The 72,089-nt window shown below is 37.1% G+C and overlaps 1 pseudogene, besides 1 other annotated feature; it reads right to left on the bottom strand.

The window, feature by feature from the left end:
• Nucleotides 18,649–24,581, bottom strand: RPS4XP15 (ribosomal protein S4X pseudogene 15; annotated as a pseudogene).
• Nucleotides 29,749–30,390: an enhancer, noted in NCBI's record as "OCT4-NANOG hESC enhancer chr12:88332854-88333495 (GRCh37/hg19 assembly coordinates)". NCBI's record gives its function as "activates a minimal SCP1, AML or CMV promoter by ChIP-STARR-seq in primed H9 embryonic stem cells {active_cell/tissue: H9 hESC(primed)}" and the evidence as "EXISTENCE:reporter gene assay evidence [ECO:0000049][PMID:30033119]".

The following is a 72,089-nucleotide window of genomic DNA, read 5'->3' as shown; positions in this document are numbered from 1 at the left end:
ATTCGATAAATGTTAAAAGAGCACCTTTGAGATCAAGCCTTCGGCTACATGTTACAGATACAAAGATAAATCAGGTCTTTCTCTCTAAATGCTTCTAATATAATGAGTGATGCAAACAAGTGATTTAAGCATTTATGTGATGTACTGTGTGCCATAGTGGAAGTACAGAATAGGTGCTATGGGACTATAAGAGAAGGCATGTTTCACAGATATTTCACCTGACAGTCTTGCTTGGCTTTGTGTGGTTTGCAAGATTTCTTAAACATTTTCTTGCTGCTAGCATTCCTCTATACGAGGAGTTGTGTCGACTTATAGTCCTGCATGTGGTGGTGGCCTGTCCGGACACTGGGACTACTGTGGGATAAAGGAGGAATTGCTAAATTTTAAGGAGCACTTCCTTTCTGCTTTAAAACAGAGAATTTGTGCTCATGTGTTCCTCAGAGAAATGTTGCTAAGAACATTAGTTTTAGAGTGAACTTTTCTACTTGGACACCCACCTGCATTCCATTATGTGATTATACTATGCATAGTGATTAGCTTATTTATTCTCCCATTAGTCTATGAGTGTTTTCAAGAAAAGAACAATGTCTTTCCCTCGTTATATTTCTCGTACCTGACATATAATTGATACTTAATATTTATTGAGTGATCTAATACCTGTCACTGAAGTTTCTTTTCCTTGGATCAACCAGAACAGTCAATAGAAATGTGGATAATTGCCATGAACCTTGTGTTTTGAGTGATTCGCACTGGCTAAGAACTCCTCAGGGCCATGGAGATATGCTCCTCCTTCTAGGGCATGCTCTAGAACCAGGGATGCTGGATTCCTCTGTTGTAATTACTCTGAAGTCATTTGCAGTGCTATATGAGCCTTTCCCCCAAAATAGTGCTTCAAAGTGTAAACCTTGCTATCAGATGGGTGGAGAAGGAGAAACTGTTTGCAGGATGTCAAAGGAGGTAGAGAATGTGGGCTGTTCTGTCCATACATGTGCACAGGGTCTCTTGAGCCTTGGGACATATTATAGCAGGGAATGGGAAGAGAAACAGGATGCCATTCATCCCAGGAGCCTGAGGCTTTTCATGTTTTACTTCCTAGAGTAGAACTCTGAGTTGTCCCAGGATTCTAAATATAAGCCTAGTTTTCTATAACATTATGTGGGTATATTTGGTAGCTTTATTTATAACTTTAAAATATTTAGGTATATGGTATATAAGTCTTCATATCTACTCTTGCCTGAGGCTCTGCAAATAATCCACTTAGCACACACAGGCAAAAGAGCAACATTTTCTGTCTAATTATCATTTTTTTCCTGTCAATTCTGTAACACTTGCAATTTTCACATGGGTTGTTTCTTGTTTCTTTTATTATGCAAACCATGGACAGAAGGAGAAAGACTGGCTGTAACAAGAGTCTGGCTTTTTGCCAGGGACTTGTCATCATAGCAAAGAAGCTAGGCTGAGCAGAGAGGCTGTGTTAATTACATTTCCAGAGTATTTCAGATGGAGAATGGACCACACAAAAGTATAATTTCTAAATAATTTCTATTTTTTATTCTATACATCCCAGGTAATTTATGGGGTTGTTGTTATATGAAACTGTTGTAGTTATTAAGGAAGCCTTGGGCAAAACCCTTAGGTCTGTGTACCATTCGGCTAAAAGTAACGCATACCATTGTTCTTTGCTATTAACCAGAGAGTGATTTGGACAAGTGATTCAAACATGTTTAGTCTATAATCTCTAATATTGAAAATCTATAGAAAAATAGGCTTAAGATCTAGAATAAATTCATAAATTATACCTAGGGACAGTATAAGATTCTCTTAAGTGATTATTTTTTCCTCAATAATTTCCATGCTACTTTCCTCTTATCACATTACTATTTGTTGTAAAAATAAGGTCTCTCTCTCTCTCTTTCTCTGTCTCTCACACACACATACACACACAGACACTCACTCATATATATATATAGAGAGATAGATAGATAGAATTTAGTGCCTGGCACGTAATAACTAACTACCCGGTAACTTGTAGATGATATGAAAAAAATAGCTGTAAATAATGAAAATATGAGGCTTCAGTTTCCAGTAATATGGTAAACTATATATTCAGAGATTTTTTTTTCTGGAACAACACACCCAAATATGTCATATTTAGAAACAAAACAATATGAAACAAAAGCCTTTTTTCCAGTGTGTATCAGAACAGGTTGGGGCGAAAAGGGATTGATTACCTCAGAGGCTACAATGACAAACAGAGAATCCAGAAGAGTAAGGAAGAATTAGAGCTGGTGTTTGTCCTCAGGTATTTGTACGTCTCTGCCATAGATTTTGAACTTCAATGGTCCATGAATAGAGGAATAAGAGACAAAGTCTAGGGCATGACCAGACTTGGGGGAAGGATTGCAAACCCCACAAAATGCCAGGACCCATTAATGGTGAACTACAAAGGAGGGAAGTAGAAAATGAAACCTTACTTTGCAGACAGAGGCAGTATTAGTATATATCTTCTTCTCCTAGCATTTCTAAAGATTTTAACTTTTTCAGGTGAATTTTGAGCTTAATTCACATGATCAGGATGTCCTAACAAACTTCAAGCCTAAAATGTAGTATAAAGTATTCTGAAATTGATCATGCCTCCAGGTACCTGGATGAAGCAAAGTTAAATAATTTGTAGTCTCTGGCTTCTAATCTTAGGCCTTAAGGAATTACCAAAGATAAAGTTCCAAATAACATAAATGTATAACCCACTCCCCAGTATTGAACATGTAGAAATAGCCATTGAGTCAAGAGTAGCAACAAATGACAGAATCAGACCTGCAAAAAGTAATTAAAGGGTAAAGAATGCATTGAAAACATAAAGAATTGATAAAAGGCTATTAACATTGACCAGAAATATTTGAAAAGAAACCATATAGAACATTTGAAAGTGAAAATAAAATAGTAGGAATAACATAGGTGTGATAATAAAAGATTGGGTAAAAAGATTAGATATGCTGCTGAAGAGAGTACATGTTGAAGAATATATTTGAATAAATTTGCCATCATGTATCACAGACTAAAAATGGAAAATACAAAAGAAAGGTAAAGAGAGATGGAGAATGGAGTAAGAGTATCAACCTGTATCTTCCAGATAAGACAAAAGAGAAAACGGGAGAGATACGTTAAAGAAAATGGTGGTAAAAATTGTTGAAAAACACCATCTTCAGACACAGGAAGGCTGCTGGATCAAAAAATAAAAATGAAACCCTCACCTCTACTCTCCATCTTTAAACTGCAGTACATCAAAAATATCATCTTCAGCAGAAAGAAAAGAGTTTAACTACAAAGAAAGAAATATTATGCTGATATTTAAACTCTCAAGAGCAACAGAGCCAGACAGTAATGGAATAATCAATGCACTTAAATAGAGTAATTAGCAATCTAGAAAAATGTCCAGTCATTTTTCAAGAATTTGATAGAAATTAAAACCTGTTAGAAAAATCCAAACTGAGATTTTTTTTCCCCCAAATCGAAATCTAAAGTTACTTCTGAATTATATTCTTCTGGAAAAAGAAAAGTGATCTACAAAAATAATCTGAGAGGCATAGGGAATAGTTACCAATGAACGTAACATGTGGTTTAATTTAACAAAACAACAATTGTATAAAGCAACAATAATACTTTCTAATTTGTAAGTTAAAAAAAAACAAGGTAGAATTAAAATCTCAGACCATTTACATACAAGTTATAACAATGGGTGACCAGAATTAAGTCAACTTGAGTTCTTTGTATAGTTGAACATGCAATGTTGTGTGGATTGTGCTGTATGCATTCAAGGGGAAATAGATCATAATCAAACACAGTGTGCTACCTGTGTAACTATACACAGTGAGCCTGAAGGGGTAAGATATAATCTTGATGTTGTTAAATTTACCATGCATGCCAAAATTTATGGGATAACTGCAAGAAAACATAAGTCATATCATATTGCTGCTAAATTGGTAGAAAGAAAATGGAATAAAAAAGAAATAAAAAATAAAGAAAAAGTTGTATAAAAAGCACAAAATAAAGTAGCAAAAATAAAATGTATTAGTAGCCATCATGTAACTGGGGCAAATTCTAATAGATAAATATTTTTATATCCAGCAGTATGATATTCAAAAGAGACCCATGTAAAACTTCAAAACAGAATGTTTGACAGAAAAGTGATAGAAAAATATATATTGATGAATACTAATGAAAAAAGCTAATATTGCTGTATTAATGTAATGTAAAAGACCATTATGGCAGACCATTATGACAGAAAAAAATGACTAGACTAGGAGCATAAAAGTTTCTGTTCATCAAGCAAAAACAATGCTGTTCATATGTACCTAACAATAAGTTTAAACATATATAAAAATAGAAGGACAGAACTATAAGTAGATATTAACCTTTCACCATTATCATAGTGAAAGACTTAAAGCACCACACTCAGCAACTGATTGATCAAGTACACAATAAATAAAGATATAAAAGATTTCAACCAATTAGCAAGCTTGACCTAATAATACATAGACTACTGTTGTAAGCAGAATTCTAAGATGTTCCCCAGGCTTTCTGCTCCCACTCATGGTATACATGACCTGTAAAGCCCCCAGGACTGTGAATATGATGGAATATCTTTCCCATGATTACACTCTGATATATAGCACATTTGACTTTAAGAAAGGGATATTACCCTTTTAGTGGATATAATCTAATCAAATAGGCCTTTAAGAGATTCTGAGTTTTTATCCTGCAGAATGAAACTATCATCACGAAAGGGAAACAGTGCAAGGGAGATTCTGTTGCTGGCTTTGAAGATGGAAGAGGCCACATGGCAAGTAATGTAGGTGATATTTCAGAGCTAAGAGTGGCATCCAGTTGACAGCCAACAAAAAAAAATGGAGACTTCAGTCCTACAACAAGAATTGAATTCAGTCAACAATAAGAATGAACGTGGAAGCAGATTCTTCCCTAAATTCTCCAGAAATTAATGCAAGTGTGCTAAGACACTGCTCAGACAATTTCGCCATACCATAGACCTCTGCCCAGAACCAGACTATGAGCTAAAAAATGAATTTTGTTTTAAGTAGGTAAGTTTATGGCAATCTGTTACACAGCAATGGCAAACTGTACAACTACTATGTTCAACAGCTGGAGAGCTTACATTTTTCAAAAACACAGATGGGCCATTTATGAAAACTGACCACAAATTTGACCATAAAGCAAGTCTCAACAAATTTCAAAGAATTTTGTTATATGCACAACATATTTTGTGATAATACAATTTTGTTAGAATCAACAAAAAATGAATAAAGATAGCCATTTATGTAATAATTAAAAGACATATTTCTAAATAGTTTGTGAGTCAAAGAAGGAAGCAATAAAAATTAAAATATTTTTAGTAATCAATGTTAAAAGTTCTACATATCAAAATTTGTGGAATGCAGCTAACTAGCAACCTAGGAATATAAATAATCTCCCTTAAACTAATGAATGGCATCTCCCTTAAACTCTTAATCTTCTTTAAACTAATGAATGGCATCTATAAAATCCCACAACAAATAATCGTGAATTCTAAAAAATTCCTTTAAGTTGAAGATCAAAACAATGGGGCTTACTATCAAGATGAGAAAGAATAAACCCTATAATAACTGGAATTAAGAAATGACATTGTTTTTAGGTGACATAATTGTCTATATGGAAATCCCCAAATATTTATGGACAAATTAGATTTATCAAGAGTGATGAGCTAGTTCTGCATATAAGCTTGATATACAAAAGTCAATTGTATTTCTTATACACTAACATATATTTAGAACAAGCAACTTAGGCAAAAAAGAATACATTTATAAATGCAACAAAAATATAAGACATTTAAGAATAAAACTAGTAAAAAATTGCAAAAGTTTTGTGCGGAATCTATAAAACTTTAATGAAAGTTAACAAAAAAATAAATGGAGTGCCATACCATGTTCATGGATAGACAGACACAATATATTAAAAATGTCAATTATCTGCAACTTGACTTATTCAATGTCATGTCCATCAAAATTCTAACAGGTTTTTTTTCTGTTCACAAAGCTTGATGAGCTTATTCTAAAATTCATATAAAATTCCAAAGTCTCAAGAATATTCAAGACATGACTAACAAAGAAGAGTGATGTGTAGTTGCCCTGTCAAATATCAATATTTATCCTAAAGCTATCTAATATTATAGAGCTATATTTAATATTTGTTACAGAATAGTATTGGGATTGTTATCATATTTGAGGCAAAATGGAAGAGAGTAGAGACCCCAGAAAATGAACTTATGTATCTATGTAAACTGATACAACAGGTGGTATTACAGATCAGTAAAAAATGGAAATATTATTAAATAAATATATTGGACATAGAACAATAGAATAGAATAGAGAAGCGAGAAATAAATCCATATTTTTACAGCCAATTGATTTTCAACAGAGTTGCCAAAAACATTCTCTGGGTAGAGGACAGTGTCTTCAATAAATGGAACTGGGAAAACTGAATATCTATCTACAGAAAAATAAAACTAGATCCCCATCTCTCACTATATATGAAAATCAAACCAAAGTGGAGTAAAGATTTAAATGTTAGATCAGAAATGATGAAACTACTGGAAGAAAGTGTAGAAGAAACAGTTCAGGCAATTGGTCTGGGCAAACATTTTATGGAAAAATTCTTAAAAGCACAGGAAACAAAAGTAGAAAAACAAATAATTGGAATTATATCAAACTAAAAGCCTTCTGCAGAGCAAAGGAAACAATGACAGAATGAAGAGCCAACCTGCAGAGTGGCAGAAAATATTTGCAAACTATTCACCCAACAAGGGATTAATATTGAGAATATACAAGGAACTCAAACAGCTCAACAGGAAAAAAACCCCAAATATTCCAATTAAAAATGGGCAAATAAGCTGAATAAATATCTCGCTAAAGAACACATGCAAATGACCAACAGATGTGTGGAAAAATGTTAAACATCACTAATCATCAGGGAAATGCAAGTCAAAACTACAATGAGATATCATCTCATCTTAGAATGGCCATTATAAAAAAGACAAAAAATAACAAATGCTCGTGAGGATTCAGAGAAACAGGAACTGTTATATGCTGTTGATGGGAATATAAGCTGGTACAGCCATTATGGAAAACATTATGGAGGTTCCTAAAAACTAAACTACCATATGATCCAGTAAAGCTAGTACAGGGTATATATATAAAAATGGAAAAAGTCAGTACATTGAATAGATATCTGTACTCCATGTACATTGTAGCAGTGTTTACAATAGCCAAGATATGGAATTAACCTGAGTGTCCATCAACAGATGGATAAAGAAAATGTGGTACATATACATAATATAATACTACTTAGCAGTAAAAAGGAAAGAAATTCTGTCATTTGCAGCATCATAGATGAGCTTGGAGGACATTATATTAAGTGAAATAAGAGGCACAGAAAGGTAAACATTGCATGTTATCACTTCTACGGGGAGGCACAAAAAGTTGATCTCATGGAAGTAGAAAGTAGAATAGTGGTTACTGGAGGGTTGGAAGACTGGGGAGAGGGGAGACAGCCAGAGGTTGGTTAATGGACACAAAAGTACAGCTAGGTAGGAGAACTAAGTTCTAATGTTCTATTGCACTATAGAGTGACTACAATAAATGATTTATTGTAGATTTTTCAAATAGTTGAAATAATGGATTTTGACTATTCTCAACACTAAGAAACGATAAATGTTTGAGGTGTTGAATATGCTACTCTGATTTTTATCATTACACATTGTATACATGTATCAAAACATTACACTGTACTCCATAAATATGTATGATTAGTATGTGTTGGTTAAAAGTAATAAATAAATACATAAATAAATATGTTGGGGAAATGGGTATCCATATAGAAAAAAAGTGAAAATGAATCTCTAATCTCACACAAAGGTAAATTTCAGATAAATCAAGCACTCAAATGTCACGGGCAGAACTTTAACATTTACAAAAACAATATATTGAATGTATACATGAGTTATAGCAAATTTACAAGCATATCACTGAATTAAATTATTGTTATGCTTCCCAATATTTGAGTAAAGAAAAGAAAGCCAACAGAGAGGCCAACATGTTCCAGTCCTAAAGTCACATAGAACCCCTTAAATACACTTTCCAAATAAACAAGGACATGTTTCTAAGAAATTAGGCACTAGACCTCTGGCATTTATCACTTACAGGCTGTGTTTTAGTGATATTTATCTTCTTACTTAATTCATTATTCTTGGTTGTATATAACTTAGCTATCAACACAACTATTATAAATTTGTACCTAAATTCTCTTTTCTTCGATTTACTTGAGGGACCCAAATAGCTTGTTTTTAACTCTAATTTTAGGATATGTCTACATTATCTTTAAGAAAAGTTTACTATAGACAGCTACTTATTTGAAAATGCTTTTTGGCTCCTTTTACCATAAGCTGCCATTTGACATGGAGATGAAAGTTCTAGCTCAACAGTTTCCTTTTACTTACACTTAGTTTGCCACAAATTGGAGCTTCAACTGCCTGGCAAAAATAAAAGCCACAACTTCTACTTCGCTCCTGGCATAAACTCAAAAGGACAATTTGTGCCATTTGTAAGTTAATCAAAACAGATTATACACAGCAAGGCAGGCAGAACTCTGGGTTCCAATTTAATGTGCTTTGAATTGGCTTTGCTAGATGGTCCTGTTTATGAAGATAATTGCCCCTATTGCCAGGATATGTTTATGTTCTTTTCCCCCAGGGGAAAGATTGCCATAGAACAAATTAAAGGCGATTAGCAGGAAGGTTGGGTAATTGCCAATAAATTCAGTAAACTTCCATGAGCTTTTGAGCCAAAATGGCCTTTTTAAGGGTCCTCATTTTGCTATTTGCTAGTTGTTTGACCTTGGAGGAAATACTTAATCTCTCTGAACATTAATTTCCTCATTTATAATAATAATTTTCTGATAATGTTGTCACTGGGATTGGAGATAGTATATTAAGTACCAGGAGTTGTGCCTAGCTAGTGAGTGGTTTTCAGTAAATGGTACCCATATATTATTATTGAAAAATATTTGACAGGTTATTATCACTTACTGATCAATATAATAGAAGTAATATGATTGTGCTTTTAGGACATAATCTAATATTTCATTTGCCTGATATTAAACAGGAACTAAATATAAGTAAGATTTGGATGTTTCTGCTGGGGCATGGGTTGGAAATACAGTTTGAAGATGTTTTTGAGAACAGATTAGTAATTCTCACACTCGCTTGCTCCTTGTACATGGGATGCCCTGATGACTGAGAATGCATGAATTTTTCCCTTTCTTACATTTTTGATTCAGAATCAAATCTATATCTAATATTTTGATAGAAAAACATTTCTAAAACATAAAAGAACAAAATAAATTTAATACACCACCAAAAATTAAACAACAAAACACAGGTTGTAGCAGAATTTAAAATAGGTTTTCCTTTTTCAAAAAATTCTGATTTAATAATGTATACTCTCCAGGTATGCAGCCTTGGGAAATTTCTAGCCCAGAGCATTGTAGCTCTGCATATAGTCAACTAAATGATTTTCATGGTTTTTCCACAGGAAAATAATTTTAAATTTGCTTCCTCCTGACACCCAGAAGCTTCTCTTTTCCCTCCACAGCTGGTGGGTTATTATGCTTAAAGGATATAAATTGCTTAACAACATACTGAGTAAATTCTAATAGAAACACAAACTTTTATCAAAAAATATATTTTAAATTAAATACAAACATTTCTTAGTTAGTTAATGGTCTGCATTATCCACATTACACTTCTTTCCTGGGCCTAAATAATCAAGAGATGGCTATTAATTGGAAGAAACCATTCATTTACATAACTATGCACTTTCTGGATCATCTTCATACTAACATTGTATATATAATTTGTTAATTTGGCTCTCTGAAATTTATTAATATAATATTTTCATGTACTATTATATTAATATGTGTTAATTTACTAATATAATATGCTAAGGATTATTTATTTTCAGAAGTGCATAAAATTCAGAATTTACTCCTTGCCAGACTTTATTCAGCGATGTGCTGGTAAATGCTTAATAAAATGGTTCTCAGAAAAAGCAGACCCTGTGTGTAGCATTGCTAATTTCCATAGTGTAAAAATGCCTACAGTGACTGATTTAAAGCTACTAAGGTGAAGTCACTGATCTCAAAATTGGGAATAAATGCACACAATTGGCTCTTCTGAGCTGGAGAAAGCTCACTCCAGCACATCTTTGCGTATTCTCCACATTACAATGACATAATTTAAAATGATCAACTTAAATTTAATTTATATTAATTGAATGCTTATTCCGAACCAATTTCCATTCAGGATATTGGGGTTACCCCTCCAACTATATTTATATATATTGTATATGTATTTGTTTATTGTCAGTTTTCACCTTCAAGAGTAATAGCCTCATGAAGGCAAAGACTTTAGTTTAGTTCATTTTTGATTTCTCTAAACCTAGAATAATGGCTAACACATAGCAGACAATGAATAAAGATTTCTTGAGTCAAAGGAGACTCAAATGTCAACAAGCTCACAGTCTATCAGAAAATTAAACCAGGTGATTTTTAAGGAGATAGGGAAACTAAATCATATAATTACTAAGTCTCAGTGTTTCCTAAAGTTAAACCATAAAAATTCCATAATGCTATATTAATAAAAATGTAATACATCCAGCTAACATTATATTTCATTGAAAAACATGTTATATGTTGATTGTGATTCTGCAAAGAAAATGCCAATACCAGTAGCATCAGCAAACCTTTATAGAGTGCTTATTCTAAAGTGGGAATATGTTAAGTGAATAACATATACAGTATTATTGAATTTACCTCTTATAATATCGTTTCCAATATGCAATAATTTTACCTTCTCACTTTACACACGAGAAAATTGCAGCTCCAAATTGTTCACAAACTTGCTCAAGTAAGTTGCTGGTAAGTGCTAGGCTCCATTCTGAACCTAAGCCTCTCACTGAATATAAGTTCTTAACTCCTAATTAGTCTCCTGAATACTTATTATTTTCTCGGTTTTTTCAAAATAGTATAAATCATGGAGAGTTCACATTTCCATGTTGATGCTTTGCAATTCACAGAAGCAAGATGAGTGATTAGGATTATTTTTCAAAGTAAAAGATGCTCTACCATTGACAACAGGATCTCTTTAAAGTGGGCAAGTTGGTCACAGGATTTGTATGAGTTTACTGTTGGTTGTAAAAGGAGGCAATTGGGCCAGATAGATGGATTCATAGCTGAATTCTACCAGCTGTAAAAAGAAGAGCTGGTACTAATTCTACTGAAACTATTCTTAAAAATTGAGGAGGAAGACTCCTCCTGAGCTCACTCTATGAAGCCAGCATCACCTTGATACCAAACCCCAGCAAAGACAAATGAAGAAAGAAAACTACTATATTAGGCCAATATCTCTAATGAACATAGACAGAAACATCCTCAAAAAATCTAGCAAACGGAATCCAGAAGCACATTACAAAGTTAATTCAACATGATCAACTAGACTTCAGTCCTGGGATGCCAGGTTGGTTCAACATACAAAAATCAATAAATATGATTGACTCCATAAACAGAATTTAAAACAAAAACCATACAACTATCTAAATAGATGCAGAAAAAGTTTTTGATAAAATCCAACAACCGTTTGTGATAAAAACCCTCAAGAAACTAGGGATTAAAGAAACATATCTCAAAATAATCAGAGCCATCTCTGACAAACCCACAGCCAACATGATATTGACAGGCAAAAACTGGAAACAATACCCTGGAGAACTGGAATAACTCCTACTCAACATAACGGTGAAAGTCCTTGCCAGAGCACTCAGGCAAGAGAAAGAAAGAAAAGGCATCCAAATAGGAACAGAAGAAGTCAAATGATCTCTTGCTGACAATATGATTCTATAGGTAGAAATCCCTAAAAACTCCAATGAAAATATCTGGGAACTGATAAATAACTTCCATAAAGTTTCAGGATACAAAATCAATGTACAAAAATCAGTAGCATTTCTATACATCCAGTAATGTTCAAGCTGAGTGCCAATTCAAGAATGCAATCCCATTTACAATCACTGCAAACAAAACAAAACAAAACAAAACAAGAACAACAAAAAAACACCTAGGAATACATCTAACCATGAAGGTGAAAGGGCTCTACAAGGAGAACTACAAAACACTGCTGAAAGAAATCATAAATGACAGAAAAAAATGGAAAACATTTCATGATCATGGATTGGAAGAATCAATATCATTAAAATGACCATACTACCCAAAGCAATCTACACATTCAATCCCATTCCTAATCAAGCTACCAATGTCATTTTTCACAGAACTAGAAAAAAGTGTCCTAAACTGTTCTAAAATTCATATGGAGCCATGGAACCTGACCAGCTGGAGAAATCCTATGCAAAAAGAACAAAGCCAGAGGCATAACATTACCTGACTTCAAACTATTCTATAAGGCTACAGTAACCAAAACAGCATCGTACTGGTACAAAAACAGACACACAGACCAAAGAAGAAGAATAGAGAATCCATAAATTAAGTCAAACACCTAATCTTTGATAAAGTTGACAAAAATAAACAATGGGGATAGGACTCCCTATTCAATAAATGGTACTGCGGTAGCTGGCTAGCCATATGCAGAAGAATGAAATTAGACTTCTACTTTTTAGCATGTAAAAAATTAACTAAAGATGGATGAAAGATTTAAATGTAAGACCTCAAAGTATAAGAATCCTAGAAGAAAACCTAGCAAACACCATTGTGGACATTGGCCTTAGGAAAGAAATTATGACCAAGTCCTCAAAAACAATTGAAGCAAAACCAAAAATCAAGTGGGATGATTACACTAAAGAGCTTCTGCACAGCAAAACAAACTATCAACAGAGTAAAGAGACAATCAACAGAATTGGAGGAAATGCTCGCGAACTGTGCCTCCAACAAAGGTCTAATATCCAGAATCCATAAAGAACTTAAATCAACAAGCAAAAAACAAATAACCCCATTTAAAATTGTAGACAAAGATAAGTAGGCAAAAGACACGAACAGACATTTCTTAAAAGAACACAGACAAGGGCCAAAAAACATATGAAAAAATGTTGCACATCAGTAATCATTAGGAAAATGTAAATCAAAACTCCTATGAGATATCATCTCAGGTCAGTTTGGGAGGCCGAGGCGGGCAGATCACGAGGTCAGGAGATAGAGTCCATCCTGGCTAACATGGTGAAACCCCGTCTCTACTAAAAAAAATACAAAAACTTAGCCAGGCGTGGTGGTGGGCGCCTGTAGCCGCAGCTACTCGGAAGGCGGAGGCAGGAGAATGGCGTGAACCCAGGAGGCGGAGCTTGCAGTGAACCGAGATAGCACCGTTGCACTCCGGCCCGGGCGAAAGAGCGAGACTCTGTCTCAAAAAAAAAAAAAAAAAAAAAAAAAAAAGTCAAAAAACAACAAATGCTGGTGAGGTTACACAGAAAAGGGAGCTCTTATACACTGTTGGTGGGAATGTAAGTTAGTCCAGATACTATGCAAAATAGTTGAGATTTCTCAAAGAACTTAGAACTACCATTCAACCCAGCAATCCCATTACTGGGTATATATCCAAAAGAAAATAAATCATTCTACCAAAAAGACACATGCCCTCTTATGTTCATCACAGCACTATTTGCAATAGCAAAGACATGAAATCAACCTAGGTACCCATTAATTGTGGATTGGAGAAAGAAAATGTGGTACATATACACCACTGAATACTACATAGCCATAAAAAGAATGAAATCATGTCCTTTGCAGCAACATGGATTCACCAGGAGGCTATTATCCTAAGTGAATTAATGCAGAAACAGAAAACCAAATACCATATGTTCTCACTAATAAGTGGGAGCTAAACATTGGGTTTTCATGGAGATAAACATGGCAATAACAGACACTGGGGACTACTAGAGGAGTGAAGAGGGAAGGGGGACAAGGATTGAAAAACTTTTGAGTATTATGCTCAGTACCTGGGTTATGGGAGCAATTGTACCCCAAACTTCAGCATCACACGATATACCCAGGTAACAAATCTGCACATGTTCCCCCTGAATCTTAAATGAAAGTTTAAATTATTAAATAAATAAATAAATAAAAGAAGGGAACCATAAACCATCTTAATTCCCATGGTTCTCAGGAATCCACTGGCAAACTGTGAGTAGGCATTAACCAGACATTTAATTATAATAAGTTTTGACCATGATAAATTCAGGGGACTGTGACAAATTCAGGGGGAAGGATGAAGCATGTTAGCTAGATAGCAAGAGAGGATGTATTAGTCTGTTCTCACACTGCTATAAAGAACTGTCTGAGACTGGGAAATTATAAAAGAAGGAGCTTTAAATGACTCAGTTTTGCATGGCTGGCGAGGCCTCAGGAAGCTTACAACCATGGCAGAAGGCACCTCTTCACAAGGTGGCAGGAGAGAGAATGAGTACAAGCAGGGGAAATGCCCTACACTCATAAAACTGTTAGATCTCGTGAGAATCCATTCACTATCATGAGAGCAGCATGGGGGAAACCGCCCCATCATCCAATCACTTCTCACAGGGTCCCTCCTAGGACATGTGGGGATTATGGGAACTACAATTCAAGATGAGATTTGGGTGGGCACACAGCCAAACCATATCGGGGGGATGGAGTAGAGTTTGCTGTTTTATGATGGGTAAGGGGGCTCACTTATAACATTTTGAAAGGAGTCCTGTGAAGGAAGTGGGGAAGCAAGTTATACAGGTATACCTAGTAGTATTTCTAGGTATAGTATTCCTAGGTATACCTAGGGTCAACACATTCTGAGCAAGAGGGAACAGCAGGCCAAGCACAGTGGATCACTCCTGTAATCCCAGCACTTTGGGAAGCCAAGGTGGTTGGATCACCTGAGGTCAGGAGTTCGAGACCAGCCTGAACAATATGGTGAAACCCTGTCTCTACTAAAAATACAAAACTTAGCCAGGTGTGGTGGCCGGCGCCTGTAGTCCCAGCTACTCGGGAGGCTGAGGTGGGAGAATCGCTTGAACCCGGAAGGCGGAGGCTGCAGTGAGCCGAGATTGTGCCACTGCACTCCAGCCTGGGTGATAGAGTGAGTCTCAGGCTCAAAATAAATAAATAAATAAATAAATAAATAAATAAATAAAATCAATTTAAAAACCCCAACAAACAAATAAACAAACTAAACTAAAAGAGAGAGTGTGTGTGTTGTAAAAGAGGAGGTCAGAGCAATGGGTTGTGGAGGCAGGTCAGATAGGGATTGTAGGCCAAATTACAGACTTCAGCCTTTTCTCTGAGAGGTGTGGAAAGCAATTTCAAGTTTTGAGCAGTCATGCCGCAATCTGCTTTCCATTTCTAAAGAACTACAGTGGTTGGTGAGGCTTAGAGACTCCATGTGGGAGGGGAGCCATGGCCTTAGGGAGACCAGTGAGAAGGTTGTCACCGTAACGCTAGTGAGAGAACTCATGTCTTGGTAGTGATGACAAGGGTGTATTCCAATTTATTCAGTAGGAGAACCCACAGGTTTTCTCATAGATATGCAGGATGAGAGAAAGAAAGAGGTCAAGATTAACTCAAGGCTTTTAGTCTGAACAAATGGAAGGTTGGAGATGAGGAGTGTGGAGTTTGGTTTTGACCTGTGTCCACTTTGAGATGCTTCAAAGGGAATTCCTATGATGACAATTGAAAATGCTTATATCTATTTTAAGTATTCATATATTTAAAAGTTCCTAAACCTTAATTCTTATATTCAGTTCTTTAATTAAAATACAAATATTTATTTATTGCTGAGCATAGACGTCTTATCAAATTTCACTAATAGAAGAGGCAAAGCCCTGAAGAAATCTTGATAAGAAGATAAAAACAAATAAGTGAGGAAAGATATCAGTGTGCTGAACACTAGAGGGCAGGACGATCACAGGAATAGAACACGAATCTAGCAAGCATTGACAGTAAAACATTTTATTTGGGTACATTTACTTCTAACTCACTGACACTAGCAGTAGGAGTCTTCAGAAATGAAAATAAACAAATCATAACCTTTCATCAAAGACAGGTTTTAGAGAGAAAGAGTAATTTATTTCAGTTTATAAGGGTCCACAGAAGCTCTGTTGTCGCTGGGGGCTTCTACAGTTTTTGAAAATAAAAGCATAAAGCCAGAGGAAGCAGGGGACACTCCAAGGCATATTGTTCTCTTGATGCCCTTGTTGAAATCATGCTGGCAGCGATGATTGGCATTAGGGTAGAGAGGAGAGCAGCCCAGGTTGCCCCAGTTCAAATTTGGTACTCCTCCCAAGGACTAGGCTGCAGCTTTGGTGTATGTGCCTCCTCACAAAGGTGACGTTGCTGCCCGAGGCCCTACTTAAATCAAGTGTAGCTGTTGGGGCCAGCAGGTCATGAATGCTTGCGTCAGGAATGACAATCTTCCTTTTATCCAGGGAATAAAGAAGGATGCAAGAAATAAAACAAGAAAAGAAATAGGGCACAAAGGAAGAAAGAGCAGAGTTGAAGCAAAACTAATAAAACCTGAGGATGAGAAAAAAAGTTTACATATTTGAATATGAGTGAAAGAGACACATAAAGTTGTGTAAAACTGGTAATATATTGATTCTTGTTAAAAAATTAGGTAGCTGCTGACATGGATAAATTGTCAGGAGCTAACTAACTAGTTTTAAATTTGAGATGAGGAGGATTATGTATTGGAGAAATGTAGTTATTTTGGCAAGTTGAAAAGGTGTGTGTGTGTGTGTGTGTGTGTGTGTTTGCCTGCATGTGTGTGTGTGTGAGAGAGAGAGGGAGAGAGAGAGAAACAGTTTCTCCAAGTACTGCTTTAGCTTCATCCTCTATTAAACTGCTATTTATAGCTAGAAATATATTCAATCAAGGTATATTTCTTGACAATGGTATTTACAAATATAATGTTCATAGGATGATGTCATTATGTGTAAAAAATTACTGTCTTGCTTTCTCTTTGGAATAGAGAAGGATATAAATATTTCTTTATACCATTATAGAGGGATATTAGGACATAATAATCTACTGCCCTGAAATCTTGAAGGACAATAGACTAAATAGACCAAAAAACCGTGAAGGCAAATTATGAACGTGTACTTACAAAGTACCATAACTACTAAAACACATTATCTGCACTCACTCAAAGGTCCCCATTTTTCCCTTACTTTATTCATCTGTATAATCAGTTACACATTGTTTCTCCCTTCAATCATATTTCCCTGTCTCTTCTAGACACAGAATTTTGAGGCTGAGGTGGGCGGATCATTTGAGGTCAGGAGCTCAAGACCAGCCCGACCAACATGGTGAAACCCTGTCTCTACTAAAATATAAAAATTAGCTGGGAGTGGGGGCAGGCACCTGTTATCTCAGCTACTTAGGAGGCTGAGGCACGAGAATCACTTGAACCTGGGAGGCAGATGTTGCAGTGAGCTGAGATCGCGCCACTGCACTCCAGCCTGGGTGACAGAGTGAGACTCTTCTCTCTCAAAAAAAAAAAAAAATTTGGTATAAATTTCCCCAGATGCATTTGTTCTTAACCAGAAACAATTTTGCTCCCCTAGGGAATATTTGGCAATGTTTGGAAACATTTTGATTGTCTCAATTATGGGAGTGTTACTGGCATCTAGTGGCTAAAGGTTGCTGTTAAACATCCTACAATGCATAGGACAGCCCCCATCCCCCACAACAGAGTTGCCCAGTCTCAAATGTCAGTACTACAAAAGTTGAAAACCCCTGTCACAAAGTGTTATTTAAACAATAAAAAACTATAATGTAAGTGTTATTAGGCCTGGGATGATCGTATTTCTATAAACACTGAACCTGGTAAACAAACCACAGGAGAGAGAGAAAACCTTCCCAATGTTCCCCTTTTATAGTTGCAAGTTTTACTCCTTTTGGAGTGGTTCTTGGTTTCAGAATGTTGTTTTTACTCTTTACACTTAGGTGTTAATACTTATGGACACACTCATATGTCCTTTCTTCGTCAGAAATTCCTGTGTCAGCGTTCTACAAGGTGTCTGTGGCCTTAGGTTCTTAGAGAGAATGTCAGATAGGTTGAGCTTTTCTCCTCACTCCTAAGGATTGAAGTCATAATTAAGAAAGAACCAACATTACAGCTTGAAATCACTTTTCTCGATGTGAATACAACTTATGAAATCCCACCATTATTCTTTTCTATAATGTGCTATTACAGTAGAAGAGGGGCTACTCAGCCAATAAGATGAGATTAAAAACAAGAACAACAAAGAACAGAGTGCATAGAGCATGTGTCCAGAGTAATCAAGACTAACTTTTGAACCTCTCCAACTCTGCTCCTTTCTAGTTGAGTGACCTTGGACAAGTGACCCAGCCTATCTCATCATCTAAGTAAGGAGGATAATGAGGTGTCTGTTTTATCATTCAGCTGCATGTGAACTACTCAGTACAGTGTCTGGTATGTAGGAAACTTTCAATTTTTTTTTATTCATGCTGTATTAACTTTAATTAAGTACTAAGATCTCTCTAACATGTCTAGAGACCATTTCAGCCACTGCTCTGTTTGGCCATCAGTTTTGTCTCTCTTCAGCAATGGCGAGGTGGACACCCTTTCATTGGGGAAGATAAATCCATGGTTTGTTGCCCTTGTCAAAAACAAAAATGTCCGAGAGCTGGGTGGCAAAGCTGTTTCCATTGGCATCTTTCACATTCACCATATCAAAAGATCTAGAATGTTTCTCTCTGTTCATTATCACACCAATTCTTCCCAAGGTAGCATCTCCAGTCACAGGATACCAGTGTCAACAAGTTGCCAGTGTTCAACTTGATGCAATCTGTAATCTTGCCAGTCTCCAAATCAATTTGAATGGTGTCATTTACCTTGATGAGTGGATCCGAGTAGCAGATGGTGTGAGCATCATGAACCATCATGTGACCACAGATATTTTTCTCACTTTGCACAGCTTGTACTTGGCCTCCTCAGGTGTGGTATGATGAACACCAGAGTGACCTTTGGTGTCATACAACAGACAAAAATTCTTTTCAGTCTTATCAATGCTGATGACATTCATGAATCCAGCAGGATAGGTTATATCAGTTCAGACCTTGCCATTGATCTTAATGAACCACTGCATGCAAATCTTTCTTTTTTTTCCAACTTTTATTTCAGTTCAGGGGTACATGTGCAGGATGTGCAGGTTTGTTACACAGTTAAACATGTGCCATGGTGATTTGCTGTACAGATCATCTCATCACCTAAGTATTAAGCCGGCATCCATTAGCTATTCTTCCTGAAGCTCACCTTTCTCTCATCCTGCAACTTCCAACATGCTCCAGTGTGTGTCCATGTGTTCTCATAATTTAACTCCTACTTATAAGTGAGAACATGCAGTGTTTGATTTTCTGTTTCTGCATTAGTTTGCTGAGAATGATGGCTTCCAGTGCCATCCATGCCCCTGCAAAAGACATGATCTCATTCCTTTTTATGGCTGCATAGTATTCCATGGTGTATATGTACCATATTTTCTTTATCCAGTCTATTATTGATGGGCATTTAGGTGGATTCCATGCCTTTACTATTGTGAATAGTCCTGCAATGAACATAATGTGTTAATGTACCTTTATAATAGAATGATTCACATTCCTTTGGGTATATATCTAGTAATGGGATTGCTGCATCAAGTGGTATTTCTGCCTCTAGGTCTTTGAGGAATCGCGACACTGTCTTCCACAATGGTTGAACTAATTTACATTCCCACCAACAGTGTAAATGTGTTCCTTTTTCCCCACAACCTTGCCAGTATCTGTTGTTTTTTGACTTTTTAATTAGCTATTCCGACTGCTGTGAGATGGTATCTCATTGTGGTTTTGATTTGCATTTCTCTGATGATCAGTGATGTTGAGCTTTTTTTCATATGTTTGTTGGCCACATGTATGTCTTCTTTAGAGAAGTGTCTCTTCATGTCCTTTCCTCACTTTTTAATGGGGTTGTTTCTTTTTCTTGTAAATTGTTTATTTTATTTTATTTTATAATACTTTAAGTTTTAGGGTACATGTGCACAATGTGCAGGTTTGTTACATATGTATACATGTGCCATGTTGGTTTGCTGCCCCCATTAACTCATCATTTACATTAGGTATTTCTCCTAATGCTAACCCTCTCCCACTCCCCCACCCCACAACAGGCCCCGGTGTGTAGTGTTCCCCACCCTGTGTCCAAGTGTTCTCGTTGTTCATTTCCCACCTATGAGTGAGAACATGCAGTGTTTGGTTTTCTGTCCTTGTGACAGTTTGCTGAGAATGATGGTTTCCAGCTTTATCCATGTCCCTACAAAGGAAATAAACTCATCCTTTTTTTTGGCTGCAGAGTATTCCATGGTGTATATATGCCATATTTTCTTTATCCAGTCTATCATTGATGGACATTTGGGTCGGTTCCAAGTCTTTGCTATTGTGAATAGTGCCACAATAAACATATGTGTGCATGTGTCTTTATAGTGGCATGATTTATAACCCTTTGGGTATATACCCATTAATGGGATCGCTGTGTCAAATGGTATTTCCAGTTCTAGATCCTTGAGGAATCGCCACACTGTCTTCCACAATGGTTGAACTAGTTTACAGTCCCACCAACAGTGTAAAAGCATTCCTATTTCTCCACATCCTCTCCAGAACCTGTTGTTTCCTGACTTTTTAATGGTCACCATTCTAACTGGTGTGAGATGGTATCTCATTGTGGTTTTGATTTGCATTTCTCTGATGGCCAGAGATGATGAGCATTTATTTTTTCATTTGTCTGTTGGCTGCATAAATGTCTTCTTTTGAAAAGTGTCTGTTCATATCCTTTGCCCACTTTTTGATGGGGTTGTTTGATTCTTTCTTGTAAATTTGTTAAAGTGCTTTGCAGATACTGGATATTAGCCCTTTGTCAGATGGGTAGATTGCAAAAATTTTCTCCCATTCTCTAGGTTGCCTGTTCACTCTGATGGTAGTTTCTTTTGCTGTGCAGAAGCTCTTTAGTTTAATTAGATCCCATTTGTCTATTTTGGCTTTTGTTGCTATTGCTTACGGTGTTCTAGACATGAAGTCCTTGCTCATGCCTATGTCCTGAATGGTATTGCCTAGGTTTTCTTCTAGGGTTTTTATAGTTTTAGGTCTAACATTTAAGTCTTTAATCCATCTTGAATTAATCTTTATATAAGGTGTAAAGAAGGGATCCAGTTTTAGCTTTCTACATATGGCTGGCCAGTTTTCCCAGCACCATTTATTAAATAGGGAATCCTTCCCTCATTTCTTGTTTTTGTCTGGTTTGTCAAAGATCAGACGGTTGTAAGTTTGTGGTGTTATTTCTGAGGGCTCTGTTCTGTTCCATTGGTCTATATCTTTGTTTTGGTACCAGTACCATGCTGTTTTGGTTACTGCAGCCTTGTAGTATAGCTTGAAGTCAGGTAGCAGGATACCTCCAGCTTTGTTTTTTTTGCTTAGGATTGTCTTGGCAATGTGGGCTATTTTGGTTCCATATGAACTTTAAAGTAGTTTTTTCCAATTCTGTGAAGAAAGTCATTGGTAGTTTGGTGGGGATGGCATTGAATCTGTAGATTACCTTGGGCAGTATGGGCATTTTCATGATATTGATTCTTCCTATCCATGAGCCTGGAATGATCTTCCATTTGTTTGTGTCCTCTTTTATTTCATTCCAGTGGTTTGTAGTTCTCCTTGAAGAGGTCCTACACATCCCTTGTAAGTTGGATTCCTAGGTATTTTATTCTCTTTGAAGCAATTGTGAATGGGAGTTCACTCATGATTTGGCTCTCTGTTTGTCTGTTATTGGTGTATAAGAATGCTTGTGATTTTTGCACATTGATTTTGTATCCTGAGACTTTGCTGAAGTTGCTTATCAGCTTAAGGAGATTTTGGGCTGAGATGATGGGGTTTTCTAAATATATAATCATGTCATCTGCAAACAGGGACAATTTGACTTCCTCTTTTCCTAATTGAATATCCTTTATTTCTTTCTCTTGCCTGATTGTCCTGGACAGAACTTCCAACACCGTGTTGAATAGAAGTGGTGAGAGAGGGCATCCCTGTCTTGTGCCAGTTTTCAAAGGGAATGCTTCCAGTTTTTGCCCATTCAGTATGATACTGGCTGTGGGTTTGTCATAAATAGCTCTTATTATTTTGAGATGTGTTCTATCAATAGATAGTTTATTGAGAGTTTTTAGCATGAAGGGCTGTTGAATTTTGTCGAAGGCCTTTTCTGCATCTACTGAGATAATCGTGTGGTTTTTGTCTTTGGTTCTGTTTATGTGATGGATTACGTTTACTCATTTGCATAAGTTGAACCAGCCTTGCATCCCAGGTATGAAGCCAACTTGATCTGGGTGGATAAGCTTTTTGCTGTGCTGCTGGATTTGGTTTGCCAGTATTTTATTGTGGATTTTTGCATCAATGTTCATCAGGGATATTGGTCTAAAATTCTCTTTTTTTGTTGTGTCTCTGCCAGCATTGGTATCAGGATGATGCCAGCCTCATAAAATGAGTTAGGTAGGATTCCCTCTTCTTCTACTGATTGGAATAGTTTCCGAAGGAATGGTACCAGCTCCTCCTTGTACCTCTGGTAGAATTCGGCTGTGAATCCATCTGGTCCTGGACTTTTTTTGGTTGGTAGGCTATTAATTATTGCCTCAATTTCAGAGCCTGTTATTGGTCTCTTCAGCAATTCAACTTCTTCCTGGCTTAGTCTTGGGAGGGTGTATGTGTCCAGCAATTTATCCATTTGTTCTAGATTTTCTGGTTTATTTGTGTAGAGGTGTTTACAGTATTCTCTGATGGTTGTTTGTATTTCTGTGGGATCGGTGGTGATATCCCCTTTATCATTTTTTATTGTGTCTATTTGATTCTTCTCTTTTTTCTTCTTTATTAGTCTTGCTAGCGGTCTATCTATTTTGTTAATCTTTTCAAAAAACCAGCTCCTGTATTCATTGATTTTTGGAAGGGTTTTTTTCTGTGTGTGTCTCTATCTCCTTCAGTTCTGCTCTGATCTTAGTTATTTCTTGCCTTCTGCTAGCTTTTGAATTTGTTTGCTCTTGCTTCTCTAGTTTTTTTAATTGTGAAGTTAGGGTGTCGATTTTAGATCTTTTCTGCTTTCTGTTGTGGGCATTTAGTGCTATAAATTTCCCTCTACATACTGCTTTAAATGTATCCCAGAGATTCCGGTACGTTGTGTCTTTGTTCTCATTGTTTTCAAAGAACATCTTTTTTTCTGCCTTCATTTCTTTTTTTTTTTTTTTTTTTGACAGAGTCTCACTCTGTCACTCAGGCTAGAATGCAGTGGCACAATCTCTGCTCACTCACTGCAAGCTCCGCCTCCTGGGTTTACACCATTCTCCTGCCTCAGCCTCCCCAGTAGCTGGGACTACACGCCCAGCTAATTGTTTTCGTATTTTCAGTAGAGACGGCGTTTCACTGTGTTAGCCAGGATGGTCTCGATCTCCTGACCTCGTGATCTGCCTGCCTTGGCCTCCCAAAGTGCTGGGATTACAGGCATGAGCCACCACGCTCGGCCTCATTTCATTATTTACCCAGTAGTCATTCAGGAGCAGGTTGTTCAGTTTCCTTGTAGTTGTGCAATTTTGAGTGAGTTTCTTAAATCCTGAGTTCTAATTTGATTGCACTGTGGTCTGAAAGACAGTTTGTTGTGATTTCTGTTCTTTTAAATTTGCTAAGGAGTGCTTTATTTCCAACTATGTGGTCAATTTTGGAATAAGTGTGATGTGGTGCTGAGAAGAATGTATATTCTTTTGATTTGGGGTCGAGAGTTCTGTAGATGTTTATTAGGTCTGCTTGGTGCCGAGCTGAGTTCAAGTCCTAGATATTCTTGTTAACCTTCTGTCTTGTTGATCTGTCTAATACTGACAGTGGGGTGTTAAAGTATCCCATTGTTATTGTGTGGGAATCTCAGTCTCCTTTTAGGTCTCTAAGGACTTGCTTTATGAATCTGGGTGCTCCTGTATTGGGTGCATATATATTTAGGATAGTTAGTACTTCTTGTTGAATTGATCCCTTTACCATTATGCAATGGCCTTCTTTGTCTCTTTTGTCCTTTGTTGGCTTAAAGTCTGTTTTATCGGAGACTAGGATTGCAACCCCTGCTTTTTTTTTGCTTTCCATTTTCTTGGTAGATCTTCCTCTATCACTTTATTTTGAGCCTATATGTGTCTCTGTATGTGAGATGGGTCTCTTGAATGCAGCACACTGATGTGTCTTGACTCTGTATCCAATTTGCCAATCTGTGTCTTTTAATTGGAGCATTGTCAGGGTATATGTAAGTCTCTTCCTTAGGAAAAGTGAGGATGGGGAGAGACTGTTTCAGCTTATGGGGACTAGTAAATGGACAAGAAGCAAACACACCAGTCAGTTTATCCAGAATCCCATGGTGGAGCTGCAAACAATGTCAGATGCTTCTTGGGACCATAAGCCATGGTTGCTGTAGGCATAGAAAGAGTCAATAAATGTTAACTACCATTATCTCTTTTTTTCCATTTATTTATTTACCAACTATTATTGGGTTTCTATTATATGTCAATTCCTTTGCTAGAAACTGGGGATTAAATGGTAAGCCAAAACAAACAGGTTCCTGCTCTTATGAAGCTTACTGTTGAGGAGGTGTGAAAGGCACAAATAAAATAACCACAAAATATATTGCATGTTTGTGGTTGTCATAAAGCAAGCTACGTGGAGCTATAATATATAACTGAGGGATTTGACCTCTTCTGGATCCCAAGGGGTCCGTGGAAGATGCTACTCATGTGCTGAGAAACTTTTTGGATTTTTGCCTTGTGATAGCTCTTCCTTCACCTTCAACATTAAAAAATAGTCACCATTGTTCCTGGAGTTAGGTACTATAGGTTCCAGCTGTTACATCTTAAAAAATAACTTGTACATGTTACAACAAAAGGATAAAAGAAATGAGTCATTTTCTTTTAAATTTCTATATCTCCCTCTAGTCAGAATTTACCTTTGCTATTTTCTAGTTTTCTATTTTTCCATTAGAGAATATAAACTATGCCACTGCCTTACAGTGCCTCGAATATTAAAAAGAGGTTGTTCTTGGATCTTATTGAGGTAGAGGATCAACAGGACTTATTTCTTAATTCCAACAGGATGAAGTGAAGAAACTGGCAAGAACCAGCAGATGGCAATGGAAGATATCCATAGCTGCCCTTATTGTCCATTAGCATAAGACACTCCCACCCAATGCCATGCCAGTTTACAAATGCCATGGCATTTGTAACATAGACGTTACCAACCCTTTCCATGGCAATGACCCAGAAGTTATTTCCCCTTTCCTAAAAAGTTCTAAATAACCCACCCATCAATTTGCATTAGCTTGCCCCTTAATTTGCATGTAACTGAAAGTAGGTATAAGTGGGTATAAATACAGTTGCCAACAGCCCATATGTTGCCCATTCTGGGCGCATTGCCTGTGAGTTAGCTCCGCCCTGCAAAGAACAGTGGCATTCAAAAAAGATTGCTGTGTAATAGCACTGGCTTGCCCTTGAATTCTTTCCTAGGCAAAGCCAAGAACCCTCCTGAGTTAAGCCACACTTTTGAGACTTGCTTGTCCTGCATCATTATACCCAATTATCAACCTGTTTATAAAAGACAGAGTCAAGTATTAGAAGAACTGAGGATATATTTTTTATTTGAATGCAGCTGCCAGGTGATATCTGTAGAAAATGACTAGCCATAGTCATCTCTCCTTTTTCTAAGGTGAATAAGGTTGGGGAGAAGATTGCACTCCTCAGCCATTTAAATAAATGAGGAAACCTCATTAGCAGAGGGCTAAGCAAACAGTGAAATAAATATATGGTTGTTACTTAATATTATATTTGATATAAAATAGAGACTTCTCAAGAAATCCTTGGCCTGACCTTTCTTAATTGTCTGATTTTTTTTTAAACTTTCAGAAAAGAATCAATCCATGTCTAGGGCCTGTGGCAGGGACTGTTAGCTGTCCTCTGAAATCGATTTCCCCTTTCTTTCTTAGAATAAAGCTAGACTACATTTAATAGCCTCTTTTGCAGTTAGGTGAAGCCATGTGACTAAGCTTGAGGCCAAGGAAGTGACCAGAGTGATGGATGTACTTCTAGGCCTGGCACATAAAATACCTCAAATTGCTCTTCCATGCTCTCTCTGCTTTTTGGCTGAACAGGATCACAAGCCCCAGGGTGAATCTGGAAGCCACATATTTTGAAGATGGGAGAGCCTCCATAAGTCTGAGTCCTCAAATCAATATATGGAGCAGACCTTTCCTCCCCATTCCAACAGGAAACACCTCTTTGAGACTTTTATGAGAGAAATAAATGTACTTCCTGTTCCTAAAACTATTAAATTTGGGGAACCTCTTTGTTAACTATGGCACAATTGCACTACTTAATATAGAGCCTGATGAAAACAAAGGACACATTCATGATTATGGTATTATGTCAAAATACTGGTGAAGTCAGAGTATTCTCTCAGAGGAAATGATGTTTGAGTTCTTAATAATTGCTATTATTGCTATTGATATAGTAGTTCTGAAATATTTATGTGCTCACACAGAGTACTGCATTGCCAAATTAGATTCAAAGGACTAAGAGATTTTACCTGGTATCAATATTTGCTACAAAATTATGAAGATGAAGGCCCAGAAAAAGGCTCAGAGAAAGCAGAGAGAGGTGTGTAATATCAAGTGTGTTTCTCAGAATCCTTCCTTTCCGCCTTGGACATCCCCCTGGCCCAGAACAGATGAGGTCTTTAAGTATGGTTAACTGTCTCCTCACATGGTGGCAAGTGCTGCAATTACAAAACGTCTTTTCTCTCTACCCCAGGGAATTGCATAGCTTACATGACATCCCTCAGGGGGTTATGCCTCCTAGAACCTGGGTCCTATTTACTGCAGGTAATCAATCCAGTGATATCAGGGATATTAATGAAATATAAGGGCATTTCAGAGATAAAATCTCTTCTTTCTAATATATGTTAATGGTCTATTTACCCAGAGGTTCACTTGACAAAAGGTTTAAACTGACTGGGTCGCCTGTTTCTTCCCTTTTCCTCAGGGGTATTTCCTCATGAAGGAGGTGAATGTATCCCATCCCAGCTCTTTTAATTCCTTCTTTGCTATTTTTTAACTCTATTACGAGGAAAATGGATAGATTAAAGGTATTTTATATGCATCACCAATGACTAATCTGGATAAGAGTAAAAGAAAATGTATTTCAGCAGCCTTGTATTTATTAAACATTCAACTTTGCACTAAGGAAATTAGGGACCACTGGATGGGATCAGGACCTATGTCTTGTGACTCTGTGTCCAAAATTATTTTATTTAATCCTACTGTCTTCCCAGTCAATGAAGTGCAGTCCTCTGGCTACACATTGACTGTACTTTTCTGAGAGTCATCTACTTCTGTTGATCATATGTTTGTAACAAAAGGTAGTGTGGTAATAAGTAAAACAAACAGAAGAATTATTTTAATTCCTCCTTGAAATTCCAGTCTTAAATTTTGGTGTGGTAGTCTCTACATTTGGCTTTGTGAGAAAAATAAAAGAAAGACCAAAGAAAGAAGAATTCTGGAAAGAGTTAAAAAATTACAGTAAAGGTTGGTTGCAGTTGTTCATGCCTGTAATCCCAGCACTTTGGGAGGCTGAGGCGGGTGGATCATTTGAGGTCAGAAGTTCGAGACCAGCCTGACCAACATGGTGAAACTCTGTCTCTACTAAAATACGAAAAATAGAACGGTGTGGTGGTGGTTCCCTGTAATCTCAGCTACCCTGAAGGCTGAGGCAGGAGAATCACTTGAACCAAGGAGGCAGAAGTTGCAGTGCACCAAGATCGCGCCTCTACTCTCCAGCCTGGGAGTCAGAGCAAGACTCCCTGTCAAAAAAAAAAAAAAAAAAAAAAAAAGAAAACAAAAGAAAAAAAAATAGAGCAGAGGGAATTGGGAAATTTATTTTATTAGCTCCCTCCAACTTCAACTCAACTACTTTCCGGACTCATTATCTTATTGTTTAACAAACTGATGTCCACAAGAGCTGAAACTGAACATCGAATTAAGCAGCAGAGCCTACATTCATTGATCTGTCTACCAATATTAATAATCAAAAACAATAGGAGTGTGTGTGTGTGTGTGTGTGTGTACAACATCCAAGTAAATTTTTTACGTTTGTGAAAAACAAAAGTAATTATAATAAGATAATATTGCATGAAGATTAAAAAGTATGTACGATCTTAGATTAAGTTAGCATAAATGTGCATGACATTGTCTCCAAATTTTCTGCACTGTGAAATTTTTGAGGACAACAGTCGTCTGACTTATTTTTATGTCCCGAATGGCTAGCACAATACCCAGCTTTTAATAATTTTTTGTGGTAATGGAATCTTCTAGCACTTGGTGTATATTCATGTAGGTTGTCTCTTATATGAGCAGATACAAGCTAGCCAATAGCCCACTGTGTTCATTCACAATACAAGCAAAGGGGCACTGTCTCAGTAAGTTTTAAATCACTTACTTAGCTGGAAGTTTTGTTCATTTTTCCCTAATGTTTTTGGTATAAATGAGCACTTTGAGTTTCTGAAAATATTACCTTATATGCCTTTTTAAAATCTAATAATAAAATCAATGAAATTTCTTACATTTGCATAGTATATTACATTATAAAAGGGCTTTATCATCCAATTTCTCATTTAATTTTGACAACCAATTTAACTAGGGATATCATTCTTATTTTACACGCTAGCAAAACATAGTTTGGATATGTCAGTCGAGTACTGACATCTAAATCCTGTGGATATAAATCTACTGGATGAAGTTCTGGCACAGATATACAAGCTTTATTCATTATTTTAAATAAGCTACACACAAAGGTGATTTCATTGTTAAAGTTAATATTAAAAGTTACACTTGCTTGGCTGGGCGCAGTGGCTCATGCCTGTAATCCCAGGATTTTGGGAGGCTGTGGTGGGCGATCACCTGAGGTCAGGAGTTCGAGACCAGCCTGGCCAACATGGTGAAACCCTGTCCCTACTAAAAACACAAAAATTAGCCAGGCATGGTGGCGAGTGCCTGTGGTCCCAGCTACTTGGGAGGCTGAGACAGGAGAATCGCTTGAACCCGGGAGGCAGAGGTTGCAGTGAGCCGAGATTGTGCCACTGCACTCCAGCCTGGGCAAGAAAGAGCAAAAACTCAGTCTCAAAAAAAAAAAAAAAAGTTACACTTGTTTGTTGTAATAGAAATTATAAACATTTATAAAGAAGATAATTAGTTATTCATAATTTCACAGATTAGAAATGATTGCTAACATGTTTATATATTTCTTTCCAGTACGATTTCTATGCATATGTTTATCTTTTTTCAGTAAAGATCATAAAATATATTCAATTTTGTCTTCGGTCTTTTCATTTCTGTGTCAGCCCAGTTTGGTACATTTGACTAGAACTTTCTGGGCAATTAGGTTTTATTCCTATGGAGACTAGAATAATAATGTCTAGGGTAGACAATAATGTCTAGGGTAGGGTAGAAAGGTTTTGCATTTCAGAATTAATTACTATAACTATATAATGTAGTTTATTACATGTCAGGCATTATTCCAAGAGTTTTACATGATTAATTCATTTAATCCTAACATTGATTCTATAAGGTAGGTGCTACTACAATTCACCATTTTTCATATGCAAAAACAGGCACAGAGAGATTACGGCTTTCCAAAGTCACACAGCTAGTAAGTTAAAGGGTTGGAAATTGAATTTGAGCTATCTGAACCTTGAGTTCATGTTAACTATTACACCCAACTACCTCTCAGAGGCCCAACTCTTCTCTAGGTGGGTGTTCTGAGAAAGCAAATGCTGTAATTGTGTGGATGCTTAAAAAACTTAGCACTACAAAGCTTTTACTCCTTAAGTGAGGGTCACCTGTGGCTCAGCTCAAAATGTAGAGTGTGGAGTTGCCTGCAGAGGGACTCTTTTTCAAAGGATTATGATTAGGGAGTTCAGCAATAGAGACTTAGACAGACCTGGGCAGTTAATTCCCTGTGGCATGGGTCAGCAGGGCTGGGGTGAAACATTCTGCAAAGCTCACCTTTGTGGTGGGGAGGACAAACTGCAGTGATGACAGCTGTAGCCTGGTATACACTTGATTTCTTTCTAGTCTGGGAAAGGATGTCTGACTTACCCCTCTTTTGTACTTCATAAAGCAGTTATGGATCTTAGATGAGGGGTAAAGGGCCTGGATGATGGGAAGGGCAGGAGCCCCAAGAGTTCAGTAATAAGGATTTTGCCAGTGTGTTAGATGGGGGCTCAAGACAATTCTAATATAATTTAAGTTATAAATAAATACTGTGGACACAAAAATATCTACCTCACTTAAGAAAACATTGTCCTATCATTGAATATTTAGTATATTATGATAGATAATGCTCTAATAAACGTTTGAAATTGCACATTTTAGAATATGAGTTTTATAAAATGATGTAATTCCTCAGTCATAATGTTGAGCAACAGAAACCTCATACAACAATTGAGAAATTGCCCAACTCCATTTATATAATGTTAAAAAAGAAACAACATTTATTCATATGGATAAAGTAAGAATAGGCATTATTTTTATGTATAATTGATTCTGAAGGGGAACAAGAGGGTGTTTTGGCAGTATTGGAAGTGTTCTGTCTTGATCTGGTTGGTGTTTACAGGGGTATATACATATGTAGAAATGTATCATTTAAGACTTATGCCCTTAACGGTTGGACTATTATACTTAAAATATAAAAAGATGAATAATCAAATGGAGGTCTGATATCTCAGACCTCTTATTTATGCATTTATGTATTTATGCATTTATTTGTTTTCTAATTGATGAATAAAAATTGTATATATTTATCCTGTATGTGATATTTTTAAATGTGTATACATTAAGAAATGGCTAAATTGAGCAAATTAACATATCCACTGTCTCACATACTGTATTAGTCTGTTCTCACACTTCTGTGAAGAAATACCCAAGACTGGGCAATTTATAAAGAAAAGAGGTTTAGTTCACTCACAGTTCTGCATGGCTGGTGAGGCATCAGGAAACTTACAATCATGGCAGAAGGCACCTCTTTACAGGGTGGCTGGAGAGAGAATGAGTGCCAGCAAGGGAAATGCCAGACACTCATAAAACCATCAGATCTTGTGAGAACTCACTCACTATCACAAGCACAGCATGGGGGAACCATCCTCATGATTCAATTACCTTACACCAGGTCCCTCTTATGACACTTGGGGATTATGGGGATTACAATTCAAGATCAAATTTGGTTGGGGACATGGCCAAACCCTACCATTCTGCCCGTGGCCCCACACAAATCTCATGTCCTCACATTTAAAACACAATCATGCCCTTCCTACAGTCCCTCAAAGTCTTAACTCGTTCTAGCATTAACCCAAAAGTCCAAGTCTGAAGTCTCATCTGAGACAAGGCAAACACCTTCCACTTACGAGACTGTAGAATCAAAAGCAAGTAAGTTACTTCTGAGATACAATGGGGATACAGGCATTGGGTAAATACACCTGTTCCAAATGGGAGAAATTGGCCAAGACAAAGGGGCTAAGGCCCCATGCAAGTCCAAAATCCAACAGGGCAGTCATTAAACCTTAAAGTCCCAAAATGATCTCCTTTGACTCCATGTCTCACATGCAGGGCATGCTGATTCAAGAGGTGGGCTCCCACAGCCCTGGGCAGCTCCACCCCTTTGGCTTTGCAGGGTACAGCCCCCCTCCTGTCTGCTGTCATGGGCTGGCATTGAGTGTTTGCTGCTTTTCCAGGAGCACAGTCCAAGCTGTCAGTCGATCTACCATTCTGAGGTCTGGAGAATGGTGGCCCTCTTCTCACAGCTCCACTAGGCAGTGCCCCAGTGGGGACTCTTTGTGGGGGCTCCAGCTCCACATTTCCCTTCCACACTGCCCTAGCAGAGGTTCTCCATGAAGGCTCTGCCCCTGCAGCAAACTTCTGCCTGGACATCCAGGCATCTCCATACATCCTCTGGAATTTAGACAGAGGTTTCCAAACCTCAATTCTTATCTTCTGTGCACCCACAGGGCCAACACCACATGGAAGCTGCCAAGGCTTGGGGCTTGCACCCTCTAAAGCAATGGCCTGAGGTGTATCTTGGCCCCTTTTAGCCACAGCTGGAATGGCTAGGATGCAAGGCACAAAGTCCTGAGGCTGCGCAAAGCAGGAAGGCCCAGGGCCCGCCTAGGAAATCATTTTTCCCTCCTAGGCCTCCAGGTCTGTGATGGGAGGGGTTGCCTTGAAGGTCTCTGACATGCCCTGGAAATATTTTCCCCATTGTCCTGGTGAATAGCATTTGGCTCATAGTTACTTATGCAAATTTCTGCAGCAGGCTTGAATTTCTCCCTAGAAAATGGGTTTTTCTTTTCTACTGCTTTTCTTTTCTACTGTACATTTTCTAAACTTTTATGCTCTGTCACCCCCACCCCCTTTTTTTTTTGAGACAGAGTCTCACTCTGTCACCCAAGCTGGAGTGCAGTGGTATGATCTTGGCTCACTGCAACCTTTGTCTCCCGGGTTCAAGCGATTCTTGTGCCTCAGCCTCCTGAGTAGCTGGGATTACAGGTGTGTGCCACCATGCCCAGCAAATTTTTATATTTTTAGTAGAGATGGGGTTTCACTATGTTGGCCAAGCTGGTCTTGAGTAAACTCCTGACCTCAAGTGATCTGGCCTCATCAGCCTCCCAGAGTGCTGAGATTACAGGTGTGAGCCACCACACACAGCCCTCTGTCACCTCTTGAATGCCTGCTGCTTAAAAATTTCTTCCACCAGATACCCTAAATCATCTCTCTCAAGTTCAAAGTTCCACAGATCTCTGGGGAAGGGACAGAATGTCACCAATCTCTTTACTAAAGCATAGTGTGTGTCACATTTGCTCTAGTTTCCAAGAGTTCCTCATCTCCATCTGAGATTACTTCAGCCTGAACTTCATTTTCCATATCACTATCAGCATTTTGGTCAAAACCATTCATCAAGTCTCTAGGAAATTCCAAACATTCCCTCACCTTTCTGTCTTGTTCTGAGCCCTCCACACTCTTCCAAACTCTGCCTATTACCCAGTTCCAAAGTCACTTCCATATTTTCGGGTATCTTTACAGCAGCACCCCACTACCTCAGCACCAATTGATGTGGTTTTGTTGTGTCCCCACCCAAATCTCATCCTGAATTGTTGCTCCCATAATTCCCGTACGTCATAGGAGGGACCTGATAGGAGGTAACTGAATCATGATGGGGTGGGTCTTTCCTGTGCTGTTCTTGTGATAGTGAGTAAGTCTCATGAGATCTGATGGTTTTATAAAAGTGAGTTCCCCTGCACATGCTCTCTCTTGCCTGTCACCATGTAAGACATGACTTTGCTCCTTCTTTGCCTTATGCCATGATTGTGAGGCCTCCTCGGCCATGTGAACTGTGAGTCAATTAAACCTCTTTTTCTTTATAAATTACCCAGTCTCAGGTATGTCTTTATTAGCAGTGTGAAAAAAGACTAATACACCCATTTACTATATTAGTCTGTTCTCATGCTGCTATGAAGAAATACCTGAGACTGGGTAATGTATAAAGAAAAGAGATTTAATTAACTAGCAGTTCTGCACAGCTGGGAAGGCCTCAGGAAACTTACAATCATGGCAGAACTTACCTCTTCAAAGGGCAGCAGGACAGAGAATGTCAGTAAGGAAAATGATAGACCTTTATAAAATCATCAGATCTCATGAGACTCACTTGCTATCACAAGAATGGCATGGCAGAAACCACCATCATGATTCAATTACCTCCCACCACATACCTCTCATGATCCATGATGATTATGGGGTTTACAATTCAAGGTGAGATTTGGGTGGGGACACATTTTTTTGTAGTGAGAACCCTTAAAGTCTATTCTCTAAGTGGTTTTCAAAATGCATTGTTATTAACTATGGTCACCATGTTGCATAATCAACCTCTTGAACTTGTTCATCTAGCATAACTGAAATTTTATATATTTTGACCAACATCTTTGCAACCCACTACTTCCTAACCCAGCCCCAGTAGAGAGTAGATACCATTCTACTCTCTATTTCAATGAGTTCCCCTTTTTTGGATTTCACATTTAAGTGAGATCATGTGCTATTGGTCTTTCTGTGTCTGGCTTATTTCACTTAATGTAATGTTTATAGGTTCATCCATGTTGTCACAAATGACAGGATTTTTTCTTTTAATGCTGAATAGTATTTTGTTGTGTGTATGTGTATATACATACATATGTGCTTATGTGTGTGTGTATATATATATAGTATTTGTTTTACTCATTTATCCATTGACAGACACTAAGGTTGATTCTTTATCTTAGCTACTGTGAATACTTCTGCAGTGAACGTGGGAGTGCAGATATCTCTTTAACATACTGAACATACTGATTTCATTTCCTCTGGACATATACTCAGTAGTGGGATTGCTGGATCATATTTTAGTTCTGTTTTTAATTTTTTGAAGTTCCTCCATGCTGTTTTCAATACTGGCAGACATATTTTGAGTTTCATCTTAAAGAAGTTTTCCTTCGTTTTTTTTTTTTTTTTTTTTTTTTTCCTTCTCATAGCTGGATAGTCTAGATCATCGGTGGCAAAACCAAAACCCATTGGCCAAATCTATCTCTCTGCCTATATTTGTAAATCAAATTTTATTGGAACCTCACCATGCTCCATATATTGTATACACTGCTTTCAAGCTACAATGGTAGGGTTGAATATTATGGCAGATACTGTGACACCCAAAGCCTAAAATATTAACTGGCTCTTTATAGAAAAAGCTTGCTGTTTTCTTGTATAGATGACCTTTTGGTTCTCTTCCAATACTGAGATTTTATGATCTTATGAATCTGAGGTCCAGGATACTTTCCTCTGGAGACTTCTCCAGAACTAATGCTAATACTTCCTTAAGATTTTGATTTATAAGGAGAAATTAAAAATACCTTAGCCTCCTTTGTCTTGATTTTGAGTCTCTATTTTATACTTCTATTAATAAAAAAAAAAGCAACAGAAGTGTCTTCAATGTAAACATTTCCAAAATACTTACATTGGTTTGGACTAAAACTTAGGCCATGACTCATATGAGAACTGTTCTGTTCTTCACAGGAAAGATAACAATGACATCCACATAGGAAAGATATGGTACCAAATTTTATTACTATCAAGTTTGAAGATATGAAGGTAAAGAAAGCAAAAAAAAAAAAAAAAAGTGGGAGAGAAACCATCCTGAGAAATCTTCCATCTCTGCCTCTGCAATGTCTCAAATCTGAAAGTTGGTTAATACTTAATACTTTTTACTTTGAGGCTGTAGATACCTGCTGTTTGATTTAAGGCACTGGAAAAGTGATCTGCTCGCTCTGTGATGAAATTGCTGCGGAATAAATAGCCTCATAAGCTTAGGACTTCTGTGTTTTCATTGTATTATTCATCCCTTCAGTTTTCCTCATTCTTTGGTAGCTTCATAGGGTTTCACAGCATCTATTCCAAGCTTATGATATTAATGATGCCAATAGGCAGGCCCTAGAGAGTGCTGTTTTAAGAAGGCTGTACTATAGCAATCTTAGTAGAACTCTCCTGAGTTTCTTGGTTTTTTAAAATTTTGTTTGGTTCTTTTTTCCCTTTGCCCTATAGAGCTGCAATTTGCCATTTCTTGCTGCTACTTACATTTTCTCCCCTGCTGACACTGTAAATTAAGGTTGTTATTAAGTTACCATTCTATTCCTTTGGGACAATCCTATCTCTCTATACACTGTACGTAGAACCTTTCTGGCAACCTGCTGTTCACGACACACAAATCAGGAATACATCAGAAGCCAAGCTATCCCTTTGTTGTCTTCATTTCAGACATATTAAGTACTGTCAATGTACTGAGCATACAAAATAGAAGTACCCTACCCTCTACAAGCTTACTATATTGACCTTCGAAGATATATAAGCTCTTAGAAAAAAAGCAGTTAAAATTAGTGAAGGCAGCAATAAAACAGGCTCTAAAAATAGAGTCCAAAAACGCTCAACTAAGGGCATCTGAAAAACTAATTATCCAGTTTTAAAGCTATGACCCACATCTCCCATCTGCTCTATTAGAACACTCCACAAAAGCTTGAAGTTCCTTAGAGCTTTTGGAGAGAGTCTGTTAACTTGTCATTCAGTCATATTTCTCATGGCCCTTGGCAAGATAGGATCTGACATGCCACACCTCTCTGAAGAAAGGGTGCTATTCAGCTGGTGCTGCCATCTCTGAGCTGAGAAGAGGGTCCCATGGGGCTGCAACCCAGACTTTTGGGGAGGGGGTGCCAGTCAGATGGTGTTGGTATCAATGAAGCTGATTCTGTGCTGGGAAAGCTGAAAACTGGATTCAGTTGCTGTTATGGGAAGGAACTGCCTCTGCCGGGGTTGAGATGTGTTGCTGAATTGATGCTCCCCCAACACCAAAGCAGACAGGAATCCCACAAGAAGCACAAAGGGGACCCATGGAAGGAGCGTGTTTCCTTTTCTATCTCTAGCTTCTCAGTCTTCTATCCTTCAATGAGAAGGATTTGCCTCTGTCAGGGTGAAGAAGTCAGGAACCATTTTCCTCTGCCAGGAACCATAGTACTCAGTAAGCCCATCAGGAGCCAACAGAGAACCAAGAAAGAGAAAATCTTTTTCTCCTCCTCCACACAGCAGTTTCCTTTTTAGCACTCCACATTGTCAAACTAAGCATGGCAGTAGATTGTGTATAAGAAAATTGTTTGCAGAGTCCCATCACAAAGCAAAGCTGGAGACGTGGGTTTGGAGGTGAGAGACAATAACTTAATAAGTGGCATCATCATTTTCTCTGCAGAGCTCTGTCCTTCTTTCATTAACTGTATTGAAATGATAATGGGTACAATATTTCCCCACTGTACTGTGGACCATTAGATTATCCAAGAGTGAAGAAGAGAAAAGGAAAAGAAGAGGAGAGGTCTTTGGAGGGATATGTAGATATGTGGTAAGCATTGATTTCACTTTCAACTTGAGATAATATTGCAGATTAGTTAGCCAAGTTCTCAGTATGTAGGGAATGAGAAAAAAATGATAAAAAGAGAGAAGAAAGATAGGCGATCATTTCACAGAGCAAGTTGTCCTCACTTCCCCAACATCATACACTTTCTGTGTATTTACCCTATGCCTCACACTCACTGTAGTGTTCTGAGTGGAACATAATACATAAAATACTTAGAATAATCTGAGCATGTTTGATTAAGAAAGGCATGGCAAGCATATGCTTGCAATTCTCCTGCATGCATGGAAGCTTCATCATAGTTTCTGTTTGTTTTACCAGCCTGAATGTTACGCAGTTGGATGTCATCTGGTATGTCAGTTGGTGTAGCACACAAATGACTTTGCTTTCTCATATCCCATAGGCAGTATTTATAATGGCATGATTATGTGTCCAGAATTCAAGCAAAGAAAAAAAGGAAAAAGAAAATCATCGCTGGAGTGCTGCTGGCTTAGACTTCATTGAGATTAGGAGGTATCAGTTCTACCAGTAAGTGTTCTTTTCCACAGATATGAATAAAGAGACCATTGTGCGCTGTGTACTAGGGGTGAAAACAAAGAAGGGCAAGGTGAAATCAACCCAATAGATGAAACTTATTTTTAAACCCTGGGAAATATATCATCTTAGACCTTTAAAGGAAATAATACACCATAGAAAAATAAAAAGAATGAATAACTAAACTAGTTACAGGACACCAGATCCATTTGTCCATGTTACAGAATGGGAGATAGCACTCTTGTTTTAATTGTGATTTCTATTACATCAATGCCATATTTTAGCGATAGCATAAAATTATGAACAATAAGAACTGAATCTTAAATATATTTTTTCTTCAAAATTATTCTCTTTTATTTTAACCAGCAGTATATTCAGATTGTTATGGTTTTATTTTTTCCCACACCTTTAGAATAAAATTGGGCATATATGTATATTTAAAAACTTCAAGGAACTTCAAAGAAGATACAATTGAATGTGCATTCTGCCTCTGACAGGAGTGAGATCCTTTGGATAAAATATTTGAATAGGTCCAAGCTTCAGTTTCTTTTCTAAAATGTGGATAAGAAAAAGTTTAGAGTGGCTAACTACCTCAACATCCTGACTTGTCCATATATACTATCAAAACATTAGCTATTATTATTGTTAACTATATTATTATAACAATTATAATTATTATATTGATCATTATTAGTATTTAGTATTATAATTAATTACATTCTTATAATTATTTGATTAGTTGTATCGATTATTACTTTATAGTCTAATTTACTCTTGGAGACTAAAAGCATCTCTTGCTTTCCTTGCCCATGTGTCTTGCCTGAGGGAACAACAAGCTGGAGAAAATAAAACTCTAACAAGAGAAGCAAGCACAAAGCTATTTGGCAGCTGCTCTGTATAGTGCCAACATGCCAGTGGGCAGCATTCTGTCTTCAGTTTAAACTCACCTGCTGGGGTGGTGCTCATGTGGGCCAATTCAATTTACATGTCTGATGGAACACATTGTGACCAAGAATACATTTAAAGTTCAAATTTACATCATCCAGCAATGCCAATATCCAGAAATGACCATTTGTATTCTTGTATAGTAACAATAATGTGGGATTGTAGTTTAAAATAATACTTGACCTGTGTGACTGTCAAGGAACATTTTGCAGGGAATATTTTGCAATCAGATCAACACTTGAGAATCTGAACTTTCAGCACTGAAGATAAATGAAAGATTCCTAATTTAGTCCTATTACCTACCCAGGATACTGCTGGAGCTTATGGGATTTCCGTGAACTATTTGAACAGGCTTTGGATCTCTCTGAATAACACACTTGGGAAGTATATAGGAAAAGTAGAAATTGGAGACACACGATAATGCTACAAGGTGGAAATAATGTGAAAAAATTTCCTAAGGTTTTGGCTAAATTACTTAAACTAATTGGTAATCTTTCTCCTGAAATGTCAAATAACTGTGACATGTTGAAATGATGTGCTTGGTTTCAACTGCTTACAAGTGAAGTTTCAGGGCTTGAGCATCTGCTCATGTGCCAAGACTCTGACTCATGCCTGCTGTTACTGCTGCTGGTAAAGGATGTCATTCTTTGAGTATTTTTTCTTGGTAATTAAATAATATCTTCAAACTCACTGTCCATAGGGTGGAATTTTCCTCCCAAGACTATTTCTCTACTTAGAACAAACACCTAATTTATAATCATTGCATGGTAGCGAAGACAATTATTCTATATAATACCAGAATTTGCAGAGCCAATTTTTTCCCCAAAGGCAAGGTCTTGATGTTTTTGTTTTTCAGTTTAGTAAATATGATGCAGGTTCTTAAGTGACCCAATTGTACTGGTAATTGATGCAAACAATGTAATCTTGTCCAACACCGTCTAATATAGCTAAAACTCATCTACTTCTTCATCCCTACTAGCCTTTTCTTAACTCAGGTGTGGGGGACACATCTGAAGATGCTCCTACCACCCCAGTTACATTGGGGATCTCCACATAGCAAGGACATGCTGGTAGCTTCTGGGAGCTGAGGGTGGCCTCCGGCCAAAAGTCAGCAAAAACTGAAGTTCTTGGCTCTACAACCACAAGGAACTAAGGGTGGCCAACAACTATGAAAGTGGGGAAGCAAATCCTTCCCTTCGTAGCCTCCAAATGACAACACAGTCCTAGTTGACACATTGATTGCAACCATGTAAGACTCTAAGCCAGCTAAGCCATGTTCAGACTCCTAAACCACAGAAATAGTTATGTGTTATTTAAAGCCACTACATTTGTGGCAATATTAGATAGCAAAAGAAAGCTAATGCAACAGGTGTCTATCATCAAAGGCTAAATTACTGCTCTAGCTCCCTAAATGACCTCTTTGGCTACTCTCACCCTCCCCTTTGTAGTCACTATTCCTTCTAGAACAAAAATCTCATTATGTCACTGCCTTACTTAAATTTCTTTAGTGACTCTGCATACTCCTTGTGCAGAGCCTTTACCAACTTTTTCCTATGTACCTCTCCTGCCTACTGCTCACGACTTTGCCCCCACCTCAAATGATGCTTTACCCCATGGTACGACTTCTTCAGTTTTTGTGCAATGCTCCATTTATTCCCAGTTGCCTTTCAATTCTCAATTTAGGCATGGCTTCCTAAATTTAGGTTACAAGCTTGTTCTATTTGCTACTGTGATACTGTTTAATTAACATTGTATTCGTCAAAGAGTATTGTAATTGACTATTGACTTGTTTATTTCTTCTATAGACTAAACACTTCTGGGGAGAGCAGCCACAATTTCTCCATTATTAAATTTCCACACATAGTACAATGGCTATCATGTAGTTAGTAGTCAATAAATATCTCATGAATGGAAGTTGTATGTTTCCAAACTAAAAGGAGTAATACACAAATCTCCATTGAACTGATTGAAGTTCTATCCTCCATTTTATAGTTATGACCATGATTTTTCTGTGATTCGATTTGTCTAAAATCAGTGTTTCCTAAATTGCCAGTCTTCAAAATTCATTATTATGGATTTTTGTTTAAAATTCAAATATTTCTACCTATCTGATACTCACTGTGTGACGCTCTACAGAGGAAGACCTAGGAAACTTTTATTTTAACCAATACTTCTTGCGAGTTTCTTGATTCAATAAGTCTGGAAACAGTAGCTTAAAATGATTACATAGGATTGACTTTGGCACATGTGAATCCTACCTCCTGGCTTTAGTCTGCCTGTAAAACCAATTAAATCAAACTACATTAATGACCCTGTTGCTAGAATTGCCCAGAACTAGCTCTGATGCCTTATTTATGGCTGAGCAGTCTGTTTTCTGTTTTCTGTTTTCTCACAACCCAGTTTCCAGAACTCTTTCATGTGTTCACATGGTGACTCCTTCTTGGACTCACCACATCACCATTTTGAAGCTGACCCTGCTTGGTGTTGATTTGTTTTTCCCCCTTGTTACTAATACTCCAAAATTAAACCTCAACTCAATGAAGCCCCTCACTTCCCAGAATGCAGAATGCAGAATGCAGAATGCAGAATGCAGCTTTTTAATTTACTTCATGTCCAGCTGTTCCTGAGTCACAAAACAGCAATTCGTGTGGGAGCATAGATGCTGGCACTATATAAAAGCATCTATTGCATTTTAAGTAAATGCAAGATTTTTCTCACTTTCAATTATAGTCTCCTCTCAGGGAATTTAAATGCATAAGTAAAATAACTGAATATTTCCCCATGGTTCTACATAACATCACAATAAGTTCCTTGAGAGACAGAAAGTTTATATTAATATAATTACTGTCATTTTCTTCATATTATGATACTATTTTATTCTCGGTATAGTGTCATGTTGGGTGGACAGCAGGAAGCTCCATAACCAATATAGATCCGACGTCTTCAGGGAATTTCAGATCCCAATTCTATCCCTTCCTAACTGGCCACCTCAGCAGTGACTTAACTGTTCAACATCTTGATTTCCTTGTCTGTAAACAATGGGTATAATAATAGTTTTTTTGTGGGAAAAAAATAAGATTCGACAAAAAAATTATTTGGAACAGTGATGTGATTCGGCTGTGTCCCCTCCCAAATCGCATCTTGAATTGTAGCTTCCACAATTCGTCATGAGAGAGACCCGGTGGAAGATAATTGAATCATGGGGGCATGTCTTTCCCATGCTGTTCTTGTGATAGTGAATAAGTCTCACGAGATCTGATGGTTTTATAAAGAGCAGTTTCCCTGCACAAGTTCTCTTTTCTTGTCTGCTGCCATGTGAGATGTGTCTTTCAACTTCTGCCATGATTATGAGGCCTCCCCAGCCACATGGAACTGTGAATGCATTAAACCTCTTTTCCTTATAAATTACCCTGTCTCAGGTATGCCTTTATCAGCAGCATGAAAACAGACTAATACAGACAGTATCTAGTGCACAGTAAGAGCTCAGTTAATATTGAATTAAAAATGCAAGTAAAATGATGCTACACCAATTGTGTTGGCAATTTTAAATCAGCTCACAGTGGCTTAAAAAACAAAATAGAGTTCATTAACTTGTATCTGGGAATTTGAAAGTGGACTTGAGTCAGCACCATTCAGTTTGTTCAGGGTTCTAGTTCCTTTTCTCTCTTCTCTCTTGGTATTACTGTTTTGTTTTGTATGTAGATTTGTCTTTAGGATGACTCCCATCATAATTGAAAACTAACTACCAACAAAAGCAAAAGAACATTTTCCCACACTCATTTAAGAAGAAGAGGGAGCATGGTATTCCCTCTCTTTTATTTCAGAAATAATATAGATTTTTTTCCAGAAAACGCTAACATTCCTCTTTTCTGAAATGCCCACTAGCAGACTCCAGAAGAATCTCTGATAGGAGGAGTGATTTTCTCTTAAGAAATCAGATTCTACTTTTCATGTGAGGTCAATTACAAAAACTACACTGCTATTTCTCATAAGGGAGAGGATATTAGGACATCACCTAATATCAGTATTCACCACATAATTTATTTCTCAATTATAAAATGAGGATGGATTAAACAATTGATTTTTTTTTCTAGCCCTTATACTCTGTGGTTTTCTTTCAGAGAGCAGAGATTATCAACCATTTTCAGCAACTCTCTGGAAGTCTGGTAAAGCCTATGGACAACTCAAATAATTACAAAGTAAAAATGCCTTCTCAGCATGTAGTTACTGAAACACCAAAATATTATGTATAGTAACTTTGTGGTTTTTAGTGACACGTTATATAAAAATAAATACTCTTAACTTTGAAGTAGTGATAAGAGTAAACAATAGTTTGAGATCTCTATTTCAGACATTGCTAACGATACTGTGGATTTTTGCCTCCATTAATAATTTCAAAAAATTACAAATATCAGTTAGAAATTAATAAAAATAAGGATGTAATTATTTTCTCTATCTTAGTCCATGAATCTACTGATTTCTATCCACAGGCATCTTGGGATTCTCTGGACTCCAGATTAAAAATCACTGTCATAGGGGACTGTCTTAGGAAATCAACAAAAACCTATGACATGAAGGATTACAAGCTCAGAGATTCAGTTGTAATTTTCTTAAAGCACTTACTAAAGTATTTCCATAACCTGAATATGAAACTATGTAGTACACTTTGATAAATAGATTGTAAGCTTCTTAAAGGAGAGAACAATGCCATCTATATCTCTGGCTTACAGCACTATTCTTAAAACTCACTCTCAGAAAAAAAAAAAAAAGGAAAAAAAAAACCTACCTCTGCATGAAAATCGCTTTGGGAAATTTTTAAAAATGCCGATGCTCCCTATTTACACTAGAACTTCTGAATCAGAATGCCTTCATGAAGACCTGGGAATCTGTATTTCCAAAGCCTTCCAAAATTATTTAGATACAGTTAACTTTCACCAAGTTGATGATCCACAGTGGGATGCTACTCTCATTTAGCACCTGGCATAATGCCTTGCACAAATTACATCCTTAGTAAGTGGTTAAAGATTTAAATGAGAGAAACTAGGACATATAAAAGAAGTTTACATTTAGAAATACCAACAAAAACATCTTAGTCATATATGACATAAAAATGTCTGTAGGTAAAACGTTTCATTCCCTCTAGTATTAATCCTTAATCACAAAATTATTGTTGGGGACACATTCTGTGGCTCTTATGTTAAGAATTCTTGACACAAATTGTTCCTAGAATTCAGTGCCAGAGAAATTTTAACTGCTCGGATGAACAATTGTGATTGTTTTTATTATTATTTAAAAGTCAGGCAGCTTTGACCTGATTGAAGAGAATTCACTGGAAGTAGTGAGAGACAAGGGATGGTGCTACTATATAGTAACATCTGCCAGGTTCATTACAAATGTCACCATAACAGGAGACCTGGTAGAGTCAATCAAACATAATTATCCTAATCTTGGCACCAAACCGCGACTAGCTGGCCTTTTGGATCCAAATCTTAGGTATATGCAATCCTGATACACTGTGGTTTTTAAACTTGGAGCTCTGGAACATAAGGAATACATTTGTTGAGAAGAGTCCCAAACAAACTATGGGCTATGTGCATATTTATTTAAAAACCAATCTATGTCCATATGTTACACATTGTAGCTAAATATGTCCTTGTACACATACTCTTTCTGCCATTTGAATAATAAAAATGCTCTTGATTCATCATGAGTCCTCCTTCACAAAGGGATTAAAAAACTCTTCTGATTATTGATGGCTAGAGCCAGTGACTTAGTTTCACCTTTCCCTTTTTATTCTACACCATTTATTTTTGTCTGTTACTTGTGGAATATTCTGTTACTCTTTAACTGAGTCCCACAGATCTCTGAATTCTTTTTGCATTTTCTCACAGTTTCTCATAGTTCCAAATTATTCCATAACAACTTCACTATTCCTGATGCCTTTCCTTTTCTTGAACTCTGTATATATTGCATTTCTTTACGCTGTATAGGGTCTTATTTCCCTTTGCCCCTTTCTGTTTGCTTAAATTCACAAAGTTACAAGCACACACTCTTCTACCTGGATCACTTCAAACCAATCTTAGGCATATCTGCCCTTTAATCAGCCACATCCTCAAAGACAGATAAATATTTGATAAATATCTAATATTCAACAAAAAGGTATCAACCAAGTTGTCACTTTCATCAGAGAGCCTTCCTTAACATCCAAAGTACCAGTTAGCATTCCTTGGTCACAAACAAGAACACCTACATTTAAGTAATTTAAGCACTACAGAGTTTATGGGATGACTATTAAGGTTCTCAGAATTTACCAATAGGAAAGAAGTGTTGGAGGCTAAGAAAGCAGGAAGCTCAGCAACTATCTTGTAGCAGGAACCATTTGTTTTGGCTGCTTCATGGGGATGAATAATGAATTCCAACTGCTTCTTCTATATTTGTGATACTCACTCAAGATGTATGCTCTGGGAGAAAGCAGCTGATGAGCTGAGCTAAGCTAATACACCCATGCCATGAATTAATTGGGCTGTGGAAAAAAAGAACTTGAACTTTTCCATTTATGTAGTATGAGTCAGGCATCTGAATTTACAATTCTACCAATACTCAGTGGAAAAATAATTCTCTAAAAAAATCCAGAAGCTTTAGGAAGGGGAAATAAAGTAAGAGCCTTTATAATTATAAATGTCCACATTGCTGTACCTTCTCATTGTTCCATGGTACTCTAAGCTTTCCACATCTTGGCACTTAACATTTTACCTTGCTATATCTGTAGATACTTCACTGGGCTCTGAATTCTGGAAGGGCAAAGACCACGTTTGTCTTGTTTATCATGTCGGGCATCCTCTGGACTTAGCACAGATTTTTAGCACATGTAATAAGTAAATGCTGTGTAAAGAGATATTTTTTGAAAAATTTAATGGAGTTATTGTGTTGCCAGTTTCTTACTATATTTCTGTGCCCATAGCAGAAAACCTACCTGAAACACACTTAAAAGAGGAAATTTGTTGATTCATATAACTGAAAAGTCCAACTGAAAAGTAGAGCAGGTTTTAGGTGTTACCAAGGATCAGTTTCTCTCCCTGTCTCTCTGTCCAGCCCTCTGCACGGTCAACATATCCCCAGTAATGGTTCTCCCACAGTCTTGAAATGATTTTGAATAGCTACCAGAACTATGGACATCCTTCTTTTATGTCCAGTGGACAAAGGGGCAAGTTTGGGTCTAGAATTCTTGAAACAAGGCCAAGGAGAATCATAGTTTAGGCACTGGGTTTGGTCACATGCCTGATGGTGAACTAAATCCTAGCTCAGCAGGAGGCAATGAGCTTATGTGAGGATTGAAGTCCATTTTCCTGCTTCTACTTCACTTCCTAGAATAATTCGGGAAATGGTAGAGTAGGAAGATTTCTGGAGAGGCCACCAACAGACGTCTAAATCATCAGTTAAAGCTTTATGGCCAGTAATAGCCTTATACTGACTTTTTTTTTTTTTTTTTTTTTGTAGGACCCAGTACCACAGCCTGTGTTTTCTCTTGTTCTATTTAGTTTGCTATTCTTCCTTCTTGGAATCCTAGAAAAGCTTTTTAATTTTTTCTCTGTAGCTGAAGTGGGAAAAATGAAACAAAACCAGAAATACTTCTGTATAATTGAGAAGACTTTTACCCTGGAACAATAGATCTTTTCTATAATAGTTTCCTGTTTCCCTCTTTTCTTCTTTGCCATGCCTAGTTGATGGAGATGGCAGGCAAACCTCTGCTCCCATCAAACGTTGTCCAGAAACAGAAAAGTCTCAGTCTTAGTCTCTTAGTCTTTTGTGAAAACCTATACTCCTCTTCCTTAATTCCCACAACTACAATTTGGTTTTGCTGACACAATTATGGGGAGTGATGTACTGAGCCAGGAAAAGAGACAGCTGAAATAGCTTTTTGCTGAATCCTCAGAAGCTTTTATACATTCCTCTTCAACTAAGAAAAAAAAATCCAAGGGAAGCTTTCTAGAGGCTGTTCCAATAGCCACATTTATTAAAATACCATAAAATGTATCGGTCTTTCAAGGGTTGTTAATGGAGTGCAGCTTAACCAGTTCACCATCTTACTCTTCACTTGCTAGGATCTGTCTATTATCTATTATTATTAACAATCTGTGTATTTTCAAAACACTAAGCGAAGTACTTTCCCACATTGCTGTTCTAGGAGAGTATCAAGTATGTAGAGTAATTTGGTATCCAATAAGGGCACCGTGTGTGAAAGACTTTTGATAATAGTATAAATTACTCTAATTAAATATAATGTACTTGGGAGCTCACATCGTGGCTAAAAGTAAGGGGTTGTAAATACTGTAGTGCTTAAGTATGAGTGAAATACCATCTCCAAAAAGTCTTCTAGTTCTTAAAATTCCTCAGTGATACAGAATGAAAATTTTGGGGAAGATAAATTATTTATTTTACTTCCTTTCTCTCTGCCAGACACAGTATACATCCTGTCATAGCCCTAAAGATGCTTTTAACTAGCAACCATTGTTAATGGACTTTTAAAGTTGTTTTACCCTTGAATTGATGTCTTACCAAATCTGAATTCAGTTCAGAGGTTAAAGAGTGAATTTTACCCTGCTATTTGCTCAGACATCTTTTTAAACATCTAAGTAAAGATCAAAATCATGTTAGAACTTTAAAATAGTCAATAAAATTCAGAATGTAGCTCACGGCAAGCAGAATGCTGGGTTTCATTCTGTAAGAAACTAAGAATCTACCAAAAGCCGGTAACATTTTAGCCTTGAGAGGTTGATCCTCTGAGTGAAAACATGTATTTTTTTACATGCAAACAATGTTCCACATCTGTTTTCAGGCTTTAATTTTCTGTCCCGTTCTTTTTTTTTTTTTTTCTTTTTCTTTTTGGTTTTTCACTTAAAATCAATGATCTCTAAGGATTTGTCAATGGAATTCTCTCTTCCCTTAGGCAAGGAGCCCTTAATCGTTTTGCCATGCTCACTCTATCTGCCCTAGAGACAGCAAGATTTCTGCAACAATTGTCAACTGGGAAGTATAGACTGTGCTCATATGCAAAGAGTCGTGAACACTCTCAGAAATCAGAGTGCTTCATGTTGAATAGCACCTGATGAATGATTACGTGCTAGAGATTAAAGGGAGATGCTTCTTGAGGTAATAAAATGTCATTTCAAAGTGTTTATTTCATTACATACTGTTTCTTTCTAAGTGTATTAGGAACACCGACGGCATTTGAGTGAAAATATCCTGTGAATTCCTAAAGATGCTTTCGGCTTTATAAGGGCTCATTGACAAACTTCCCAAGAGTTTATTTATTTATAACTTAACACTAATAAGGGAGGTATAACTTCAGAAGATATCCTTCAGAAATGGAAAGAGATGGGGAATTTAGGAACTGACCGTTATATTTCACTTTCTGCCAAATATTGTTTTATTTTCTCTCAGTTTCTGTCTTTTACCTGTTATTTTTAGATATTATATTTTATGGGACTTTTTGGTAGCTCTATCAAAATCACTGCTGTTTTGTGGTTACCTGTGGAGGGCGGGGGTCAATCTTTCCCATTCACAATTTCTTTTGAACTAGAGACTGAGGATGCCACACATGTACCAAGACAGTATGAAAAGGTTTATTTCTCACATAATGAGACTTTCTGGGGAGAGCAGGGTGGACACTCAAACCAGTTTGGAATGGCTCGAGCAAAGGGATAGTTAATGGCTTTGTTTTTTATTGTGGTTAGAGAGTGGGGCTGCTGTGAGCATTTCTGCACAAGGCCCAGCCCAATATGTTTTGAACTTCCCCACTGGCACCAGGAGACAGAGTTCCTGGGCCTTCTTATTGTCTTGCTCAGATGCAGGGTAAGAGGGGAAATTAAATTATATATGTAATTTTCTGAGTTCTCTTTTCCCCTCTTTATCTAAATCAGCTTCCGTTAGGGTTTCTGGTTCATTAAATAGGTCTCTATGTACCTACATTTTATTTATGAGCTGTGTTCAAGTTTCTTACCCACAGGACTCCTGGGCCCCAGGCAAGTCAAAGATGTGACTGAACATTTATTTTCATGTCCCTGAACATTCTGTGACATGAAATGGAGAAACTGTCAAAATAGATTAAGAAATGGGAGGATAACCAAGGTGATATCGAAGTCGAGTTAAAATGAGTTTAAAAAGGGATGATAAGTATTGATAGATTGAATAAAATGAAGCCATAGAATTGATAAAACTTGGAAAAGTAGAAGTCATTGTTGACCTTGCATATTAGCATTTTCAGTAAATTTTGGGAATAAAATCTTTACAGAGGGAAGAACAGCTCTTCTAAGGAATTTGGCTGAGAGAGAGAGAGAGAGAGGGAGAGAGAGAGAAAAGTATCATTGCATTGCAAAGGGCAATGGCTTTGAGTGGTAAAAAGGGGATATGATACATGACACAGGTGGAGGGGATGGCCTTAGAGAGCAGCATAAATCATTCATCCATTGTAACAGGAGGGAAGGCAGAAGAAATAGGAAAACAGGGACAGATGGCAGTTTTGTGGTAAGCACTAGAGGAATTCTCTTCTGATTACTTCCATTTCACAGTGAAATTAAAAGCAAGTCATTAGTGCACACTTATGCCTATGTGGAAAGTATATAGCTTATGCCATCATTTGGGTTAAAGTCTTCTTAATTTTTCCCATTTAAGATCAGAATTGTTAGTATGAGAAACTATTTCTCATAATGTGAGGAAGATATACTTGGATCAGAGATTGCAAATTAGAGACTCAGCATCTGAAGTCATCCTGTAGTTTAAGCATTATACAATTTATTTTTATTATTTAAATATCAGAGAATTTTATGTTAAAATAAAATTTCACACTTCTCTTGAAACTTTTTAATTTTAAGGTTTTTTTTGAGACAGGGTCTCTTTAGAGTCACCCAGGTTGGAGTCAGTGGCTCGATAACAGCTCACTGCAGCCTTGAATCAGGCTTCTAAGTAGCTGGACTACAAGCACAAATCACCACATCCTACAATTTTTTTTTTTTAATTTTGTAGAGATGGAGTCTCACTACATTGCCCAGGCTGGACTCAAATTCTTGACCTCAAGAAATCCTCCTGCCTCTGTCTCCCAAAGTGCTGGGGTTATAGGCAGGAGCCACCACACCTAGCCCTATACTTCTCTTTTTCGAAAATGGGTTGCCTGGTAGCACTGAACCATATTTCTGCATGACAACAGTAGGAAGTAGTAGGAAGGAGTTGAGTAACACTGTCCCTTTAGACAGGACATTCCAATTTTATCCAGTCTCCAACACTCCCATTATTGCTCTATCATTGACTTGATTTATTCCTTTAGATTATCTGTTAGCTCCTGTAAAGGATTTGAAATTGAGGCACACACTTTGAATGCTACCACTCCAGGATGCATCATATCTACCATAGCCTTACAGTTTTTCCCTGGAGAGATCTGTGGCCCAACAAATATTTTCAGTTCTTTTCTTGATGATCACATTGAGTTAAATGGCCGAAGAAGAATAATACTCACAGAATGGGTCTCATACCTAAGTTTATTTCTATTTGGCATGGCACATCTTTCTTAAGAAAAAGCTTTGAGATGTTACTTTCCTTCAGAGCCTAAAATGGTTTGAATTGTATTCCCCCAAAAGATGTGTTCAAATTCTAACCCTGTGACTGTGACTGTGATTTCATTTGGAAATGGGGTCTTTGCAGATATAATTAAGATGTAAGTTAAGATGAAGTCATACTGGATTTGAGTGGGCCCTAAATCCAATCACTGGTGTCCTTGTAAGAAAAGACATGGAAACAGAGAAACAGAGACAGATACACTTATAGGAAAGAAAGCCATGAGATTAATGGAGGCAGGGACTGGAGGGATGTAGCCACAGATTGATGGCAACCACCAGAAACTAGGAGGAGGAGAAGAAGGATTCTCCCCTACGGTCTTCAGAGGGAGTGTGAACTGATGACATGTTTATTGATTTCAGATTTCTAGCTTCTAGAACTGTGAAAATAAATTTCTGTTTTTCAAATCATGCAATCTGTGTTAATTTGTTATGGCAACCTTAGGAAATTAATACGAGACTCTTATATCTAAATTTTTCTTCATTACTTTTTCCTTAAGATGCTTTGGAAGCCGTTTGCCATTCAGTATTTATACCTTACCTTTATCTTCTTATTTGAAAGAGCTTTCCTTTTCAGGATTAAAGAAGAATGCTGCATTTGAATTGTTCTTATTGCATTTTATCAATGCTGAAGTAATTTAAACTCCCTAGACAATCCGTAGTCACTTATTTTTCTCCAGTGAAATTGGTACATGTCTTTAGGTCTCACATTATATGCTTGTAGATTTCTAAAAATATAAGGTATCCTGCTGTGTTCTTTAACTTTTGGACCATAAAAATATAATTATGCCATCCAATGATTAAGGGTAGAGATTTATTGTTTTAGTATATTTAGGGAAGACTAGGAGTGATTGTATTTAAGTACTATTTTTAGTGGATAAAGGTCTGAACGATCAAAATTAGTTGTTTGGTAAAAACAAAAACAAACAAGAAAATATTGTCTAAAGGCATTTTACCAGATGTAGAATTTTGTTCTAACTTAGAGGAATGAAATAAAAAGGACATTTATAAAATATTTCTCAAAAACCTTTATGTGCCAATTATTATTTTTTTTCCAAATGTTGGAAGTACCTAGTAGTAGCAACACTTTCTTTCAAGTAGTTTGGAGTATCGCTTATAAAGACAGCAATAAGATAAAGAGTGGACACAAATATAGTATACCAGAAATGAAGAACCATAGATATATCCTCACTCTCCACTGAACAGTGTATCCTTTCAATTTCTCATATATAACCATATATTCTTGGTTCAATCAATAAGTAAACCATACAAAAACAAAAGCACTAGATATTGGGCTTTGTGAATTTCAATTACATAATTAATTACATGAAAAAGATCTGAACATTTTATTAATTTAACATTTTGGTAACTGGAAAATTAATTGTAAGATGAAAGTCTTTCTTCCAAATGAATTCCATTAAAACATTTAATAATCTCTATATCATTGAAATATATTGTACTGTTAAAAATTTTCTGAATAATTAAACTGCTTTAACGGTTGCAAAGCCAGATATTTTCCATTATTTTTCCAAAGGGATATATTAAATTAGATGTTGTCATTTTAAGTGTATGAATGTCTAACCCTAATGAAGAAATGATTTTCCAGAATCTAAAGTCAGCTTTCTTAACAAAGGTAATCAAATCATAGTTATATTATTTTTGGTAATAACATGTATAGTTACTTTTCAGAGATGTGTTAAATATTCAGTCTAAGGCACTAAATTACCAGCATAGTACAAAGCTAAATCTTTTCATATTTAAAAACTATTAATATTTCTTTATTACCATAGGAAATTTTTTTTTTTTTTTTTTTTTAAATGGAGTCTTGCTTTTGCTCTGTAGCCCAGGCTGGAGTGCAGTGGTGTGATCCCAGCTCACTGTAGCCTCTGCCTCCTAGGTTCAAGCGACTCTCCTGCTTCCCGAGTAGGCTGGGATTACAGGAGTGCACCACCACACCCAGCTAATATTTGTATTTTTAGTAGAGACAGGGTTTCGCCATGTTGGCCAAGCTGGTCTCAAACTCCTGGCCTCGTGTTCTGCCTGCCTTGGCCTCCCAAAGTGCTGGGATTACAGGCATAAGCCACCACGCCGGCTGACATAGACTGTTTTTGCTATTGATTTTTCATAGAGAAAGTAGCAACTGAAAAACTTTAGAGATATTTTCCTGCAGATTGACTTTTTGTTATCATTAAAAACCCTGATAATACCACCCTATCTAGATGGAAATTCACTAATAATTATAATACGTAATAACTAACTCTGTCTCTGTGGTTTGACCATACAAATCAGAACCAATTCCATTTAGTCAATTGACTGAGTCATTGGGATATGTTAGAAGCTTAATACACCATGATCATAAAGACAATAGCAATGAGAAATTAATTTTTATTATCAAATAACTGAATGCCTACTATGTTTCCAATACCAATGATATAGCAGCAATACCAATGATACAGCAAGATCGGAAGGTTCATGACACTTATTGTCTATAGGAAAATAAATGTTTCTACATAAGTGATTTTGTTTTTCTTTTATTGTACACATTAAGTGGGGCAGATGTAAATGTTGGGCCAAATCGAAAAGCTTTGTGTTTCTTGCTTCTGTTGGATCTGACAGGCTAATTATTTTGCCCTTGTATTAAATATTTTCTTTACAAAGTTACACTAATACTTAGTTCCTTCCCCCATTTCCCTGACTCCAGGTATTGGCAAAGATAGTGCAGTTTCTAAACACTTTTCACCCAGTTTCTCTAATGTTAATATTTTATATAAATATGGTACATTTTTCAAAACTAAGAAGTTGACACTGGCACATTATTATTAAGTAAAATTCTGACTTATTTGGATTTCATCTACTTTTTCCCCCATCCTAATCTTTTTTTTCTATGCCAATATCCAACCCGGGTTGCCATATTGCATTTAGGGGTGCATCAGTTTTGTTATTTATTTAATTTAAAATATCTTTTGACTAACTAGAAATAATAAAATCTTGCCAATTTTCCCTATTCCTATTCATTTTCCATTTCCTAATAATTTCAATAAAATTACTGTAATTAAATAAATTCCTTATGCCTGTCAAAACACTCAATAAATTTACTGCCCCGCCGAGTTTCAGAGGGTAGGTTCTTTCCATTTAAACGCAAAACCAGAAAGAAAAGTTTAGGGAGGTAGAACAACATAATCAACAATTCTAAAGTTCATAAGACAATTGAACGTCATAAGACCTAGTATAAAAATTACGTTTTAAATAAAATTCCAGAGAAATGTTTTGTACTTTAAGGTTAGAAATAAATTGAGCTGATTGCAAGCTGACCTACAAATTCATGGTCTTCACAAAGATTGAATTTCTGTGTGTAGAAATGCGAAGTAAAATAAGAACTACAAAGTTAGAAGTAGAAAGAGATCACATTATAAAAAGGTCAGCAAGAGCACTGGGAATTCTTACATGGGGCTTCTTGCATAGCTTCAGTCTTATGACCTGTGAACACCATCGTATTGGTGTGTTCTCATGCTGCTAATAAAGACATACCCAAGACTGGGTAATTTATAAAGGAAAGAGATTTAATGGACTCACAGTTCCACATGGCTCGGGAGGCCTCACAATCATGGTGGAAGATGAAGGAAGAGCAAAGGGATATCTTACATGGCAGTAGGCAAGAGGGCATGTGTGGGGGAACTCCCCTTTATAAAACCATTAAATCTCATGAGACTTATGCACTATCATGAGAACAGCAGGGGAAAAACCCATCCCCATGATTAAATTACCTCCCACCACATCCCTCCCATGACATGCAGGGATTATCACAATTCAAGGTGAGATTTGGGTGGGGACACACAGCCAAACCATATCAACCATAAAGAATATCAAGATGTTGAGTGGCACTGTCGCTCTTATTTTCCCAAACTTTTTGTGCAACACATAGCTTCAGTAGCTCATAGTTTCATTTCTCTTTGATTTTACTTTAGCTATGAAGACTTATGATTTACAAAGGATGTCTAAAAAGTGAGTGGCTTAATGAATTTTCACCTTCTCCAGGATACATATTTTATGTTTTCTTTTTTTACTTAATTTCTCATTTTATTAGTATTTTTTATAAGGAAATTATGCATATAGTAAAAAATTAAATATTACAGTAGAGCTAAGAAAAATAAGAGGTTCCCTCCTCTCTTTCCAGGCCCATATCCCAGAAATAAACTCTTTCTTGTTTTTTTTTATTTTTTATATTATTTCTACATCTATTTTAGATTCAGAGGGTACATGTGCAGGTTAGTTAACAGGCTATATTGCATGATGCTGAGGTTTGGGGTATGATTGATCCCATCACCCAGTTACTGAGCATAGTTCCCAACAGGTAGTTTTTCAACCCTGACCTCCTCCTTCCCTTACCTCTCCAGTAGTTCCTGGTGCCTATGGGTGCCATCTTTATGCCCATGAGTACTTTTTTTTTTATTTTTTAAGAAAAAAAAAAGGAGGTCTCAATGCCATCCCCATCAAGCTACCAATGACTTTCTTCACAGAATTGGAAAAAACTACTTTAAAGTTCATATGGAACCAAAAAAGAGCCTGCATCACCAAGTCAATCCTAAGCCAAAAGAACAAAGCTGGAGGCATCACACTACCTGACTTCAAACTATACTACAAGGCTACAGTAACCAAAACAGCATGGTACTGGTACCGAAACAGAGATATAGATCAATGGAACAGAACAGAGCCCTCAGAAATAACGCTGCATATCTACAACTAACTGATCTTTGATAAACCTGAGAAAAACAAGCAATGGGGGAAAGGATTCCCTATTTAATAAATGGTGCTGGGAAAACTGGCTAGCCATATGTAGAAAGCTGAAACTAGATCCCTTCCTTACACCTTATACAAAAATCAATTCAAGATGGATTAAAGACTTAAACATTAGACCTAAAACCATAAAAACCCTAGAAGAAAATCTAGGCATTACCATTCAGGACATAGGCATGGGCAAGGACTTCATGTCTAAAACACCAAAAGCAATGGCAACAAAAGCCAAAATTGACAAATGGGATCTAATTAAACTAAAGAGCTTCTGCACAGCAAAAGAAACTACCATCAGAGTGAACAGGCAACCTACAAAATGGGAGAAAATTTTTGCAACCTACTCATCTGACAAAGGGCTAATATCCAGAATCTACAATGAACTCCAACAAATTTACAAGAAAAAAACAAACAACCCCATCAAAAAGTGGGCGAAGGACATGAACAGACACTTCTCAAAAGAAGACATTATGCAGCCAAAAAACACATGAAAAAATGCTCATCATAGCTGGCCATCAGAGAAATGCAAATCAAAACCACAATGAGATACCATCTCACACCAGTTAGAATGGCAATCATTAAAAAGTCAGGAAACAACAGGTGCTGGAGAGAATGTGGAGAAATAGGAACACTTTTACACTGTTGGTGGGACTGTAAACTAGTTCAACCATTGTGGAAGTCAGTGTGGCGATTCCTCAGGGATCTAGAGCTAGAAATACCATTTGACCCAGCCATCCCATTACTGGGTATATACCCAAAGGATTATAAATCATGCTGCTATAAACACACATGCACACGTATGTTTATTGCGGCATTATTCACAATAGCAAAGACTTGGAACCAACCCAAATGTCCAACAATGATAGACTGGATTAAGAAAATGTGGCACATATACACCATGGAATACTATGCAGCCATAAAAAATGATGAGTTCATATCCTTTGTAGGGACATGGATGAAATTGGAAATCATCATTCTCAGTAAACTATCGTAAGAACAAAAAACCAAACACCGCATATTCTCACTCATAGGTGGGAATTGAACAATGAGATCACATGGACACAGGAAGGGGAACATCACACTCTGGGGACTGTGGTGGGGTGGGGGGAGTGGGGAGGGATAGCATTGGGAGATATACCTAATGCTAGATGACGAGTTAGTGGGTGCAGCGCACCAGCATGGCACACGTATACATACATAACTGACCTGTACAATGTGCACATGTACCCTAAAACTTAAAGTATAATAATAAATAAATAAATAAATAAATAAATAAATAAATAAAAAGGAGGTCTCATTATGTTGCCCATGCTGGTCTAAAACTCTTGGGCCTCTCCTTGGCATCTGAAAGTACTGGGACTACAGGCATGAGCCACCACGCCCATCCTCATGAGTATCCATTGTTTAGCTCCCACTTATAAGTGAGAACGTGCTGTACTTGATTTTCTGTTCCTGTGTTAATTTGTTTAGAACAATGGTCACCATGTATGTCTATGTTGCTGCAAAGGATGTGTATTTTGTCAGGCCTCTGAGCCAAAGCTAAGCCATCATATCCCCTGTGACCTGCGTATACACATCCAGATGGCTGGTTCCTGCCTTAACTGATGACATTCCACCACAAAAGGAGTGAAAATGGCCTGTTCCTGCCTTAACTGATGACATTACCTTGTGAAATTCCTTTTCCTGGCTCCTCCTGGCTCAAAAGCTCCCCCACTGAGCACCCTGTGACCCCCACCCCTGCCCACCAGAGAACAACACCCTTTGACTGTAATTTTCCTTTACCTACCCAAATCCTATAAAACAGCCCCACCCTTATCTCCCTTCACTGACTCTCTTTTCGGACTCAGCCTGCCTGCACCCAGGTGAAATAAACAGCCTTGTTGCTCACACAAAGCCTGTTTGGTGGTCTCTTCACATGGACGAGAGTGAAATTTTGGTGCCCTGACTTGGATCAGGGGACCTCCCTTGGGAGATCAATACCCCTGTCCTCCTGCTCTTTGCTCCATGAGAAAGACCCACCTACGACCTTGGGTCCTCAGACCAACCAGCCCAAGGAACATCTCACCAATTTTAAATTGGGTAAGCGGCCTCTCTTTACTCTCTTCTCCAACCTCTCTCACTATCCCTCAACCTCTTTCTCCTTTCAATCTTGGCGCCACACTTCAATCTCTCCCTTCTCTTAATTTCAATTCCTTTCCTTTTCTGGTAGAGACAAAGGAGACACGTTTTCTCCATGAACCCAAAACTCCGGCTCCGGTCACGGACTTGGGAAGACAGTTTTCCCTTAGTGTTTAATCACGTGGGGATGCCTGCCTGATTATTCACCCATGTTTCAGAGGTGTCTGACCACGTGGGGATGCCTGCCTTGGTCCTTCACCCTTAGTGGGAAGTACCGCTTTTTCGGGGGCAAGAAAACCTGATCCCTTCTCTTTGTGTCTCTAACCCTTCTCCACTTTCCTGGGGGACAAGCACCCCCCACCCCATCTCTCCGTGTCTCTGCTCTTTTCTCTGGGCTTGCCTCCTTCACTATGGGCAAACTTCCACTCTCCATTCCTCCCTCTTCTCCCTTAGCCTGTGTTCTCAAAAACTTAAAACCTCTTCAACTCACACCTAACCTAAAACCTAAATGCCTTATTTTCTTCTGCAACACCGCTTGGCCCCAATACAAACTTGACAATGGCTCTAAATGGCCAGAAAATGGCACTTTCGATTTCTCCATCCTACAAGATCTAAATAATTCTTGTCGTAAAATGGGCAAACGGTCTGAGGTGCCTGATGTCCAGGCATTCTTTTATACATCGGTCCCTCCCTAGTCTCTGTTCCCCGTGCAACTCGCCCCACGTCTTCCTTCTTTCCCTCCCACCTGTCCCCTCAGTCCCAACCCCAAGCATCACTGAGTCTTTCCTCTTTCCAATCTTCCTTTTCTACAGATCCATCTGACCTCTCCCCTCCTCCCCAGGCTGCCCCTCGCCAGGCGGAGCTAGGTCCCAATTCTTCCTCAGCCTCCCCTATAATCCTTTCATCACCTCCCCTCCTCACACCTGGTACGGCTTACAGTTTCGTTCCGTGACTAGCCCTCCCCCACCTGCCCAGCAAGTTCCTCTTAAAAAGGTGGCTGGAGCTAAAGGCATAGTCAAAGTTAATGCTCCTTTTTCTTTATCCCAAATCAGATAGCGTTTAGGCTCTTTTTCATCAAATATAAAAACCCAGCCCAGTTCATGGCTCATTTGGCAGCAACCCTGAGATGCTTTACAGCTCTAGACCCTAAAAGGTCAAAAGACCATCTGATTCTCAATATACATTTTATTACCCAATCTGCTCCCAACATTAAATAAAACTCCAAAAATTAAATTCCAGCCCTCACACCCCATAACAGGACTTAACCTCGCCTTCAAGGTGTACAATAATAAAGTAGAGGCAGCCAATTAGCAATGTATTTCTGAGTTGCAATTCCTCGCCTCCACTGTGAGACAAACCCTAGCCACATCTCCAGCAAACAAGAACTCCAAACACCTGAACAGCAGCTGCCAAGTGTTCCCCCAGAACTCCTCCCCCAGGAGCTTGCTACAAGTGTCAGAAATCTGGCTACTGGGCCAAGGAATGCCCACAGCCTGGGATTCCTCCTAAGCCGTGTCCCATCTGTGCAGGACCCCACTGAAAATTGGACTGTTCATCTCACCTGGCAGCCACTTCCAGAGCCCCTGGAACTCTGGCCCAAGGCTCTCTGACTCCTTCCCAGATCTTCTCGGCTTAGCGGCTGAAGACTGATGCTGCCCGATTGCCTCGGAAGCCCCCTAGACTATCACGGACGCCGATCTTCAGGTAACTCTCACAGTGGAGGGTAAGTCTGTCCCCTTCTTGGTCAATATGGAGGCTACCCACTCCACATTACCTCCTTTTCAAGGGCCTGTTTCCCTTGCCTCCATAACTGTTGTGGATATTGACAGCCAGGCTTCTAAAACCTCTTAAAACTTCCCAACTCTGGTGCCAACTTAGACAACTCTTTTAAGCCCTCCCTTTGAGTTATCCCCACCTGCCCAGTTCCCTTATTAAGCTGAGATATTTTAACTAAATTATCTGCTTCCCTGAAAATTCCTGGGCTACAGCCACACCTCATTACCGCCTTTTCCCCCAGTTCAAAGCCTCCTTCACATTCTCCCCTTATATCTCCCCACCTTAACTCACAAGTATAAGATACCTCTACTCCCTCCTTAGTGACCAATCATGCACCCCTTACTATCCCATTAAAACCTAATCACCCTTACCCCGCTCAATGCCAATATCCCATCCCACAGCACACTTTAAAAGGATTAAAGTCTGTTATCATTCACCTGCTACAGCATGGCCTTTTAAAGCCTATAAACTCCCCTTATAATTCCCCCATTTTACCTGTCCTAAAACTAGACAAGGCTTACAGGTTAGTTCAGGATCTGCGCCTTATCAACCAAATTGTTTTACCTATCCACTCTGTGGTGCCAAAACCATATACTCTCCTATCCTCAATACCTCCCTCCACAACCCATTATTCTGTTTTAGATCTCAAACATGCTTTCTTTACTATTTCTTTGCTCCCTTCGTCCCAGCCTCTCTTCGCTTTCACTTGGACTGACCCTGACATCCATCAGGCTCAGCAAATTACCTGGGCTGTACTACCACAGGGCTTCACAGACAGCCCCCATTACTTCAGTCAAGCCCAAATTTCTTCCTCATCTGTTACCTATCTCAGCATAATTCTCGTAAAAACACCTGCCGATCGTGTCTGACTGATCTCTCAAACCCCAACATCTTCTACAAAAACAACAACTCCTTTCCTTCCTAGGCATGGTTAGATACTTTCAACTTTAGATAACTGATTTTGCCATCCTAACAAAACCATTATATAAACTCACAAAAGGAAACCTAGCTGACCCCATAGATCCTAAATCCTTTCCCCACTCCTCTTTCCATTTCTTGAAGACAGCTTTAGAGACTGCCCCCACCCTAGCTCTCCCTGATTCATCCCAACCCTTTCATTACCCACAGCTGAAGTGCAGAGCTGTGCAGTCGGAATTTTTACACAAGGACCGGGGCCGCGTCCTGTAGCCTTTTTATCCAAACAACTAGACCTTACCATTTTGCCTAGCCCTCAAGTCTGCTTGCTGCAGCCACCACTGCCCTAATACTTTTACAGGCCCTTAAAATCACAAACTATGCTCAACTCACTCTCTACAGTTCTCATAACTTCCAAAATCTATTTTCTTCCTCACACCTGACACATATACTTTCTGCTCCCTGGCTCCTTCAGCTGTACTCACTCTTTGTTGAGTCTCCCACAATTACCATTGTTCCTGGCTCAGACTTCAATCCGGCCTCCCACATTATTCCTGATACCACACCTGACCCCCATGACTGTATCTCTCTGATCCACCTGACATTCACCCCATTTCCCCATATTTCCTTCTTTCCTGTTCCTCACCCTGATCACACTTGGTTTATTGATGGCAGTTCCACCAGGCCTAATCGCCACACACCAGCAAAGGCAGGCTATGCTATAGTATAAGCCACTAGCCCGCCTCTTAGAACCTCTCATTTCCTTTTCATCGTGGAAATCTATCCTGAGAAGGAAATCACTTCTCAGTGTTCCATCTGCTATTCTACTACTCAGGGATTATTCAGGCCCCCTCCCTTCCCTACACATCAAGCTTGAGGATTTGCCGCCCAGGACTGGCAAATTGGCTTTACTCAACATGCCCCGAGTCAGGAAACTAAAATACCTCTTGGTCTAGGTAGATACTTTCACTGGATAGGTAGAAGCCTTTGCCACAAGGTCTAAGAAGGCCACCGTCATTTCTTCCCTTCTGTCAGACATATTCCTCAGTTTGGCCTTCCCACCTCTATACAGTCCGATAACGGACTGGCCTTTATTAGTCAAATCACCCAAGCAGTTTCTCAGGCTCTTAGTATTCAGTGAATTAACGGTCTTTTAAAAACACACCTCACCAAGCTCAGTCACCAACTGAAAAAGGACTGGACAATACCACTTGCCCTTCTCATAATTCAAGCCTGTCCTCGGAATGCTACAAGGTACAGCCCATTTAAGCTCCTGTATAGATGCTCTTTTTATTAGGCCCCAGCCTCATTCCAGACACCAGACCAACTAGGACTGAGCCCAAAAAAACTTGTCATCCTTACTATCTTCTGTCTAGTCATACTCCTATTCACTGTTCTCAACTACTCATAAATGCCTTGCTGTTGTTTACACTGCCAGTTTTCACTGTTTCTCTAAGCCATCACAGCTGATATCTCCTGGTGCTATCCCCAAACCGCCACTCTTAACTCTCTCTCAAAGTAAATAAATAATCTTTGCTGGCACAGCTATGCTGAACCTCCTTAGGCACTCTCTAGTTAGATGTCCTAGGTCCTCCCAATTCTTAGCCCTTTAATACCTGTTTTTCTCCTTGTCTTATTCCATTTAGTTTTTCAATTTGTACAAAACCATATCCAGGCCATCACCAATAATTCTATACAACAAATGTTTCTTCTAACAACCCCACAATATCACCCCTTACCACAAAATCTTCCTTCAGCTTAATCTCTCCCACTCTAGGTTCCCAAGCCACCCCTAATCCCGCTTGAAGCAGCCCTGAGAAGCATCGTCCATTGTCTTTCCATACCACCCCAAAAAAATTTTCACCGCCCCCAAACTTCAATACTATTTTGTTTTATTTTTCTTATTAATATAAGAAGACAGGAATGTCAGGCCTCTGAGCCAAAGCTAAGCCATCATATCCCCTGTGACCTGCACATACATGGTTCCAGCCTTAACTGATGACATTCCACCACAAAAGAAGTGAAAATGGCCTGTTCCTGCCTTAACTGATGATATTACCTTGTGAAATTCCTTTTCCTGGCTCAATCTGGCTCAAAAGCTCCCCCACTGAGCACCTTGTGACCCCCACCCCTGCCCACCAGAGAACAGCACCCTTTGACTGTAATTTTCCTTTACCTACCCAAATCCTATAAAACGGCCCCACCCCATCTCCCTTCACTGACTCTTTTCGGACTCAGTCCGCCTGCACCCAGGTGAAATAAACAGCCTTGTTGCTTACCCAAAGCCTGTTTGGTGGTCGCTTCACACAGACGCGAGTGAAAGTTTTGTTCTTTTTTATGGCTGCATAATATTTGATGATATATATGTACCACATTTTCTTCATCCAATATACTGTTGATGGGCTCCTAAGTTGATTTCATGCCTTTGCTACTGTGAATAGTGCTATGATTAACATAAGATTTCCTGTGTCATTTTGGTAGAATGACTTATTTTCTTTTGAAAATATACCCAGTAATGGGACTGCTGGGTTGAATGATAGTTCTGTTTTAAATTCTTTGAGAAATCTCCAAACTGCTTTCCACAGTGTTTGGACTAATTTACATTCCCACCAACAGTGTATAAGCACTCCCTTTTCTCTGCAACCTCACTAGCAACCGTTATTTTTTGACTTTTTAATAATAGTCATTCTGACTGGTGTGAGATGGTATCTCATTGTGGTTTTGATTTGCATTTCTTTGATGGTTAGTGATATGGAACTTTTAAAAATATGTTTGTTTTCCCTTGCATGTCTTGCCCTCTTTTAAATGGGGTTATTTGTTTTTTGCTTGTTATTTTGTTTATATTCCTTATAGATTATGGATATTAGACCTTGGTCAGATGCATAGTTTGTAAGTATTTTCTCCCATTCTGTAAGTTATCTGTTTACTCTGTCAATAGTTTGTTTTGGTGAACAGAAGCTTTTTGGTTTAATTAGGTCCCCCTTGTCAGTTTTTGTTTTTGCTACAATTGCTTTTGAGGACTTGGTCATAAATTATCTACAAAGGCCAATGTCCAGAATGGTGTTTCCTAGGTTTTCTTGCAGTATTCTTATAATTTGAGGACTTACATTTAAATCTTTAATCCTTCATGTATTAATTTTTATATGTGGTGAAAAGTAGGGATCCAGTTTCATTGTTCTGCATATGGCAAGCCAGCTATTCCAGCACCATTTATTGAATAGTCGGTCCTTTCCCCATTGCTTTTTTGTTGTTGACTTTGTCGAAGATCAGATAGCTATAGGTGTGTGGCTTTATTTCTGGGTATTCTATTCTCTTCCACTGGTCTATGTGTCTGCTTTTGTACCGGTACTATATTGGTTACTGCAGACTTTATTGTATAGTTTGAAGTTGGGTAATGTGATGCCTCCAGCTTTGTTCTTTTTGCTTAGGATTGCTTTGGCTATTCAAGCTTTTTTGTTTTTTTTGGTTTCATATACATTTTCGAATAGTTTTCTGTAGTTCTGTGAAAAATGACAGTGGTAGCTTAATAGGAATAGCGTTTAGTGTGTAGATTGCTTTGGGCAGTATGGCCATTTTAATGATACTGATTCTTTCAATCCATGAAGCATAGAATACTTTTCCGTTTGTTTGTGTCATCTGTGATTTCTTTCAGCAGTGTTCTGTAGTTCTTCTCATAGAGCTGTTTCACATCCTTAGTTGGATGTATTCCTATGTACTTTATTTTCTTTTGCGGCTATTGTATATGAGATTGCATTCTTGATTTGAACCTTATTGGTGTACAGAAATGCTACTGATTTTTGTACATTGATTTTGTATCCTGAAACATAACTGAATTCATTTATTAGCACCGGGATTCTTTTGGTAAAGTCACTAGGGTTTTCTAGGTATAGAATCATATCATCAGCAAAGAGAGATAGTTTGACTTCTGTTCCTATTTGGATGCCTTTTATTTCCTTTTCTTGCCTCACTGCTCTAGCTAGGACTTCCCAGAGGTAAACTGTTTCAGCATTTCTGTTTTGTTTTTTTCTGGTGGCTACCTGTGAAAATCTAAACAATATATTTATACCACTTTACTAGCAACTTATTAAATTATCTCTGGAAAAGATAGAGGGGAACAACACACACTGGGGCCGATTGGAGGGTGAGGTTGGGAGGAAGGAGTGTATCAGAAAAGATAACAAATTGGTACTAGGCTTAATAACTGGCTTGTGAAATAATATGTACAACAAACTCACGTGACACGTTTACCTATGTAACAAACCTGCACATGTACCCCTGAAATTAAAATAAAACTTAAAAAAGATGGAAGTTTACTCTGTATTTCTCCATCTTACTCTTCTACTTCAACCTGGATTCTGCTATATTCCCATGTTTTGATAGTTATTATTTTTACTTTTCTCACACATCACCTGTGTGGTTTAATAACCTATTAAATACTCAATTCATGTTTTACTAGTTTTAGGCAATGCTTCTCTCTTATTTTGTACAATTAGTTTTTAAAATTACAAATATGGAAAATATTATCATTCATTGAAATCTTACTAAAAGCTCAGACGAGCAGTCTTTCCTCACGTAAGCTTTGTATATATCTTGTTATACTCGTTCCTAGGTATTTTTTCATTGTATTGCTAATATAATTGCAATCTTTGCTTCCTTTGTAGGTTTGCTTCCTAATGGCTATTCTTTGCTTATATTGGAGACAATTGCTTTCTGATGTTACTTGAAAACTCAGTTACCAAACTAAATTATCTTATTCTTGTAGATCTTGTATAATTGATTTTCTTTGGTTTCCAGGCACACAAAAATTTCAGCCACATGTAATTATAGTTTAATCTCTTCTATTTTAATGTTTCAATATATTTAATTTTCTTCTTTCATATCAGTGCATTGTTTAATACCTCTGGTAAAATGTTATATTACAGTGCTGTCAGGAAACCTGTTTGCCCTATCAATGTCTTTAGCTTAAATGCCTCCAATGTTTTCCTATTCAGTATAACACTGGCATGTTGTAAGAAACTACCTATCAGTTCTTATTTTATGGAGGATTTTTTAAAATTAAAAGTGTTTCCGGGTGTGGTGGCTCACGCCTGTCATCCCAGCATTTTGGGAGGCTGAGGCAGGGAGATCACTTGAGCCAGGAGTTCGAGACCAGGCTGGGCCACATGGTGAAACCCCATCTCTACTAAAACTACAAAAGTTAACCAGGCATGGTGGTACAAGCCTGTAGTACCAGCTACCTGGGAGGCTGAGGTGGGAGGATCATGTAAGCCCATGAAGTCAAGCCTGCAGTCAGCTGTGATTGCACCACTGCACTCCAGCCTGGGCGAAGGAGTGAGACCCTGTATCAAAAAAAAAAAATAAAAAATTGTGTTAAGTTTTTGTCAAATGCTTTTTCAGTGTTTATGGAGTTTATCATACTTTTTTCCTATTAAAAAGTTAACAAGTATTAACAAGATGAATTTTATTAACAGTTTTTCTGTTGTTAATCTTTGAATACCTGGAACAAACCCCACTTGGTTTAAGTAGCAGACTTTCAATCATCTCTCTGGTTATTTTGCATCAGTAATCATAAGTGAGATAAAACTGTATATTTCTTTTAAAATCAGGTTTATTTTCAGTTACAGTAAATTCAGAGGGTAGATTTTGTTATTGTTGTACCAATTATTCTGTACCTATGTATATGAAGGGTTATAATTCCTCATTCCATTTATGTCAGTTTTGGCCATAGTACGTGCTTTGACCATATGACAATTGGGACACAGGCTACTCATTGAATGAAATCTAAGGACCACCAGCCTTTCCCTCTGTCATGAGATGAACATGTCCTTGATAGATGATGCTCCTTCAACTTGAGTTTCAAAATGAAAAAAAAAATATGGAACATATAAGCAGGCAAGTATCCAAGGACATGAAATATAAATGAGAAATAAATCTTTGTCCTTGCAACTCAATAAGATATGAGGGCATTTATTACTGTAGCATAACTTTCTTGAGATTATTCCTAGGCATTTAATCATTTTTGCTATTATTTTAATTGCAGTCATTTCTCCTATTATTTATTCCTAATGGTTGCTTTTTTATATATAAAGGAAATTGATTTCTGATACAGCTCAGAACAAATATTAGAAAGCTTTCCTCTTTTTCTTGTTATCCCAATTAGATTAAATTCCATGGTAATTTTTCTTGTGAAGTCATCTGGGACTTATGCTTTTTATGGAGGGTAGAGTATCTCTTTGATAGTTTTAAAAAATATTCTTTGGTGGGGAACTTTTCTTTTTAGACCTTTTTTATCTTTTATTGTCAGTCTTGGTAAGCTATATTTTCTCAAAAAATTATTCATTTCAGATTTTCATATTTCCTAGTAAAAAGTAATTCAAACTTGTTGCTTGTCTTTTAAATAATTTCATCTTTACTTTGTTTTAAGCTTCAAAAAGTTTTTACTTTCATTGGCACAGCAAAATGTGTGAATAATTTCAAATTAGCATCTAAAATTATAATGTCAACATGCAAAAATAAAAATCAGTATTTATTTGGGTCAAAACATAGTTAAACATAGTTAAATTATATTTTTAATAGTTATATATAAGAAATACATTTTCAAGTGTTAAAATAGATGACCATTTATGTTAAAACACATGCCTCAGTTTTGCTTGTTTTTGTTTTTTTTTAGTCTTTTTTATCCATTAGAAAACCTCTACCTTGGAAAAAGTAGAGAAAACTTCATTAAAAATTTTGAAGCTGATGATATATGAGGCATATGACAAAATCTTTTATTATCATTGTAGAAAAACAGATACAGCAGTCAAATCAAAGATAAATTTCAAGGTAGATGCTAGTTTCTTTATTGCAGGTTTAGCAATAAAGAAAGAAATATAAGGCAACTTAATATTTCTTTAATAATAAAGAAATATTGATTAGCCACATTTTAATCAATAATTTAAAGCATGACAGTAACCGCTGCTATAGTTTGTGGCTGACAAAGAACTGGGTGAAATAACTAATATGATGGATGACAAAAATGATGATTTGAAATGATCTTGATAATTTAGAATACAAGGGTGAGATAAAAGAGTCAAAATTTAATGAGATAAAGGTAAACATCAGAGCTTTGGTATAAAAAAATTGTCACAGTACAGAATGAGGCTTAACAGCAGTAATGTGACTATAAATTTTAGTTCACCATCATCTCTATTTGAACCAATGATATTTTGATAGTTTAATGCCTAAGAGCCTAATCAGTTTGGATTAACAGGAATCCAAGGAACAGATCATCCAAAGTACATATCTAGTCTTTGTGCTGGACAAACTTTTTTGGGATTATTGTATTCAGTTTTGAGTCTTATTTTAAGAGAAAGACTTAAAACTGGAATTTGTCAAATGGCCATTTGGATTGTGAAGCTGGTGAGATTTAGAAATCTTATCATGAAAGGTAGTTTTGGAAGAATCTGAGATTTTCAGTGTGAAGAATAAAAGACAAAAGAGGAATTTCTCTTCCAGTAAGTTTTCCATGAATCTCTGGGTTTGCCCAAGGGCCCTACCCTGTGCCAGTCTGATATATTGTACATTGATTCACTCATTCCATTAAAAATTGTATAGAATGTCTGCCATATGCCAGGAGGTATTCTACACTCTAGGCACATAGTGGTAAAGAAAACAGATGAAATTCCTGCTCTCAAGAACTCACTCTATGTGGGAGTCACAGATAGTAAACAAGTACATACATTTGTGTTAAGTGCCATGCAAAAGTAAAACAGTGCGTGGTAATAAAGAGTAACTAAAGAGGGAGTGCTTTTTAATATCTTGGTTATGGACAGCCTCTTTGAGAGGCGACACTTGAAATGATATAAACTACAGGAAGAAATCAGCCAAGATGTAGGCTTGCCACCTTCCTTGCAGACGGATTTGTGAAGGCAAAGGCCTTCTGTGGTAGGAATGTGCTTGGCTTACGGGAGGAGCAAGGGATGGAACAGCAGAAGAGGAATGTGGAAACATAAGCAAGACTATTTCTTGTTAAAAGTGTAAGTTGTGGTAATGAGTTGGATTTTATTCAGGGTATATGAGAAATTTATGAAAGATTTCAACAGGAAAATTCCATAGATATGAGGCTGCTCTGAGGAATATTGGTCTATCTGATTACTTAAATGGGAAAAACAGTTGGAACCTGAGGATGTCTATTTCTGCTGTAGGGAACGGAAGCAAAGAAATCTGATTTGTAACCACAGCGGAATGGACATGCAGAGAGAAGCAGAGATGTAAGACTGAGAAGGAGGTGTTTGTTTGTTCACTGTGGTACTCTATTCTGTTGTTCCAGTTTATTCCTGACTGTATTCTGACCTTGAATGTAAAGAGATGACACCTGAATCCTTATAATAAACCATTTTTCTTTTGTGTTTCCTCGAGTTAACTAGTGTTGATTTTTACTACCTGCAAAGAGGAGTCCTAGGATTCATTTTCAATTTGTGGTTACTTGGTGAGCGATTTAAGTTACTTCTTTAAGTTCGAATTTCATTCACCTTGAAACAGATTTGATATTATTTTAATATCTGTTGATAGTACAAATATGGATAATGCAAGTAGTATTCTGTTTAGCTCTCATTCATCATGGCTACTCCAATGTGGAGGGTAGCCATGTTGGAAACTTGGATGGGAGCAAAAGGCCAGGTGAGTCGCAGGCTAGCTCGTTTTGGGAAGAATAAGTTCCAAAGTCCCCAGTATTTTCTCAACTCAGTCAACCAAAAATGACCCTGAAAAATTCCTGAAACTGCAGCCTATGACCTAGAAGTCCAAGCCAACTACAGGACCCAGACCCATGGAGATATTTCAGCTAGAGCTGACAACTGTTACCAGGTGACACTAAGCTATAGTTGGGACCAGAATGGCTACATCTTTCATCTTGACACAACTCCGTCACATGAAATCTTATGCAGGTTCAACCTAGTCCTTTAATTACATTTGCAATAACATTACTTCATTTATTATGCAGTTGAAATTTTTATAATCAGTTATTACATTGTCATTGGATTTTACTATAATAATAACTACCACTAAGTTATTAAGAACATTAAATGAGATTGTATAGATGTAAAGTTCTTGGTGTAGCAGATTGCATACTTGATAAATGTAAAATATATATCAGTTATTATTTTCAAAATTATGGCTATTATAGTTAAAGGATGAGCATATAAAGGAATTGAAACTTAATATATTTAATAGTAATATTTCTTATATAGTTAAATAGGGTTAGTACAAATGCTGAAGTGATAATCTGTGAAATTTATTTAGGTACCTTATTCTTTCCTCATATATCCAGGTTAATTGTGTTGGATGTATATTTAATGTTTTCAAAAAGCGAATTGGCAGTGGACTTGCTCTGTTGGCATTATTACTCATACATATGCTCTCTCTATGCCTAGAATGGTATTATTTTTACTTTTCTATCACCACACTGATCTCTTTCATAAGAGTAAATATTTCAAAATGTGAACATTTGGGATTTAGCTTATTCATTTTAAAGCACCCATCTTCTTAACTTGTATTCATTTTCCTTGATATATAAAGTCTGTAGACTCTATGCTACTTAGGATTTGTAAAGCAATTACTAAAAGTCTTTGATATTTATAAAGGATCTGAAGCTTTCAGAATGATTAATTATTGATTACCCAAATGAATCAACCTATCAGGCCATAATAAATATTTAATATTTTTTAGAATGAAGTGATCCATTTCTTGAGGATTTTAAAAATGATATTGTTCTTCTGTGTGTTTAAAATTTCTAGTGTGCTGCTGCAATCAGATATAATCTTCTTTTAGTGAATAGGCTTTTTTGTTCCTTATATCATATTTAATTTGTTCTTTTAAGCAAACTAAGCACATAATGTAGTTAATAATCATACATTTCTTATTCAAATTTAAATGGTTTTACTTTTATCTTTGGGATTTTTTTTGTGTGTCTGTATTAACAAGCAAAAAATTTCTGCTTTATACACAACCATATTTAAATGTTTTCACTGTTCTAATTAGGTATGTCAATCAGTACAAAGTTACTTCTCAATAAATGATTGATCCAGATTAATATTTGTAAAAAATTTGTTAAACCCAAACAAACGAGTGCTTTTACCTGTCTCTATGAAATCAGTGGTCTCCATAAACAAATTACTATTCAATCATGGAAAACACCAAACTACTCAACAATAAAAACATTTACATCAGCAACTGTATTCACAATGAAATACTTATGATAAACTCTTTGTTTAAACATGTTCAAGCATCTTTAGAGAATATACTCATGTTAGTAGCATTATTCAGTCATTCATTTATTCAGTCAACAGGTAAACATTATCAGTCATCCTTTTTTTCATTCAACAGCTAAATATTCTGTGCATTATGATAAAGTCTGAGCATGGAACATTAAAAAGGACAGACATGGTTCCTACCTCTCAGAGCCTGCAGTATGAGAGATAAATGCAAGGCCATTTACGTGAAAGTGTTGTGACGATGAAACCAACCAGAACTAAGGTAGCACACAGTGCATACAGCCAACTCTGTGTGTATGTGTGATGGTTGGGGGGCAGATAAATACGCATTGCAAAATGAAGAAAGGGAAAAAATAATTGAAACAGAAGGAAGGGTCCCCAAAAATGCTCCAAGTTTTAAAAAAGATAATCTTCAACAAAGAAAGGGATGAAGAGAAATAAGAAACATGTTAAAGGAACTTAATAAACAATGATTTAAATATACCTAAATGAATAAATAAATGAGTAAAATAGTTAAAGAATGGCACAAGAGCAATTGACAGAAAAAGAAATATAGGAAGAAGGTGTAAATAATATTTTTAAAAAAGGAATGAGAGCAAAACAGAAAAATTGTAGTATTAAAAATTAGAACACTTAGGAATTGTTTAAATTATAAGTGTGAGTATGAAAGACAGGGATTGGATAATGTGTTTCTATAGATGCTGTTGAAGATTATTAATACATTTAAAAGATTTTCATTGTAATAAAGGTTTGGAAAAAATTCAACGGGAATTATCAGATCCTTTAACATTCTAAGGTATTCTGTGACTCACAAAAAGCAATACAATATCTAGCTTTCCCCCAGATGTCTTAACCATAAAAGTTTTTTTTTAAAGAAAATCTTACTAGTATCTCCAGAGATTAAGCTTCTGAAAAACATAACGAGAAATCATATGTTAATAGAGTTGTATTAAGAAATAAAGGGAAAGTGGAGAATAAAAAAAACAGCCTAACCTGTTTTGCCTAAAATCTACATATATTCTCTCCTTGCAAATCCTGTTTTGTCCCAGTCACTTCTCTCTGTACGTGATATTCATTCTGCCATAATTTACTTTATTTTTGAAACATAACCCCCATGTTCTCCTGTGTGTATGTACATCTATATATGTATATGTGCATACATGCATTCATATATATGTATGTATATATACACACACACACATACATACTTGCATAAATACATACATATCTCTCGTTCTTAAAAATCAGTTTTCTAGTTTTAAAAGTAAATAGCATCCACTAGCCTAAGATATTCAACAGTTTCAATAGTGGTTAAGAATAGTGTATGATACAAAAAGTAGTAATAAAAACCTATGATTTAAAATTTAAAAATGAAAAAATTATCGTAATAGGAAAAATATAATAATGTGGGGAATTGTATAGAAATAGTCTCCCAGTCTTCAAACATATCACAGCACAGAAACTCTTAAGGGATCAATAACCAGCGTGTTTATGCATGCCATATGGAAATATTTCCTCTGCAGTGTGCCTGCCTTGCTATTTAAATGGAGAAAAAATGTTATGTTAGCAATATTTTTATATAGCCTAGAATTTTTATTTCTTAATTTTTTCCCATCGCATCTGGGTGGTAAATAAAAGATAAAGTTCATCTGGAGAAGTAGTTATTTATATAATTTATGCAATAATATGATTAAAATCAAACCTTTAAAATTTTATCTTGAAAGAATAAACAGGCTTTTCCTTTTGAAAATAATAAGTTTAATTAGTAGGTAAATATGCGTTCCAGCAACAAGAGCAAGAAAGACTTTATGAATGCTTAATCTATGACTTGAAGCCAAATGCTGGACATTACCATGACCTTATACATGAAAGTGTTAATTCAAATAGGAAAATTCAGTAACTTTGGAATTTCTAAAGCTATTCTTGGATGTCTTTCCAATGGATCTGGATAATGCACCAAGTCTTTTATGATTTTTATC

This window comes from Homo sapiens, chromosome 12 (genome assembly GCF_000001405.40).
Source record: "Homo sapiens chromosome 12, GRCh38.p14 Primary Assembly".
Classification (NCBI taxonomy): domain Eukaryota; kingdom Metazoa; phylum Chordata; class Mammalia; order Primates; family Hominidae; genus Homo; species Homo sapiens.
This window is presented reverse-complemented; position numbering and strand designations above follow the sequence as displayed.